At 42.1% G+C, this 72,089-nt stretch overlaps 2 protein-coding genes across 2 annotated transcripts; both read right to left on the reverse strand.

Annotated features, from left to right (window-relative positions):
• Positions 1–27,067: 27,067 nt before the first annotated feature.
• LOC142965594 (ras association domain-containing protein 10-like) lies at positions 27,068–29,245 on the reverse strand. The gene has a single exon (XM_076106603.1). The coding sequence runs from the start codon at positions 28,619–28,621 to the stop codon at positions 27,179–27,181; it is 1,443 nt and encodes a 480-aa protein (XP_075962718.1). The 5' UTR covers positions 28,622–29,245; the 3' UTR covers positions 27,068–27,178.
• Positions 29,246–37,366: 8,121 nt separating this feature from the next.
• On the reverse strand, positions 37,367–58,393 carry LOC142965578 (transcriptional enhancer factor TEF-1-like). The gene is made up of 11 exons (XM_076106580.1): positions 58,189–58,393; positions 51,886–51,950; positions 49,906–49,968; positions 46,880–47,011; positions 46,686–46,735; positions 46,188–46,249; positions 45,207–45,334; positions 42,947–43,120; positions 39,460–39,600; positions 38,890–39,042; positions 37,367–37,480 (listed from the first exon to the last, which is right to left on the reverse strand). Exons 1-11 carry the CDS (start codon positions 58,391–58,393, stop codon positions 37,367–37,369), a joined length of 1,287 nt encoding a protein of 428 aa, XP_075962695.1.
• Between the last annotated feature and the right edge of the window lie 13,696 nt (positions 58,394–72,089).

Here is a 72,089-nt window from a genome sequence, read left to right on the forward strand (position 1 = left end):
GAATGAGTATGATTTGTATATTACAAATGCGCACATCTGCAAAAAGAAAGTTTACAGATAAAACACATACTTGTGTTTTATCAAGTATTATGATGGGATTTGGCTTAACAGTCTCTATATAGCGCTGAAATGTTTAGTCCATTTATCGCCAATAGCTGGTTGACACAATTCACAACATGAAATATTAATAATAACAATAAAGTTATTTATTAAGCAAAACTGCCAATTGTGTGGTTCCAATTGGCCCCTTGAATGCAGACTGGCCAATCATAGCGTAGCATCGGCCGGCTCCGCTACATAGACTCTCATGCAATCGTTTCGGCGATACAAGAACAGTGTCGTATGCTACAAAGAAGACTGTGCTTCTCTCAAATCACTTTTTTGTTTTTGCAAATATTAAATAATAATCATTCAGTGTGTGCAGTTAGTGACAGTGTGGGCTCCATGGTAACTGAAAGCTTTATTGTGATCAGCAGGGGGCGGGGCTTAGCCAAGGGTCAATTGTGACCAGTGTGAGACTCTGCTGATCTGTAGCCGCCTGAGCAGATCTGTTCTATATCTGTTATAACCCATCCACTGATGGATGACCTGTCATGAAATATAGTACAAACATTTATCCTTTTTCTTTATGATACTGTTCTGATGGCTCTAGCACCTACATGATGTGCATATGATTAATCTTAACATTTTATTGATCCCATATTTTAGCTTATGATCAGATACCTTACATATGATATGTCAGATGATGCAGAATGACAATCCCTAAAATGACTTGACTTCATTTTTTACTCCTCTTGGTTAATTTGTAAAAAGTCTGTGTGAACAGGAACCAGACCAGAACTAAAATGCAAAAATGTGTCATTTTATTCCCTTGGTCTGGCCAAAATGAACCATGAACTACATGGTGAAAGAACAGCCTCATGTGACTCAGTTTAGATCATCGTAAACTAACTTTGTAGACGTCACCTTAGGCTAACTTGTGAACTTGTTCAAGCCATTTTTCAGAAATTCTATAGACAACACTAATACTGTAGCGATTTTGGTGAGACTGCGCTAGTGTAGCGCAGTCTCACCAAAATCGATATGGACCAGCTTACAGTGCCATACCGCAAGTTACACACTGTTCCTCTGAGGGGCATCGGCCACCGGTGTCTGATGTCACTGTGTCTCTGTGATAAGAACCTCGTTTGGGCCGAATGAGCTGAGTAACCGAGCCCAGTCGGTGTGACTTGCCGAGTCACTGCAAAGGAAATGGTTTTACTGGTGCAGCACATTACGGCTGCCCATCTGTCTCACTGTCTCTCTCTCTGTCTCTGTCTCTGTCTCTCTCTCCAGTTCCCTTCTTCTCCTTGCAATGTAATTGAATTTGAATTATGCATGCTTTTTGTCCGCTGGAGAGTTAATAATCTCTCTCTTTGTTCAAGTATGTGTGCACACACACTTGTCTATGTATACCTATACATGTGCATGCATAAAAATGTATGTAATGTGTATACCTTTTATCGTGTGTGTGTGTGTGTGTGTGTGTGCGTGTGCGTGCGCGTGTGCGTGTGCGCGTGCGTGCGTGCGTGCGTGCGTGCGGGGAACCTGAGCTCAGTGCAACAGACTGGTGTTACCTGGCTAACACTTGCCTTATCGAGGCACACAACAGACTTAACGTGTGAGAAGGAGCTCTGTCCACCTGACTGTGTTGCTCTGTCTAAATTATTTCCGCCCCACTGTAGCGTGGTCCCAACTCGACACCCAGTCTAAATGTTTTTGCAGTTCCCTTCTGACTGGAAACTGCATTAACTCAGCAGTTTTGTTAGATAGGGGAGAAAAACTGTGCTCAACTAAACTCTACATTAGTGACAAATGATGCGGGGCCCAGTCGGGACCACACGGCTCAGTCTGCCTCAACATGTCATTTGTAGTTCAGTATCTCCTGATAGATGTGAATGGCACCATTGTCTGAGGTTCGGGGAGGTGTTTTGAACAGATGCATAGCAGATATGAACCGTGAGCTCAGTAGAGGTCTATATCTGTGGTTTCATGATCGTTATCACATGCTGTCTCAGCCCAGGAACTTATCTGTACGAATGCTTTTCTGCAAACAAAAAAAGGTCTTTTTTGGGTGTTGCCTCTCCCACAATGCAGTGGCACAGTGGAAACGGTAAGCCCTGCAATGCCGAAGTGAAGCTCTCTCTGCCGATTAGTCATCGTTCAGCTTTAACTCATTTTTCGTTTCCAATCAATGAAAGTGTCGAGGCAGTCGGAGTAGTGCTGCCTTTTTTCCTTTTTTTGTTTCGTATCGGAATGTCTGTTTGTATAAATATTCGAATACTTATTCAAATGTCGGGTTATTAGTTGACAGCCCAGTGCTGTGACTTTCAGGGCTTGTCACTGTGGGGTTGCCAGGCAACCAGCAGAGACACTGCACATGATGAATGGCTGTCATTAAGAAAAAGTTACAGTACTCGATTTCCTTTTTACATTCCTGTTTGTATACAGATTAAGAATACAGGTGCGGGAGCGGCGTCAATCTTCTCCGTTTACAACCAGCAATGTTACTCAGTTTTAGTGCCGTTTTCAATAGTAGGAATGCAACGTGAGAGTGAGTGAAGGGACTGAACAGAGATCAAAGGTGCGTGATGCGAGGAGGAGGGATGGTTATTGCTTTCACAAGTCCAGTCGACTGTAAGTTCCCCCTCAACAGGAGGAAACTGTGCACTAACAGGTCCTGCTTCAGACATTGTGTGAGTGCATTTCTATGCGTCTTTATATAAGTACTTGTTTAGCAGTGCTTGTGTGTGGGTGGCAGCTGGTCCGTGTTGGGTTTTAGTTTGAGCCTTGGTTTCTTTATCTTAGCCTCTCTGGCTTTAAATGTGATTACCCAGGTTCATTTAAAGGCTGCAGACTGAATAGCGTGGGGCCCAGGTCGCTGCCTTTGCTTTACAGGCCGAGGCTGAGCCGCTTAGTTGCAACGACCGACCTGGCCGTGTGCTTGTGGGGCGTGGGGGCCGGTGTCAAGGACCACCGTTTGCCACAGTGTCAATTCTTCCGTAGAATTACCCCCACAGACCCGCATTGTGGGAGACGCCAGACAGGGTCTGTCTGCAGCCACATGAGGCTAAAGCCTCCGTGGCTAACCTGCTCAGGGTAACGCCGACTCAAACACACAGTGAAAATATCAGGCCGATCAGCACTGACTCGAGCAGACAGGCACTCAACAAGGAGCTTTGTCCCACGGGCACAATCTCTCTTTCAGGCTCTTGCCCCCTCACACACACACACACACACAGTCTAAGTCAGACATTTTAACGCTTTAAAAACAGCGGGAGATCGTTGTTCGCTTGATCCTGTTTAAATCCATCAACAATTAAAAAGAATTGCGTCATCAGCCTGTGTGCTCGCAATGACATAGTTCCACTTCATGCAGTTGCACTCTACTCACAGAGATGAGCATATGTCGAAAAACAAACAAAAAATGAACATAGTTCAAATAATGTTAATTGTGTTGAGAAGTATTTTGTTCTTGTTTAGGAAAAATATGATTTGATACTGTAAGAAATGACGTAGGCACTGTGGAAATAAGGAAAGCGCCTTTGCACTCTGCTCATAAAAATGAGTACACCTTAAAAACTACAAAATGTACATAGTTTCAATAACTTATGGAGTTTTAAGATTTTGTTTTTGAATAGTCAAATTTGACAAACAAATGTTTCATTTCAAGCATTCAGATTTTTTTTATGACACAATTTCAACACTTGAATTATGAACATTATGAATTATCAAGGTTTATTGGGTTATATAACCATTTAGCTCAGGTTTGTACAGGTTTGACCGGTATGAAGCAATTGAAAATACTCCAAGAAATGACATCACAATAAGCAGAAATACCAATGAATGTTCAAAGGGTTGATCTAAGCAGCAAAGTAGTGTTCAGGTCACCTGGAGTCGAGGCTGTCAAAGTCTGTCTCACGTGAAGAACCATTCCTGCAGGCTTTTGTAAGAATGGAGCTTTTCAAAAATAAACGCCGGTGGCATCTGAAATATTTAGTAAGAGCTTTCATCCGTTTTGTGTTTTCTTCCCAGATGTTTTCTATGTGACTCCACGTCGCTCTAGTCCGACTGATCGCTTCAGTTTAACGACATTCGGGCGTGTTCACAAACGTCTGTGGTTTATTGAGTTATTGCGACTCAAAGAACATTTTTACCAAGTAGGTTGGTTTTGGCAGATTAGCAAGATGTAATTGTGGGCTCCTGAGAATGTGAATCTCGGTGCGGTTTCAGAGGAACTATGTTATGGTTAGGAGTGAAGATATTATCAGGAAACCATAACTCAATGAACCCAGGGAAATTCACAGTGGTATGAACACCAGAAAGGGGAAATTACTAACAGTCATACAAATCCGTCTAACGTGAAGAACCATTCCTGTAGTCTTTGGTAAGAATGGAGTAATTTTTAATGTGCATGTAATGCTCCAATGCCTTACCTTCTTTTGGTGTCTTCTATGTTGAGAAGGTTTTTTTGTTTTTTAAGTATCTGTTTTCCAAGGTCAAAAATGAACCTTCAAGCTTGAAGAACCATTATTGCTTGAATCTAAATAACATGTGTGACCACATTTCCCTGTATGTCTTCTCTGGAGCTATTCATTGATTGAGCCTTTTGTCTTCCAGGGAGTTGTCTTCCCGCCATCAGACCAGCGTCCCATTCAGGAACACCAGAGAGTCTAAGCTGATCTGACGCTGAGGAACGGAGAGGGACACGATGGAACGAGGGAAGTCATACATTAGTTAGTGGTGTAAATCAGGGGGTCTTGGACCAGATGGGTAACTAACGCACATAAGGACCCAATTAAACTTCTGCAAGTGTCACGTGGGGACTCCTGTGCAGGGTCCATGTGAAGATCTGCTCAGGTCCTCTAGAGCTACCAGAGTATTAAGCCAGTGGTATCTTTACTTGAATTGTATGAGTGCGTGTGCATGTGCATTTAAACCAGATCTACTTTGATACTACTTTGCACAATGACTCTGTTTTTTTGTCTTGCACAGTTGGCACTAATAAAATATTTATATTCTTTTTAATGGAGACTTGTTATTTATTCAAGAGGATGTCTGTCCGGGGCTGCAGGGCCGCTGTGCTTAAAGTGCATGTGTGTGTGTTTCTCTAAAATGAGTCAGTTTTTCATTGGGCTTCCAAAACCAGTCATATCATGTAATTATCTTGAGTCTGGGTTGGAACTTCTTATATTTAATACGTTACTGCTAGATGGTGTTGACAGTTCTCAGTCTGTTGTTTATTTCATTTAAATTAAAGGAAAATGATTTATGCTATTGAAATTCAAAGTTGGGGTTCATCAGTTATGCTCTAAGATAAAAAGTAAAAAAAACAGTAGTCCCTGGTTAAAATGCTCAAAATTAGCATATTTTCCTAACAACTGACTTCTAGTAAAATGCTGACTCTCGCAGGAAGCAAGGACCAAAGTAGCAATGACAAAGAAAATGTTCCCAAGCTGACCTTAAATGTGCTATATACAAAATTCAGAGAATTAATATATCAGCAAACAACTCTCCCTCTGTGTGTTGTCATCCGAGCCGTTAGCTCTGTAACCCTTTCTGATATGATTTAATACAAGACGTTTCAACCCATACCTGAAGTAATAACATGATGCGACTTACGGAAAAGTGACGTGGACGTCCTTAAAGTGCTCAGAAAAAAGTGGAATCAGTGACAACCGTGTAAAGCCCGTCAGCTGGTGAAGGCCACAGGATATGAGGCAACCAATACGCACGATGTAGCAGCGCACACGCTGTTACTGTTCCTTTCCTTCGGTCTCGTCTCCTTCTCCCACCTGGATTCTGCGATGCCCCCACATTTCTTTCTCGGGTCGGAAGGCTCGCACCCTCACATCTTTATCCTCGTCCCATAAGACGGTCTCTATTCTGTCAATTATGAGGACTTGATCTTCACATACGTGTGTTCGAGTTCATCATCTTAACGACATCTTAACCACATGTATATCAAACTGTTTCTTCATTACCTGGAAACCCAAGTGTCTCCCTGGTCATTAACACTCTGTCGATGTACTGCCACTATTAATCTGTCATGAAAACCCGGTTTGCAGTGGATGGCTGAAGGGGCGTGGCTTGAAACAAGCAGCCACTGATACTTGGCTCGGTGAAGGTTATTTAACACTAAAGAAGGAGCAGATCATGGAAACTTGTTTTTGCGGCCTCTATCTCTAGCTTTTTCTTTCTTCCTGTAACTAAACGATTTAGTTTTGTCCCACGTCTCAAGTCTTCTTGCTGGTGACCTATTAAAAGCTGAGGAATGCACCGAGTGGACCCTCTGACCTTGTAACGGTTTGACTCGGTAGTTCAGGATCAAAGGCAAACTGCACAAACTTGGAGAGAAAATGTGCGGGGGTGGGGGGGACTTAGGGGGTCGCATACCTGTGTTCAATTAGCCCGCACCATTTCACTTGCGTCTGATTATGAAATCACTGTATGAGAAACATTAAGCTTCAACCTGCTTGCTTAGAGATTCAAATTTCTTACACCAGCTGGTGTGTCTGGATTTACAGGAAACTGCATCTATTTTAAGGTTTCAGTCAAACATTAACATTTTTACTCACACAAGTCCCTAAAAATATTCATATTCTGCTTTGAAGATTTCTCTCTATTTTAGGAGATCTTTCGGAGGCATAATGATTAATAATGTGTATATTTTCAGTGCGGTACATGTATTTTTTTTTCAGGGGGATTTGTCGTCATGAGAAATGATTTTGCCCTTGTGACGTTTCACACGGAAGAATCCAGTAAATTGCTGTTTGGGACGTCCTGGCAGCTGAAGGGTACATGGCATGTAGCATATTATTAGTCATTGTTCACGTCTTGTTTGTTTGCATGCTTGTCTTTTGGTTCCCAAACAGATTTCCGTGAATATAGGTACAAAGTCGGGTCATGGAACAAGGACGTTTTTGGTGTAGTTTATCCCATCACAACCTATCCGTCCTGAAGGTTACCTAACTATGCAACTAAACCGCATTCCCAATTACATTTTGAGGGAAGCGTATTTGTTTACGGTTGCAGTTTTAAACGTATTTAATACAAGAGGAATTCGGAGAGTTTGAAATCCATAGCTGGATAGGAACCTGCAGGTTAATGATTGCCTCCCTGTTGAGCTAATCTACAATCACATTCTTTCATTCCAGGGGAAAGTGGAGGAGAGTCCCTCTGACCCTGATGTCTCTGCGCCGCAGTGGATGAGCGCTAAACTAACCGGAGAGTTTCTCACTTTTCAATCCTGGCCAGCACCGCAGCTCCACACCTAATGATAACGCCATAAATATCCACTTCAAATGTGTGTGCGTGATTAGTTTAAGTACTGGCATGACAAGACACAGACATTAGGTTACACGAGGCTGCGAGGGTGAAAAGAGCAACGTGCTGTAAAATGACATAGAAGCAGACGTGAAGAAGTGATTTTAAATGACAAATGTGGCTGTGCGTGGATAACTCTTATCCTGGTCATTTAAGTCACTTTGTTCTAAATCGATGCATGTAAAATCACACTGCAACAGGGTCAGAATAACCGAGTTAAGCTCGTGAGATTGTGAGAAACGCTGTTAAGATGTCTCGGCTGTATTAAATGGACCCTGTTGGGCCAAAAAACAAGTTTATTGGAATGTGTTGAAATATCTGTGCATTCTTAACGTTTGTGTGGAAAGTCCTCCCTAAGTTCTTTGTACTAGCTTATTACAAACTAGTAATATTCTAATTTGGGTTGCAGCTTTACATTTTAAAGGGACAGTTCACCTGTTACCTCTCGAGCTTTTTAATCAATCTAGATTGTTTTGGTGTGAGTTTCCTAGTTTTGGAGATATTGACAGTAGAGATGTCTGCCTTCTCTTGTGGTGCGCTAAGCACAAAAACAAAACAAATGAAACAGCAATGTTGAGATGTCAAGAAATCATCGTGACCCGGATAATACACAAACCTTGTGAGCAGTTTGGTGATGGAACTACTTTCTTTCTACCAAACTACACCCGTCAGCCACTGCGCATAAGGAAGCGTGCATCTTTACTGTATACTGCTAGCTCACCTAGCACCACTGATCTAGCTAGCTCACCTAGAACTGCTGAGCAAGCTAACGCACCGTTAATGGTTTAATTTCCTTCTGCGCAGTGATGCTGTGCTGATTAGCTAGAGAATAGAAAATAACGAGAGCAGAGCTGAATTCACACACGTCTTATACGAACATACATGCTGCAGAGGTAAAAGGATGTGGCGGGCAGGAAAGTGAAAGGCAGCATCTGTTTCCATCTATTCATCTGTCGGTGACTGTGAAGAGGCTGGAGTCAGAGTTGACATCCTGCCTATCCTGGTCTCTCTTTCACACACATCATTCCTCTGTCGCTCTATTGGCATCATCTGTAAAGTCACTCACAGTGCTGTATGTCATTTTCTCCATGTTATAATACTGGACGTCTCTTTGGTTTAGTGGACACAAGCATTGTATCAACATTTTAAGATACATATATTCACGTTCTTGCTGCGAGTTAGATAAGAAGATTGATACCAGTCTCATGTTCGTACAGTAAATATGAAGGTACAACCACCTAGCCAGCTAGCTTAGCTTAGCATACAGACTGGTAACAGCTAGCCTGACTGTACGAAGGTTACAAAACCTGCACCTCTAAAGCTCACAAAAACGTTGGACCTGTATTGTTTATTCTGTACTACAGAAATCGAAACATTAATATCTAATAGTGTCTATGTTAGCATTTATGTGCTAAGTTATGCTAACCAACTGCTGGCTATGGCTTCATATTTAGTGTACACACCTGGGAGTGGTACCAATCTTATCATCCAACTCTCAGCAAGAAAGTGAATTCGTTATTTACCAAAGTGTCAAACAATTTGTCGCACCTTTTGTATTTGAGTTATTTTGAGTAAAAAAATACTCGAGCACAGGTCCTGGACTCCCAGGTAGCTCATTTGTTGGATATATTTTAAGTAAGCTGGCACCTTAAAAGAAGATTGGCAGAGTTATGTCCTGTCACTCTCAATTCAATACTGCCAATGAAATGTAGTTAACCCTCATGATAACACTTCCTCTAGACAGATGACAGTTTACGATGGAATGACGAGCATTGTTAGCATGCATGCCACATAGTACACTAATAGACCAGAACCACCAATTAATTGTTCCTACCAACATGTTCCTTCATATCAACGAACACACTGTGTTTATTTTAAGTCACTCCCATGAATATTCACTAGAGCACCAAATGTGTTTTAATCCACAGATAAAAAATAGTCCCAAACAAATGCACCCTTTGCTCTTTAAGTAGCATTTGTTAAAAACTGCAGTGCCCATGTTTAAGAAAATTACTGAGCCTTTTTAAAAAGTGAAACAATATATCTGTGAGACATTTTAAATAAGATTTATGTTATGTTTTTGGTCTTTTTGTTTCAGTTTTAATCAACTTATTTTGTGATTTATTCCTTTTTTTGTAACTGTTTTGCTTTGTTTTTTACATGGAGAGTAATTTTCACACTCTAAACAAGCCTGTGTGTGCCAATCAGAGTGTGTGTTCGTAATGTGATCGTAAACCCGCCACCGCAGCCTGTTCCTTCGCCTTTCTACATGATTAATGTTTTCATTATGTAATTAGCTGCGGAATCTGAGGTTACAGTATACATATAATATATACTGTATATATATTGTAACACCACCCAATCCTGACCCCTTTGAGTAACGAGGAACCCACCATGATAGCAAAAGGGTGGGCTCGTTTTGTCCTCCAGAGCAGGCTGTTTCATAACACCTGGGCGTCACAATCTCAAAGTACAGGTAGTCGTTCACAAAATGAACCATTAAAATCACAGTTTAAAAATCAGCAGAGCCAGCTGCAGCTTCTCTCCCTCCTTCAAATCTCTAAATCCTAAATCTGATAGCCACTTAACAGCTTTGCGTTCTTTAAACCCGGAGCTTGCTTCTGATCTTATCAAATTTCCACCGGCTTCCTCATTTAGCATCCATTACACTGTGGCATGACAACACAAATCTATAAAGTAAGAAAGGGATTCACAGAAGCGCCCAAGAGCCGTTTATGTCTTTTACGAAGCAAATATAAATTAGTAACATTGTGTGTTGTACTGATGTTAGCGCATGCATTCAGTGCTTTTATGGAATGTGAACCATGATTTTTTTTCGTAAAATACACACACACACAGTCGTGTGTGTATGTATTTTACAAAGCGTAAGGCATCATTGCCTGTCTAATTCCTGTGAAAGATGATTGATAAGTTGTCGGAGCTCAGCTCTGATACCACCCAACTGTGGGAACTCGTTTTTGTGTACACACACACACACACACACACACACACACAAATACACACAGTCAAGGAATGCTGCAAACTGTCAGCTCTTTTCTTTCTGGGAATACTTTAAGTCTGGTGAGAAAAAAAGGATGTTACGGTTCTCACACACAGACATTCACCGATCTGGTAAATATCACATATTTCACTGATTTAAAAAAAAAAAGAAAGAAAAAGCTCTGACACAGGCAGTCTGTTTGCCTTTGACAGGAGGGAGGAACGTGAGGTCAAGGCAGCTTCAGAGCAGTGTGTGTGTTGACTCCTGGTTGATGTTTAATCCAGAGTTTACATTACTGCGATAGGTGGAGCGCAGCTGACCGGTGCAGGAACAACCCCACCAAACCGATATCCACGGATACACGGCAGGTAACAGTATGTTTGGATTTAAACTGCTAAGAGAGTGATGTGTTTTTACTGGAACTACTTTCCACTGTCAGATATCTCTGCATGGCTCAATATCTGTAGGTGAGAAGGTGTTTCTAAGTGATGTTGGGTGAACCGACACTGTTAAACTAATTCAACAGGATTGTTTGTTCCACTCTATTCGACCAAGCCCTGCCCATCTGTCTCCAACGACTAAAATAGATCGGTGCCCTCCCTCTGCGATGGCAGTGATCACACCAGATTAACTGTTCCGATGTTTGATGCCAGTTATTCAATACGTCTTTCATCTCTTTGTTTTTCCGACAGATGATGCACAGACGCTTCGTCCAAATGTGTCCCACCCCCCTCCCCCGCTACCTCTGACCTTTGCTCCTCAACATACGTGACCGACAGTTGTGAATCAGTGAGTCCTCGGTTGACATTTCACAAACTATGCTTCCATTCTTTTGCAAAAGCAAACAGGACTTTCATCCAGTAGGCCCCTGTTCATGTGCGGCACAAAATCAAAAGTAAACGTTGACTTTACACTTGCTACGTACTATTGTTAGCTGTACTGTAATTTATTCACTCTAGTTACGTTGCGGTTGTTACATTCTTATTGCAACACAAACCATGATGTTTTTTTCTAACCGGAACCAATTAGTTTTGTTGCCTAAACTGCACCAATCCTTTCTCAACGTGGTATTGTGAGTTCCTGCAACCGTGATACGAGGCTGACATGAAATGTCTTCATGAAACACATTTACGGTTCCAAAACGCCAACATTATCGACTGGTTTGCTGTGGGATGGAGCTCCGTTATCCCTCAAGAACTATTACAAACACACCAATTAACTTCAATGGCAGACATGTTCCTTCACAGGCTGGTCTCATCCGGCATTCGCGGCTATACCTATGAAAAAGAATGCGCTGTAATTCATAGGTAATCCCACGAAATCTTTTCGTATATTGTCCACGTGAGCATGAAGTAGGAAGTATAAAGACCGCCGAAACGCATGTCGGGTGGGTGGGAGGGGAGGATGAATGGGGTCAAGCACAAAGCAGACTTTCACCCAGGAGACCACTGTTCATTCCCCGTGTGAAATGAGTGTCAACGTTGATGTTTTTGTCACTCGTGTAATGTAGTTACGGCACTTCTGTGGTTATTTTAACGCCAAAGGACAATCTATTCCTAATTCTAACTAAGTAGTTTTGTTGCCTAAACCCAACTAGACATTTCACAATCTATTCCTAATTCTAACTAAGTCGTTTTGTTGCCTAAACCTAACTAAGTTGTTTCCTGTGAGTCTGGAAGTTTATTTTGAAAAGACCGTTTGCATGTAAACGAGCGGAAAAAGACAGGCGTTGCAGGCTTTTGTAGGAAAACGCATATAATGAGGAGTCACTTTTCGTAAGAATTCATGGCAACGGCTGTATGCGGATACGTTGTCCTTCATTACAACGTATCATTTTACCTATGGATATTTTTCTGAATAAGACTAAGAATCTACAGCCATGCTAGTGACTCTGGGTCAATTGATTTTACTCATATAGCCCGATAAACTCCAATCACAGATTTGCCTCAAGGGACTTTATATTCTGTAAATGTTGCGATCATTCAACCACAAGCCACATATTCATCAGTCAAATCAGTCACTACCAGATTTGACTTCTAAGGTCTAAACATTGAACATCCTGAAGCATGAGGAACTCATTTACACTCAGTAAAGGTTGAAGTGCATCTATTTTTTTAAACCACTTAAAGGCAGCTCTGACTCAAGCACAACACCAGCAGTCAAGTCAAAAGTACCAAATCAAATCTTCAGGTGACATCGGATCTTCAAACGCCTTAGTTCTGAATCAAACAGATTGATGGAACAGATGTTCTTTGTTTACCTCTGGAGCTTTCTAGTTCATATGTGTGTGTGTGTGTGTGTGTGTGTGTGTGTGTGTGTGTGTGTGTGTGCGTGTGTGTGCGTGTGCGTGTGTTTTTCTGTCTGACATCACCACCTTTGTCTGTCTGTCTGAGCTGCTTTTTCGTTAAATATTGATCACCTCCCCCGCCCTTCCTGCTGGCATTTGCCTTAATTGACTGTCAGGGTTAGTGCGAGGAACGGAGCCGGAGAGATGATTGAAGTGACGGAATAAAAACGGAGCGGAGAAAAGAACAGAACCAGCTCGGCGAGTTCATAAAAGTCAAGGCCCGACTCCTCCCGCTATAAATCACAGTGTCTCCTTCCTCGTGTTTATCATCTGTTCTCACTCCTCGCTCTCTCTATGCAGTTCGGCCTCTCTTTCTGTCTCTCGCTCTTGTTTTGATCTCACTCCGCCTCTCTGCTTTCTGGGTAATGTAGAGACGGGGCATTTGTCATGACGCGGCAAGACACTAAACAGTCCAATGCAAAGACAAGTGTGGTAACTTAAATGATATGGATGTGTGTGCATATTTAAAATATTTTACCAGCCTAAGTTACAACATGATGCTGCAGTAAAAGTGTCTCATCTCCAGTTTACCCCAAGTGAGGTTTTGCTGTCCAATCGAGAGGTTGACGAATCAAGGCTCAAAGAACCAGTTGAAAATTCTGGAAGGAATTTTGATTATTGACTTTTTAGCTTTCATTCTGTGAGATGAGGAGAACAATATCGATATCAGTAAAAGTCTCTCATTCATTACAATCAGTCGAAATGACATGTCAGTGACTCTTACATGCAACAAATGTTCCTGTTTTTGCCTTTATTCCGAAAAAAAGACAATATTCCTAATAAGCTAATGAAAATGAATATTCCACAAATATTCCCTTCTACATACAGCCGTGCATATTCCGATTAACGTCAAACGACACCCTGCCGCACCCTCATCACCGACGGCAGTGAACCCCACGTCGACACCATTCTCGGCTGTGTTTGACAGGAGTCAAAATATGCCCTAAAGCCCTAACACGTCGTTTATCACGTCAAAATACGGAAGAGTGGAAGGGCAGGAGCCGTTGTGCCATTTTGCTTCTTTGCGTTAAAATAATTATTTTTCAAAGTTTTCCACCAGTGGCGGACTTTTTGGACCGTGTAAACACGGCCCCCCTCTTTCGTTCCTTCAACTGCCATCTAGAAATGGACGGCGTTGCAATATTTGCGCATATCTAAAAACCTGTTGATATCCAAGTCCCTCTATTGGCTAGATGGTTTGTGTTCAACACACAGAGCTGGTTTTAAACAGGAAAGAGGCCATGTGTCGCAAAGTGCATAAAAAACCCTTTTGAGATGCATATTCCAAATGCGCTGTATGCATGCTCAAAGAATGCTCCTACATATCCTACATGTCTTAATCAGAAAATGGTCCAATCAGAATAAGGCCTAATTCAGAATTTCCAAATGGAATATGACGTTTACATGAGCCATATCAAATTGGGAATGTTGTCATATTCTGAATAATAGTGGAATTTGAGTGTGCATGTAAATGTAGTATTTCTTATCAGGATGGGTACTACTATAACCTTCACATTGAATTATATGGGAAACACTGATAGTTTATGTATAGCGTTATCATAAGTTAAAATCCTACATTGAGTTGTTTCTATCTGCAGAAAAAAAAGGTCAACCCCAAAAAAACACTTCAGCATAGTTGAAAATATTGAAATGCCAAATGTCTTTGTAACCTGCAAACAGCAATAACAAAAAGGTGTCTGTGTTAGGAGGTATTTCGGTCTCCAGACGTGTCAGGCAGCGGGGAACGTCGTCACACCGGGCGACATTCTGGTAGACATATCAAGGTCACATTTTTAGTTTCCGACACACAGCATGTGTTGAGTCCCCGACGTTTCCCAGCTCAAGTCAACTGCTTTCATCCGTTCCCATAAAGGACGGCTTTCTTTCTTCGGACTGGAAAAGCTTGTTCTTAGTTATGTTATTGCTCTCGCTCCCTGCCTACATTAATCATATGCAAAGCTGCCAACAGCTTCGATTGGAGAAACGACGTCGGAGTTGCCCCGCAGCATTGAAGAAATAAAGTTTCAAGTTGGCGATGTTAAAATGCAGCAAGTACACACCTGTTGCCTGGAAAACATGTAAAAAATAAAATGCAGTTAGGCTCTCAGGCTTTCAAATATTTATTCTCCTGTAGATCAACTTTTCTCTGTTATCTCTGCTGAGTCTACACACATGTAGGCATGACCTCTTTCAATGTGCATGCGGCACTTCTTCAACATTATTTCTCTTTGATTCATTTATAAACCTCCTGACTTTAATTGCTCCAAGATGTTTCAGAATGATTGACTGAATAATTGAAAATGTAAATTACTTTACTAATTACTCAATAAATGAAAAAAATGTGTTGCATTATTTATTGCTTTAATTTTGTTACTAATATATCAGCCATCAGCCCGATACTGACCCAAGTAGCTGGATCAGGGTTTTTTTTGTTCATTTAATGAACAGTGGTATATTTACCACAAAACCTCAACGAAAAAGCATTCGTACATGCTGGTGGTACTCCAATAATGAAGAAGAGGAAAAATGAGAGAACCACTTGCTTTGAGTGTGGCATTTGTTTAAGACTTTTGGACTGCCCTTGAATGTTGCCGTGTGAACACAAACGAACCGTGGGGCGAATGCAGCAAATGTATCAAATTAGTTCCTGAATGGCAACAAGGCAAACGAACTGCAGCTCTGAAAACACCCTCAGAGACACTTCAGTCGGAAGGAAGCTTGCTTGAGGGTGAAACTTTGTCTTTGTGTCGAAGTTTGTATACCACACTGCTCTACTTTCATGTACTATTAAAACATATTTAATACTAGTGTCCCCACATTGTGACATTCTAAGTCAAATGTATGATTACATTCCATCCCTGCCTTCCCGTCTTAATGCAGGTTGACTTAGCAGAACAGCAGCTCCGGCCCTACAAGCTGTTTCTGCTTCATTATTAACGAGCTGGGTCTCCCGACAGTGACGGTGTTGTTAGATTTTATGTAGAGGATGTGGACTCAGACCCATTCTGCCAACCCCCGTCTAAATAAATAATATCACTGACAAGCTCGATAAATCATGAGCTAAGTGACTTGTTCCTCAGGGGTCAGCGGTCTACGTAAGCTGTGATGAAAGGTTAAGGAAGGAAGGGGATCTAATAGGCCACGCTCACTGCACAATGCAGCTGTAACATGTAATTGAGGTCCTGCACAAAGCTTTTATATGAAAATAAGGTAATTGGACTACAAATGATAGTAATAAAAGTACTAATTTTGCAGAAACATCCTTTATACTCTGTTGTTCAGTTTGGGTAGTTAGGAAGGGTTTGAAAAATGACAATGTGCAAAGTAACTAGTAACTAAAGCTGCCAGACAAATGTAGTGGAGTAAAAAGTACAATATTTCCCTCTGAGATGTAGTGGAGTGGAAGTACAAAGTTGAATAAAATGGAAATACTCAAGTAAAGTACCTTGAATTTGTACATAAGTACAGAACTTAAGCAAATATATTCCACCACTGATCATAACATTTACTCTTACCACTCGCAGCTTATCCAAACCATACAATTTACTGCTTTTTATAAAGAGGTGGAATATTATGGAGCAGGATTGAGTTCAGTCTATTGATCTGGCCCTCCACAACAGTCCCTGTTTCTCATGTGGCCCCATGGGAAATATAATTGCCCACCCCTGATCTAGAGCCACCAGCAGGTTGACATTTTTGGTTCAGAGTGAAATGTCACGTCAACTATTTGATGGATTGCCATTCAATTTAGAACCGGTATGCAGCCATCCCCCTAAAGTTATAACTTTAGTGATCAAGTAAAAAGTGGAATGCGTTCAGTACTTACAAATACCTACATAACTAATGTCATACCCATCAGCCTCAGATGTACTTTGTATTTAGTGCCAATTAGCAAATGTTAGCTTACTAAAGTAAACATGATAAAAATCAGCATGTGCATTGTCATTGTTAGCATTTTAGCATGACGCCACAGTGAGCTAGCATGACTGTAGTTCATAGGCGGTGTCTAAAGTCACTCCCCATTTACTAAATAGTGCAGTATTTTTACCGTCCGCCATTTTATTGCGGGTCTGATTTGTGTAAATATATTTGGTATATGGTACCCTGAAAAATGATCACAATGGAACGTAAACAGTGGTGTCCATGACATAGAAAATAGTATTTTCTCAGGCAGGAGATTATGCATGTGTGCTTTAAGTGTATCGCTTCGCGAATGACAAACCAAACCGAGTGCTAACTACAACGGAGGGCGTCTTCTTATGTCGGTAGTAGGAGAGCTAGTTAGACGTTAGCAGCCTGTGGGAGTCCTACGGTATGTTTGGCTAACAGAGCTAATACAGCTAACAGAGATAACGGCTAACGGAAGGTAACACACAATAGGACGACAGTTTCTGTTCAGAGGAAGTGTCAAAAAGTCGGTGCAGACAGCTGCGTAGATTCAAAATGAAAGCGTGACTGTTGAGTGAGAGGTGAAGTGACAAACGTGTCTGATACGCTCGTGGTCTAGAAGCGGGGGCCATTGTGGTTTTTTTAACATTTAATGCAGGCACCCTTGCCCGGACTTCCATAGATGATTTTTGTTGCCTGTGCACTAAAGTTGTCACTTCACGAGAAGTTGACCCACAAGACAATCTCCCAAATCCTGGGCGCACTTCTTTAACATGAGAGAAGCCACTTAAGGACACAGCAGGGAGGTGAGGTGTTCACTCACTATTATCACGGTGTGTCTGATCGCTGCTGGGGATAAAAAAAAAAGCTGCTGAAACACATGACTCATAATGTCTTTAGAAAAATGAAGAGAATATATCTCTTCTTCACATCTCTGATATGCTCGTAATCAATCCTTTTAAAGGCCTTCCTGCAGGGTTTCATTTAAACTGGATCAACTCCTGATGAGGTGTTTTAAATATCCGACAACAAAAAATAATCCACCACCAGCTGTGTGGCCGACAGCTGTCCCCGAGTGTTGGCAACACACACATGCACACACACACACACAGCTTAAAAGAGCACATTAATGCACTGCTGCATCGTTCTCATTTCACGTTCTCAAATCTCAAATGTATCAACTGTCTAAATCAGATGTCCCTCCACCTATCAGATCTGTTGTGAGGTTAAGGTGGATGAGTAGAGACGGAGGCTCTGAAGGCTGAGCCATCAGAACGTCTCTTGACTTTTTAATTTCATCCCGATGATGAAATGCTGGTATTGTTTTTTTTTAAATAACGCCAATGACACCAGCTGTGTGTGAGTGCGTTGTGTGTGTGTGTGTGTGTGTGTGTGTGTGTGTGTGTGTGTGATTGTGAGGACGCACAAACCCCGGGAGCATCCGTCTCGCCCAGATCACAAACACACACACATGCAGTCCTTTCTGCAAGCTCTCGTCAGAGATTAACTGAACTGCACGCGCACACACACACATACATATACACACACACTCACGCTCACACTCCAGCTCTTCTATCCGAGCTGGACAGCTGTTTGTGCATTCAACTCCTCAGCCTGAAGCACCCAGGGAAACTCATTTATTTGGTTTGCCGTTTGTTCTTTTTTTTCATTCTGCATTTTCTGTTGTATAATATACAGCAAGGAATGCATTTGTTCTAGTGCTGGAATGAGAAGTATAGCAATTTACATATTTAAGTGATAGTTTATCATGTCTCAAGCAAATGTAGAAGACGACTGGTTCCAGCTCTTCAAATGGAAGGATTTGCTGCTGCTCTCTGTATCATTGTAAAGTACATGTCTTTGGATTTTCGGAGATTTTGGATTTGAAGATGTCACTTTGAGCATTGGGACATTGGGGGTTGTGAATTTTCTCACATTTTGTGGACGCAACAATGAGTCAATTAATCAGAAAAATGATTGACGGATTTATCAGTAATGCAAATTATAATTTGTTGCAACTTTTATTTGAGTTTGTTGCACTAAAAATGCGCCATTGGCTTTTGGTAACTGTATAACCATTTGAAGTGTATGCTCTCCAAATCATTTTCTCATTTCTTTATTTTTTTTGCCAAAAGGTAGATGAGGAGATTGATATCACTCTATATATGTACAGTAAATATGAAGCAGCAGCCAGCAGCCTGTCAAACAGCTGGCCTGGCTCTGTTTCAAGGTATCATATTTTTATTTATTTATTTATTCATCCTTTATTTAAACAGAAAAATCCCATTGAGATAAAATAGCTCTTCTGCCACGGTGTCCTAGTTAAGTAAACTCCTCGTTGTTTGTGCGTTTTCCAATTAACGAAAGTCCAGCCAAACGTGTCAATTTCCTCTCGTTACATGCATAGTGTTTTCAAAATAAACTTCCGTCTTCACAGGACACAACTTAGTTAGGTTTAGGCCACAAAACTACATTTTTAGTTTTAGGCAAAGATCGGGGTTTGATTTAAAATAACTACAGAGTTGGAGTTACTTAAGCATGGAAGTTACAAGACAAATGAATCAACATTGACTTGTCGTTTTACACGGGGCACAATCAGCGGCCTCCTGCATTCGACAAAAAAACAGCCGATAGACTGTCCGAGTCTGGTTATATAAACCGTGGTGTTTTTTCTGCTAACTGGCCCTTACAGTTAGCTGGCCCTTACATCCCCCCCCCCCCCCCCCCCCCCACACACACACACTGTTTCTGCCAGACACAACACTATGGGGTCCAACAAACACACACACACACACACAAGATACTCTAACAACCTGACCGCACACACACAAAAAAACAGTCGATAGACTGAAAAAACAGTCGATAGACTGTTTATTTGTCCAACCCGCCCTGTGTGGGTTTTTTGTAGCTACGACCCGATGTATGAGAAAAGCCTAAATGGGGACAAATAACAATAACAAAGGAAAGGAAAAAAAATAAAACTTGTAAGGGTTAAACCAACTATGCTGTGCTGGCTGTAGCTCCATATTTAACATACAGAACTGACAGTGGTATCAAAATGTTGGTCTCCTTTAAATCATCCTCGTCTTCATGGTAGATTGTGTCTCAAACATAACAGCTGACACAGGTTATTGCTTATATCAGTGATCGCACGTTACTGCACTCGCATTCACTGTACATAGTAAACACATGTTCATACGCTGTTGGTTAAGTCATATAACCAGTCAACCGATGTTCAAACGCATACAGGTGTCCGAGTCTGGTTATATAAACCGTGGTGTTTTTTCTGCTAACTGGCCCTTACATCCCCCCCCCCACACACACACTGTTTCTGCCAGACACAACACTATGGGGTCCAACACACACAAACACACACACACACACACACACAAGATACTCTAACAACCTGACCGCACACACACATATACACACACTGTTAAGTATCCCCTGCAGCCTAAATGTCAAGTTACATAAATTGTGTTTTGAGAAAAATGAATGGCCTCATGCTGCCGTGCACAAACAACCGACGTAGGCTAACTCGTGGCCATGTCAGAATAGTTAAGTTTTTGATGGAGATTTTTATTTGTGTGCATGCTCGTACAATAGTTTGTTTTGTTCGAGATTGGCAGTTTTTCACCAAGAGAAGAGTCTGTGTTTGGAACATAGTGAGCACACCTCTTCTCTTAAGAGAAATAGGTTATGCTGTGGTTAAAAAAAATATATTTTTCCCCCAAGTCTTTCCTCTGTGACACCTGTTGGCATCAATTGTAGCTGACGTGAATCTAAAGCTCACACTTTTTTCCATCAACCTCTCAAGCCTATATGTTTGTAAATGTTTGATTGGGAAGATTTTGAGGGGACTATTACTTTCACATACTTTTTTCCCTGTGCCTTCTAGAGCTCGCTGTGCAAACGTTTGACCTTTGCAACACAGTGTGTGCTACTTTCTGCATTACAGTGGAAGTGAGGAAAAAAAAACATACATACGTACGTACAATTTATCATTTTTGGGAGAGTGAGATGTGAAGATTGATATCTATCTCAGCTATTTTAACAGGTTTATTTTGATTTGTTTGTTGTTGATTTGAATTTTCCTCAAGAATTCCAGGCAACGCGGTCAGTAATTGATATACAAATGGTCATTTTAAGGGTCCCAGCACATAACTTGATACAGTATGTTGTTTAGTGAGCTTTAGCAATAGCGGTTTTCTCCCTAATGCTAAGGTAGGCTAACCAAATCTTGACTCTAGCTTCATACTTAAAACACTGACAAAGGAATGGTTTCAATGTTCTCATCTAACCATTGGAAATAAAGAAAAATAATGGCATTGCCCCAAATATTTAATGAATGCTCATTTTGACATCACAGGGCCACTTTGGGATCAAAATGTGACGACGTGGAGGTTGATAAGAAGAAAAGAGGGGTGGGGGGTTGTGGTGAGGAAAGCAGACAGAAGGAAAGCAGAGAGGAGAATGAGGAGCCTATCAAATGAACCCGACAGTGTAACTCAACCGCAATCTGCCACCGAAGACACAAGAGAAAGTGGGTGTCATCTGCCGGCTTGAGTCATTCAAAAACATTCAAACCAATCCCAACTAGATTAACTCACTTGTCATGTGCCACTGATGAACTCGTCAAACAGAAGCTAGAGGGATTTAAAAAGCAGTCAGTGGAGGAATGAAATGGATGGTATCAGATGAACAGCGGGTTCATGTGTCACAGTGAGTGACACATTTTACATGAGACAGAGATCAGCTGGCTGGCGGTTGACGGAGCTGGCGGTTGACGGAGCTGTCAGACGGTGCCCCGAGCATAACATCTTACCGACACATGATAATGGTAAAAGTTTGAATCAGTCTTTAGCTGGATGTAGACTTTTTAGCAATTTGCTGTGTTGCTGCTGCAGCCATGTGAAAACACACCATATGATAGTATATTCATTATATCCAAATATGTAGAGAATTATGTAAACATTCTTTTTTTTTTTTAACTGCATCTTCAGGGATACACATATTCTACAATTTGGATTGTTCTACATATACACACTTCCCTGGTATTCTCCCAACCGATGTTTGTCAAGTCCTGTTGGCTAAATAATTCACGGCTTTAATCTCTTACTCTTTGACATTTCCAACCCGTCAATTAACGCAGCTTGGTCAGTGTTCCTCGGTGTGTCTGCCTCCGACGCTCATCTAGGTTATTTATGGGCAAAGGCAACTGATGTGGTGTTAAGTGCGAGATAGTCCACACGGGGCGAGTTGTATAGAGGCGGATGGGTCAAACAAACTCTCAGGACTTTTATCCAGGAGACCGCTGTTCATTTCCTGTGCAAAAGTAAAAGTAAAGATGACATTTTTTTTCTCACGTGAGTCGTAAATCACCTGAGTCACGAGAGTCGCTTGTCAAATGACTCTTTAGGCACACGGTAGTCAAGTGAGTCTAAACGACTCACTTGTTTGTGTCAATCGCACTCTTTTCCTAAACCTAACAAGGTGTTTTTGTTGTCTAAACTTAACTTCCTGTGAAGGACCTTCAGTGTACTACTTTTAGTACTTTGACTTCAACTGATACTGCAACTTTACTCAGCACCGACACTTCCACTTTAGCACGAAGGTTGTTTAGCACTTCAATTGTATCCTATGTTTAAAATTGTTTCCATAACTGTGTTGTAACTGCCACTTCAACGTTTTCATTATTTAAGCCATTTCAAATGTTCAAATGCAAACTTTCAGCAGCATGAGCATGTAAATTAGCTTTTTGTTTCTTTCTGCAGTTTACACTTTATACTCTCAGTGCTTACGCTTCAACTGACAACTCCTTTCAGTTCATACAATACAACTGGCATTTGTTTCTTACAGAACTTCCACTTCAACACTCCCAATGCAATTTATCGACTTCCACTCCTGTCAGTGCTTGAACGTCAACTGAATGACTGAACCTTCCAGTTGAACATCTTTCAGTTATTGCTTTTCGACTGCCAATTCAACTTTAGCCTCATATTTTTTCAGTATTTTGGATATTTCAAAGGTTCACCAGCAATTTTTTTAGCAGTGAGCAAATGTGAATTTCGACTTTTGTTGTTCTCACTGCGTCTTCCAGCAGAATACTTATCTTCCTGTTTGTATATTTCCCCTTTTACACATCCATAGTTATTAGGTATTCCCCCCCACTGATGCTAATAGTACTCATGTTGGGTAAACATTGTGGCCCTTTTCTCTGTACTCATAAGAGCATTCCCCCTGTGGGTGAAGATATAAGGTTTATTCTGTAGACACAGGCTCTGTGGACAATGCTGTACATGCCACACGTACCTTCAGAACACCAGGGTGTGGAATAATCGTCAGAGAGCGAGGAAAACCAGTGCAAAATGATAACCTTTGTTATTTGTTAATTCTCCTGGTCTAGTAGGTTTGACTTGTCAGTGACATAAACAAGGAGAGAAGTGTTCAAATCAGATTCTCACTAAATGATTAATCTGGCCAAAATAATTCATGATGACGATATGATTGCGATATAACTTTAATAATAATGTTATCAGTTAAATTCATCTTTAACTTTGTTTATTGGGCGTTTTTGTCTCTTTTTTGGCAAATGAATTACACTCAAAATCTGAGGGAGGTGGGGAGAGAGTCTGTAACCATAATTGTTCAAAAGTGTGATTTAAGAGGCGGTGGATTTACATATGTGTGTTATTAACATGTCATCAATATTTCATTTTTAAAATATCACTGTTATCGTAAATACCGGTATTATACGCAACACCCCTAATCCAGTCTAAACACACCGGAATAAGCCTACATAACGATAAGCATATGTAGCTATGTTACGTGTTGTGTTTTCTCCCCTCCTGCCCCTCCTTTTTTTCTCTCTCTCTCAGTTCTCCTAACAGATCAATTGGGTGATTGGATTCCACCTGTGGGGGCCAGTTGTCCTGATTGGTGATTGGCACCAGCGGCAGGCTGGCCAATCGGTGGAGGGAGAGCCACAGATAAAAGGCAGGAAGCCTCGGCGTTCAGAAGAACTTCATTTCACACTGTTTATGTCAATCCTGAGAAATGAACGTGTTAGTATTTGTGGTGAGAGGTTGCGGACAGTAGGTGAGTCTGGGGTACCCTGTACATTGGCACACACGTAGGATTTTCTGTGTCTAGATACACTAGGTTTATTGGTCGGTGCCTCATCTGTATTTGGGTTTTGGTCAAGCACATTTAGATGAGTTAGTAAGCCATTTTGTTTGTTGATTTCAGAGGTTAGTTAGTTAGGCCAAGTTCTGTTATCTTTGTTTCAATTGTTTGGCACGACCACACCTGTCCCATCCTCTCCCAAATCTTGTGTTGAGACTCGCTCATCTTTCACTGTCAGTGAGCACAATAAATGTTGTTTATGGTATACGAGCTAGTTGGTTTTCATTTGTGTTATTTTGTGTTAGTCCCTAAATCCTTCCCCTGGACAACAGAGAAGGGACGTAACAAGCTATATAATTGTAGAATGTTAACTCCTCCTAACCCCAATACAATGGAGGTGAATGGAGCATGATCGTTGCTCTTGATAATCCGCAGACCTCGTAGTTAAACCCCTAAAAACTCTCCAGTGTTTCATGAAAAGGGAGGCTGCTGTTAAATATTCCAAATGTCATTTATCATTGCTGCGAGCACCACAAACTAGATTCCATTCACCTCCATTCATTTGGCTGGATGCAAAAACCTCAGAGACAGATATTGCTAAAACTTTCACGGATAAAACCCAAACAATCTGCATAGTTAAACACCATTAGAGGTAGGTGAGAAAATGTGGGGATTATTTTAGTTTTTTGTTTGATTTTGTATAATTTGGCTGAACTAACCCTTTAAGACACCCCTGAAGGAACATTTGGAGGTATGCATTACTGAAGGGTAACTTGAGCTGTGTAGCCATTTTGCTCCGTACATCCAGGTCTCTGTTTCATCCGGTCATCATTAATGCAGGAGTTCATGCAGGAGTTCATGCAGGAGCGATCGAGAGAGCAGCAATTAAACACAACTATGTGTGGCGGGGGGGGGGAAGAAGTCGTCTCTTAACTGAGGTGAGAAAACGCTGCTCCAAAATAAAACATTGTCAGTCACGCCAAATAAAGCCACACTGAGAGCCAAATAGGTTTTTGCTCTTTATTTCAACACTAACAGTCATGTGAGATAATGTGCCGACTGGCGTTGCGATGCAGCCACAGTGCGTCCAGTGTGGCCCCCACAAGAGTTTCTGATCTAGAGCCACCTAGCAGGCTGAATGTCGAGGACTGAGAGGCCCCATAAAATGTCCCTGATCAATAAATCAGCTACACATTTTGGTATTTGGATACAGCTAACAGCTAACGCCACAGAAACAGGTTTCATCAGTGTGTTACAAGGTTATTCGTTCTCAACATTTTACAGTCAGACAAAAGTCAACCATGTATACGACTTGACATCACAACAGCCTGACGAAAAACACAGATTTAGTTTAAGGACGATCTCGAAAGTTCTCTGCTAGCTTCTGTTTGAATTTTCTGCTGCTCCGAAGGGAAGCTAACTTTTTTTCCAGGATGTAAAAAAGTGAACTGAGGCTTAAAATAGTTTACCCTTAATGTCACAGCATTCAGAGACACGGAGAGTGTGGGACGTCTGAAAGCTTCTTAAAAATCAAATCGTACAAGGTGTTCGTACTCACAGGTAGACTAGAACGTGCGGGCCTGGCACCATTATTAAGACTTAGATAAAAGCACTGCATCATCAAGTGAGTAACGTATGAAGAGCCAAGGAGGCCAAAAACACATGGCACCCAATGGTAATTGTAAGTGTTTTTGGACTTCCTGGCTCCCCATATATTGTTAAATACATTTGTTAATGAAATGATAAGGATATAATCAGAACCATAAAATTGCTGAACCGCAGATATCTAATGGGCAGGCCCACATTCCTGATGTGTTCCATTTTTTCTTACACGATCACTCGCACCATCTGATAAAGCCGTCCTTCTGACGGAGGAAATAATTCCTCGTTTTGAACTTCACGGAAACGTAAAGCTTTCCTCGTCTGCTCCTCGTTTACTGTTGAGTGAGAGATGCTTATCGGGGGAAACGAGCCACCGTCAGAACTGCCAAGCTGACGTTAGGTTCACTTGTCATGAGGAGATTTTATATTTTTAACAGAAATTTAAAGTCTAATTAAAGATACAGTTGCATTATGGGAAATGTAGAATCCTGTGTTTTGGGGGGCTTGACCCTTACTAGGAACAAAGAAATTAGGATATCTCAGTCTGCGCAGCTTGAATTTCGACCATTCTTTTTTTAAATATGTCTCTTGTGAGTCCCTCACATTGATGGGAGTGAGACACTAAATCGCTGGAGTGCCCCTTTAAACACGGCTGTTTTACCAGGAAGATACCACACTGAATTGGCTTTTTACCAGATTTAAACCGGGGATGTAAAAATATAAATCTGGAGGAATAATAACATAAAAAAGTTAAGAGAAGACAAAAAAAATATTATGCCCCATAAAATTATGTTTTAGGATATTTTTTATTTTTTAGGTGTCTATAATTATTCAATTTAAACGATTGCTTGCTTGAAATGCTCACAGCTCAGAGAAATATGCAACTTTTGATGAGGGGGTCGGTATTGTTTTAAAGGGCCACAAGCCAGAAAAGGTTGAGGACCACTGCTTTAAAACAACAGTGAAACAGCCGCAGAGGAGCTGCGACGACCTAAAGTAAGCACCACATGTTATTCACAGCGTGTAGGATATGACTCAGCTCTCAACTTATTTAATAAATAGGACTTTTTTTGTGCTTTAAAGACAGACACTATTCATACCGAGGACAATGTCAAAGCGATGTACTGCTTAGATGTACTGCTTAGTCAGCAGGATACGGATCAGTGTTAACAACTCCGATCCACAAAGTCTTTTCCAGACACGGATCTTTTAGAGTAGCGGTGGTTCTGGTATTTGACTGGCTATGAATCTTAACTTTAAAGAGGCTACAGTGAACTGATCCCCAACTTTTGCATTGAAAAAGAGCTTTCATAGCACATTTGTAGCTGACCCAAACAGCACTTTGCTGCATTAAGGTGCTCTCGATGACGACCTTTTAAAGGAAACCTGTCCGTTCACAGAGTACAACACTCAGCTTTATTAACTTCCAGTGGCTTAAGCAGAAAGTCAGATTGTATCCTGACAAAAAAAGCAAGCTGTCATTAACTCTTTGTCAACCCGAGTTTACCTCAAAGTTAGTTTCTCGCTGCAGACTACAGACTAAAGTGGCTTATCATCACACTCCTCTAGAGCTGTTTCTCTTAACGAGTGGTACTTTGTTGACACTCTCATGGAGGTCAAAGGTCAGCAATGGAGCAACAGGCCTATAAAACCTTCTTAAGCATGCCTCCTAGCTTATTGTGCAACTACGTATAAGAATTATTGCTATAGAATACAGTATCCGTGCTGAGGTGCATTTTGGGTAGGGAGGAACATCTCCCTGGTATTGCCAACACTGACTCTCTCTGCCCCTGAGTTTGTGGCTTTCCGTTGCGTAAAAAGTCCAACGTGCTCGCAAACAAAAAGCGAGTTTACACCAGCGACTCGCACACGGGTGGGTTGTCGGAGTCCTGGCTGTGCATGGAGCTCAGGCCCGTGTCCGAGTCCTCGTCATTTGTGTTGCAGGCCTTGGACAGACCCCTGGCCTGCTCCACCCAGACGCTGCTCTTCTCCGCGGACGCAGGCTCGTCCTCGGCGCCCGCCGCGTCCGGCTCCGCCTCGCTGTCACCAGTCAGTGTGCTGTCCGCCTGCTCTATCTCCATGGTCTCAACTTTGGCCAGAAGGTCCAGAAGTTCGCTCTCCCTGGTCTCCCAGAGGGCCATGCTCAGGTCCAGGTCCCCCCTGATGGCGTCCATGTCCGTCTTCAGCCGCAGGCCGATGTACAGGCTGGTGTCCAGCTGCGTTTTGATCCTCTCCTCCTCCAGCGCGAACTCGTCCTCGGATAAGCTGTCCACATCTGACTCTGCAGGTGGAGCGGCGGGAGACGCCGCCGCGCGCATCTCCTCCGCAACGCCGCTCGTGACCTTCGCCGCGTCCGCTCCCCTCTCGCCGCGCCGCCGCTTCATCCACCGCCGGTTGAGCTCCTCCTGGATCTCCCCGGTGATGCACTCCACGAGCGCCTCGCGCTCCGTCAGCTCCTCCTGCAGCCGCACCACCTCCTCGCAGCGGCGCGCGTACTCCTCGAACTGCGCGACCGCCTCCGCCGCACACCGCGCGTCCTGCTGCTTACAGTCCGAGAGAGCGGGAGCCTCCGAGGAGGAGGAAGAGGAGTCCACCATGTATGTGTCCTGCACATAGTTCACTCCGTGTCTCTTGATGCGGTCGAAGTGCACTTTGGCCTCGTACCGCTCGATATCCCGGTCCAGCTCCTTGACCCTCTGGACCTGCTGGCGGATGGTGTGGTCCTGGGAGATCACCATGTGAACCAGCGTCTCCATCTTCTCCGCGGAGCCCTGATCTTTAGAAACAGGCTGCTCTTTCTTTTTGTTCATCTTATCCAACTTCCTGAACGCCTTCCTGACTATGCGCCTCTGTTTCTCCTGGGACAGGTTGGCGGCGGCGGCCGCGGCGGTCCAGCAGGTCCTGGCGGTGCCCCTCAGCCCGCCGCCCGGGCCGCCGCTCTCCCGGCTCTGGACCACCCGGGCCTCGGCGCTGCGGGGCCCGTTGTTGGGCAGCGACGCCTCGTTCTTTACCAGGACGAAGCGCACGTTCTCCTGCTCGTCCCCCCAGGCGGCCCACAGCCGGAGTACTTTGGTCTTGTTGGGCAAAATCCTCTCGAAGCCCCTCCATTTCTCCACTACGCAGTAGGACTGCGGGGAGCCGGACAGCATCGCCGCCGAGGCGCCCTGCTGCAGGTTCTGGTCCTCCAGCAGGACCCTGACCACGTCGGCGCAGGTGGTCCGCTTGGTGAGCCCGGAGACGAGCTTCTCCTCCCGGCAGACCCACACGGAGATCTTCCCCTCCTCCGGCTCCATCTCCGGTTCGACTCAACAACAACAACAAAGTTTCTGTTTGTGGCAAAACTCAAAGAGTAAAAGGAGAATAAAGTAGTCCGTCGCTACATTTGGAGTCGAGTCAAAACAGATTCAGCATATGCGATGAGAGAAACACATCCTCCGTGCTCCTGTCGCCGTTTTATCGGTTACCACTTTGAATGCGCTCGGTCCGAACATGACATAAGCAGAGCAATGACATCCGCTCACATTCTCCCTGCGGTCTGTTCCCGGTGCTGCCTGCCGGGACATCACCTCTCTCTCTACTCCCGGCAGATCGTTTTCCAGCCCTGCGCACTGCTCCGGAGAGGAGAGGAACCGGAGCGTCCGTGTGTGTCAGGGCCGGCTGCTCGCTCTGCTGTGTGTGGGACGAAAACACGACAGGGGTGCTGGAACGGCTGGGACACGCCTCCCTCACCCGCTTCCTCCGCCTCTCTCTCTCTCTCTCTCTCCAAAATGAAGCTGTAGCCTAAATTACACTGGATATTATGATTTTTCATGCAGAATACAACCGTATATAAAGTAGCATAGCTCCACCTACACTATGCTTATACAGCATCAATAATGCAACAATAAAACATGCTGTACATGATGATATAACACCAGTGAAAGGGGGTATTATTCAAGCCCAGTTTTGTGGAAATACGTTTACTTGAAGTTTAGTTTTGAATGCAGAACTTCTACTTAATGTTTTTGTCTAACTAATTAAAACGCCTAAAAACGGTCCTAATTATTTTCTCCATAACATTTATTATTAATCGGATTTAGCTCCCAAGCAACAGGAGCAAACAGCCCTGAAGCCAGTGTGAAGGGCACAGACATCTTCACAGAAGGCAAACGTCTTTTTATGAATAGCACTACAGGAAAGAAGGAAACATTTATTTTAGATTTTTGGGGTGAACTGTCCCTTTTAAACTCACAATCCCTGACTCAGCTGGTGTCTTGTGGTTTATTATGTCTAGTAAAAAAATTGACAGTACTCATTAATGAAGTAATAACTGGACTTCTCACATATTTTGATGATATTTGCAGGGAAGATGAGTTCAAATTCAGACCTAATGAAATTGCACATTGACAGTGAAGAAATGACATCGACGAGTTTCTGGGGATCCTAATTGATGACAAAATCACTTGGACGGATCATAATAGTTTTGTTTGCAAAAAGGTTACGAAGAAGAGGGAGAGTTTGACCTTTACTAAGTTCTTCTTGTCTTCTAACATTACAGTACGGCCTGATATACCTTTACCTCACTGTGATAATAAGCCTTTCCCCACACACCTTCATAAAATTCAACTTTTCTCAAAGTCAGGTGCTGCAACTTCTCCACTTTCCTTGAAATGTGTTGTATATGTACACACGGACTCGGACTTATTCTACTTTATTCTTTGTGTCTATATGCAAGATGAGACTCAAAAGTGCTTTGATGTAAAAAACAAACAAAAAAAAAAAAACAATAGAAGATTCTGTATTAAATAATCTTGATTTAGTCTTAAACCTTTTTTGCAGGAATCTATAGAAGCCTAACTTGTAAAAGTATGATGCATCGTCTTTTATTTTTTATTTTATATGGATTTCTTGGATAGTTCTTTGAGATAAGCACCTATCGGGTTTATACTGCCCTGCAGGTATTTTATTTCTATTCACTTTTTCTCTTACCTCGAACAAAAAAAATATGCAAATAATACATATTTGTGCCCAGAACTGAGCAAATTATTTGACACTGCACTTCTGTGGATGTATTTAATAGTGTTTCTCCCACACAAAGTAGGACTCAGGTCTCGAGCCAAGAAGAAGCACAGACCCAAACTAAACTCCAGATGAAGCCCTTACTCAGCAGTGGCGTTGCACTGCAGCAGTATGCATTGTTACACAGCTTCATCTTCATAATCCCCACGTGGCCTGAACGTCTCAGTGTGGTGAAGCTCAGCCGGACTGATCATAAAGCACAAATAAATGCATCTATTGCACCCTGCAGTCTGACCCCGTAATCTGCCCCTTTCAACTATTTCAGCACCGAGTATGGCCTCCGAGACCCATAGAGGGATTTATGTGCATTAAGAGATGTTTGTGTGTGTTGAGTGTGTGTGTGTTGAGTGTTACATTAAAAGTGTTTTATCCCTGCCAGCCACCATTAGTCCGTTTGTGTGCTCTAACCTCGGCTCAGATTTGACGCACCAGGCCAGGTTTGTTGATGAAATAACCGCGTGGAAAACCATCTGGTGGAGTGCAACCACACGCTAATGCATGTGTGTGCACGTATCGGACGCAAACACGTGGCATTACTCACAGGCCGTGCACCGCTAAACACACGAGATTCTGGATAGAAGAGGATTGTCGGTGCTGCGTCTGGGATGCGAGATCACAGGAGGTTTTTCCCATATCTGTGCTCTCGTTTCCTGTGAGGTCATCCCTACTGTCTCGGTTTGGTTCTTCCAAACACATAAAAAAGTTCCAACGTTGATGAATAGAAATGTAAGTTTGAGGTGAGTTTTTTGCCCCTTTGTGGTTTAAAAGTGTATTGAGGACTATGCAGAGGTCTAATCCATCAAACATACTGAGATTTGCTCATACTTCCATTATCCTAATAGCAAATAAAAACGAATGATTGGGGCTATTAATGCACATGTGTGCATGAAAGTGATGCTTGAAGTGGATCATGCCTTGATGGAGCAATAAAGAGCTTTGGGTTGAATTCTTTGAGTATGATTCCCTCTGCTGTTCATAAAGGAAACTACACCGTTTGGAGTCACAGTCACGAGCCGCAGCTCTCTGTGTGTTACATTCATTTATGACAAAATCATTTTATGTTGTTTTTTTTTTATCAGTTGCTTTGGCAAACGTTCCAAATGCTTTTCTTACATACAAGGTATGGTAAATAATAAAAACTACAGTATATCAAAAAATTACACACACGTGTCATTAAAAAGTCATATTTCAAAAAACCTTTAAAAAATCATAGTGAAGTAGGTCATAAAAATGTAAATATATAATGTAAATAAATATATCACTAAAAATATATAGTATAGTATGTAGGAAAAACGACTTTAAACAATTCATAGTATAATATTCCATTAAAAAGTCATAGTAAAGTACGTTGAAAGACATCTAGTATAAATGTCGGAGTATAGTATACCATAAAAAAATCATAAAAGAGCCATAAAAAATAACAATAAAAAAATAATATTCCATATAAAATTCATAGTCATACATATTCAAAATCATAACAGTGTCATAAAAGTAATTCTATAGTATAATAGCCTAATCACATATATCATTTAATAAAAAATGTCATAAAACACTTATTGTATAGAATACAAAAAAATCAATCTTATGCTGTCTCCTTAAAGCAGCACTAATCTGTAACTGTGGTATGAGTTGTTGTAGAGGTTGCTTTAGTAGTTGCAGATACATATGCATGTGAAATGAATATGAAGCAAATTCTGATGCTGTTCCTTCTCTTCTTTTCTCTCCAGATGAGTGCAGAGATCCAAACCAAAACTGAGGATGTCAGCGTTTCTCAATTCATCCATATCTTTGTTGCATTCTTCTCCTGTATGAATGTACTCATGGGGGTAAATGTACTCAGAGGGGTCATGAGTCCAGGGTCTTCTCTTCTAAATTTAAAAAAAGTAAAATTCATTAAAATGGTGCTCTGATCATTGTTATCATGACTTTTTTGTACTTTTTCAAAAAGTATATGACTTCATGACTTCCAACGTATATTTCAAGGTTTTTATGGCTTCTTCTTTTTTAATGCAAACGATACTGAGTACTGTTCTGAAACCAGTGTTTAATTAATAAACAGTATGCCTCACAGTGTGGAAGAGAATAGGATCATTCTTGTATGAGTAAGGCAATATCGGGCTTAACTTAAACATTGCTTTCTTAAATTAGTAGAAAACTAAATATAACAAATAAATACAAATATATATATACATTTACAGAATTGTTTTTTTATTAAAGTCATGGTATCCAATACCAGATTACCTCATCTTCACCTATACCCGATCCAGCTATTTGGATCAGTATCGGACTAATACCATTATAATGTTAATATCTGTACAATGGATTTTTTAATAACTTCTTTTAAGGTACTATACTATGACTTTTTAATAACTTTTTTCGGCATACTGTACTATGACTTTCTTATGATTTTTTTGATATTACTTTTCTTTTACTTTTTTGACTTACAATACTGTCTTTTTTATGATTTTTTTCAACATACTATGCCATTTTTTATGACTCCTGACACACCATACTATGACTTTTTTGGATACACAAAACTATATATTTTTCATAACTTTATTAGACCTACTATACTATGGTGTTGTTATGCCTCTTTTGATGTAATATACTCATTATTCTCAATATACTTATTGTTGTGAATTCTTCACAGACAAAGACAATAAAGTTACGGAGCTTTTATTCTGAAATTGTATTGGACGTTGCGGACTGTTTCCGCTTCCGGTTGCGCTAACGGTAGATCTTACGTAGAACCAACGGTCGTATCAGATCGAGTCGTTGACGATGTAAGTGATAGAAGTGTAACTGAAGATATGTGGCGTAACTGTTCCGTTTTTGTTGTTGTACTTAATGTTTTAAGTGCATTTACTGTCAGTGTTTGTAATGTAATTAGCCGTCGAGATAATAGCCCAAAGTTGAGCTAAGTGGCTAACCTGGCTAGCAAGCCTGTATTCTGTGAATGTATGTGTTTGCTTTAATAGTTTACTATTGCTAGTATTTCAGTTCTATAATTCGTTTTCTGTGTTTATTTCAGAAACTCGGTCATTCATCGGTCATCTATTGTTCAAACTCATTCATCATCTGTAAATCTGTCAACAAACTATAAGACTGAATACAGAAACGTATGGATCAAACAGATGTCTGCGTGTTCTCTGACCGGAACCCTGTAGTGGTCAATAATCATCTTTAAATCAGCAACTCAGGGCTCGAATCCCCAACACTTATTATACAATTACTTTTTTGCAAATTATGGGCACTCCTCAAATTGATCTGAAAGATCCACATTCCCATAAAAACATCCACAGAAAACAAACAAAGAATCATTTTTATTTACCTCCTCTATTGCCATATATACTGTATATGTGTGTATGTATAGTGTACCATGAGAAATGGTTTGATAAAATAATCAAACGGCCTTTCAGAGGTGAATTTAAAATGTTTCCTTTGTTTTCAGTGGACTCAGAGTTCAGACTATGGAAGTTACAGTTAATGTGGACTGATGAGTAAAGACAAAAACCCAGATCACAGTTTGGAACTGACCATTTATTTAAACTGAATAGCATATGCGTACAAAGTCTCTACAAAGCTAGAAAATATCTAACATACTTTTAGCCATGAGGGGAAAAAAGTTACAAAGCAAAGATCAGACCCTGTGCAGTACCAATAGACAACCATTACTAGCTTTTAGATTTCCCTAAATGTTCTCTCTTCTTCGCAAAATAGGATAAACATTAGAATATCAAAGATATACACAACATCTGTAATAAACGGTATTGTCACCTTTATATAAAGCACCTTATCAAAAACCCTCAGCGCAGATACAGATGTGCTGCAAAATGCACCAGAGTGAAAAGAGTCAAGGCCATTTCGGAATAGATTACAGACAGGACTTCTGTGCATCGTGTGGTTCTGAAAAGAAGATAAATATCCACCTTGCACATACGAGACGACATTAACAACACGGACGACGATGACTCGGAAACTCAGCAGCTCACCGAACTTTGAAACCTTTTCAATAACCTTTAGGCAACATGTATACATTTGCGTTTTGTGTGACTTTCTCACACATTCTCTAGTATGAGTGGACATTTAACAGTAAAGCCCTAAAGTTGAGTTCTTGTTAAGTTTAACAGACATTTGGGGTTTCCCGTGGCATTCTTCTGTATAAGAATATCTCCAGCCTTCCAACCATGATGGTAAGGTGTTCAAATTAAAAAACTTTAAAAACCAAAATATGTTAATGCACAATTTTCTAAACCAGGTAAAAAAAACAACACAAAAGGTTCTGTAACCCTACTTCCATTAGTTTTTGTTTATTTTGTTGTATGTGTTACTTACATCTGTACAGTTTTACAGTGCAGCATGAGCTACAGATGTTTGGAGGCTGATAGTCCTTTTTTGGCAGAAGCTTGTAATTTACTCTAGCTTGTAATAAATCCATTTTCCTTTCGTGTCACATGATGACTGTCTTTGGTAAGCAGGTGGCAGATAATGTCCAGACAAGGGTCATTATTGCAAAATCAGCCCCTTTAAGGCTGCGCGTTAGGTTATCGTGTACATGTTACTTGTTAGTTCGGTGCTGTGAAGGTCTAGCAGTCCGCCTGCAAAACAACTGATCACTGTAGTGTGAGATAAAACTCGGGGAAAGTTGAAGCCAGGGCCATTTTGAAAGGGGTTTTCCCGGCAGAATGACTCACCGGTGTGTTGAAAGGATTGCGTTTTTTGTTGGACACCTGAGGTGTCTCAGAGTTACAGACACCCACACGAGTCTTCAAACAAATAGTCAAAAACTCGAAAAAAATTTCAGCACAGATGGTCGTTCCACAACAGTCAGATCCGAGTCAGGCATGAGTAATCGTTATGAGCAAATACCTCTAGTTCTGACTAAAGATGGCTCATTTAATGTTTGGTAAAATGGTAAAAGTTTCCCTAAACAAAAACTAAATTACTGGGTATTCTGGACACTACATATCCGTATAGCTGGTGTGACAGAATAACACATCGCTGTGAGATTTCACACCGCGTGAACCAGCATACTGTATTCTTCATTGTTGAAGACAGTCGCTACATTGTTCTTCAGATTCTTTTTTTCAATTCTTTTTTCAGCAGCTATGTGAAGATACACCAAACAGAATTGGTCTTCTCTAGTCGTAACAAGTCTAGGTTGCATTTTATGAATGAGGCACCAGAACAATAAATAGTGTGCAAGCCGTTTAGACATCAATCTGTCACACATACACGTAGAACCACAAATGCAAATACGTGTAAATGCAGCCGTAAGATGGAACCTCAATGTAAATATGGACGTAATAATATTTCAGACTTGGAACACATTTGTCAGTATGGGCATGCTGAAGCTCAAGTTAGCTGGTGCAAGAATATTGAACTAAGCGAAGGTTTAATTTGCAGAGAGAAACCTGATCAGAAGAAATCATAGGTTTGTTTTAACAGTTTGACACGTTTCCTTCCCTTGTACACAATGAGTGACGTTGTTGTATAGTTTTAAAGATTCACAGTGCTTCCCAATGGACGGACCACAATACATTTATTATTTAAAGTTATAATCCTTAAGATTTTCATGATATCAAACCGTTGTTTATGGATTTTTTGGTAACATTTTCTGGTCAGCATTTTTTCAGCAATAGCCAATCAAAGTATTATACTTCTGCAATTACCTCTCGATATGGTAGTTTTTATTGTTAATGGCGAGGTCCGCCATTCCTGGGCTGGTTTCAAATTGCCTCACAGGACACATGTATGTTTGTAATTACTGTTTGTAATTTTATCTCATTGACATACGGCCCCAATATTTAATGTTCACCCTCCTACAGCCGTATTAAGTTACTGCTAATGCTAACCTAACATTTCCTACTGCTGCTGCTTCATATTAAAAGCTTTCAACAGACAAAATGGAGGGGCTTTTATTGTGAAGCGCTGACAGGAAGCGTAAAGCAACTGTCACTAAGGTCAAAACCGCCGGGCCTGCACTCTTAAGGATTATAGCTTTAACGCATGTATTTATTTATTCAATCTTGATGAAGAATCATTAGTTGCACAAAATGGTACCTGAATTGTTCAATTTCACTTATACTTTCTTATCAACATAAATTTTAGATAGTGTTCCTGGTTAAAATATAGTCTATATGCTTTTATCAATAAACAATTTCCCAAAGTTTTGACACTATTGTTTTTTGTTTGTTTGTTGTTTTTTTAAAGAAAACATACAAAAAGGTAAAAATCTGATTTCCTTTCTTTGGGGACAAACCTCTTTTTTTGTGCAACAATGCAGCTCACACAATTTGCATTTTATCTGTACAAAACTCCTCTATACCGTACAATATGATAACGCAGTAGTGTCATTTCCATCTCTGGTTATTGATGATACACAGGGTCTGACCTTCAGTGTCCGTCAGTATCTCGGCAGATAACACACACACACACACCTTTGTCACAGGCGACAATTGTAAGATTCTTTTGTTTTTTCCGTCCCTGGGTTGACTTTCCCAAATACACGTGACAGAAGTATCAATTTCATTGCCATCTACAGTACAGAAAAGTATTTATTGGGAAAAAGAGGGGAATAAACCAATTAGCAGGACACATGATATCTCCAGGTGATATCAGAGTCACAATGTTTTTTGGGGGGAAAACCACACAGGTTGATTCCGGTGTGCTTCACTGTGCTTTTTACAGCTAATAAGTATCTGCTAATCCGATTGGCGTTATGATTTATGAGTGGAAATTCTCTGGTTGAGGAGAATTCTGCATCATGTCTGATGTTAAATAAAGAAATGATCCCAATCTTGTTGTGGGGTTTCGTGAGCAGCAGTGAAAATGCAGCCGTTTTCTTCCTCACCAAGTGGAGTTGTTTGGCTGAAAGACACTTAAGTAGTATTCAGTTTTTTTGACATTTTACCTCCAATGTCACCGTTAATCATCAAGCAAAAAGGCCATATATGTGTGTGTGTGTGTGTGTACAAGTGTTATTCCTTGACGAGTCGATAGATGTGGTGCTGAGCTCCGTGCTCATTGTTGGACACCTCAAACACACACGCCATACAGAGCAAGGTCTCCTGAGTGTCTCTGTTGCTGACAACCTACACACACACACACACACACACACACACACACACACACACACACACACACACACACACACACACACACAGGAAAGAAATCATTTTTAAAAGTTAGGTGTTGAAAATGTATCAAGATTCTACAGAAGCCCCGAGAGCCAAGTGAGAAAAAGGGTTTTTGTTTTTTTGTCAGGATGGTGTGTTTGTTGTTGTCATACTTATTTCAGCCACAAGAGGCTACCATATTACTACCAGTTACAATACATTTCTATTTAATAGAAAGACATGACAGAAATTTAAATAATCTAGTGTGCTGGGGAGGTAGTGCCAAATAGTTTAATCGAATTATAAAAATATATTTTTGCGGTTTTGCAAGTCACTTTTGCTCAAGAATTCACATAAATAAACAACATAGTTCAAATAAACGAAGCATAGTTGCAAAGACTAGTTATGTTTGAATATCACCCTGCCAATTATGACAAATCAGCTGACAGTGGTATAACATACTAATGCCGTGTTCACACCAAAAGTTAATTCGTGCCGCCCTGGAAGCCGTTCAACTGTCCGCCATCAACCGTGGAAAAAATAACCTGTATTTCTGCTTAGTACGTGTTGTGGAAGTCACAGATATCCCAGGAAACTAAACGCCGTCATGTCTGGTTCATAACATTGTCCAGAGGAGCTCCGTGAATGTTATCGAAGTGTATTCACTGTGTCTAGCAAGCCACACGTCGCTGTTTACTACAGCTGTATGAACACAAAATAAACTGATTTGGCTGTGATTTAACGGCAATAAACCGACAAAAAGGGACTCCGAAATAACAGTGATGCCGATTTGTAAAAAGTCTGAATTAATGTTTAGTATTTCTCTCCGCAAGGTACACACACACACACACACACACACGGTCCGTCCATCCAGCCAACTAATCGTTTTGGCGATTGACGCAAATCACGCCGCGCCAAACATCCGAGTATATTTTTTCACCTTTTTTTGTTTTGCGGTGTGTTATTTTCTCATTTATTTTGGAAAGGTGGTCCTTTTTTAAGAACCGAAAGAGGCCTTAAGTCACAAAAGGATCAGAGTCTCTGGTTTAGAGTGCATGGACAAATTCTAACTCACCTGGAAGAAAACATGAATGCTTTCAATCCTATTTAAAACATAAATATTACAACAACAAATGCTGAGAGAATGATCCTGACAAAAAATAATAATAATGACTTTTAGAGACAATCATTTTTAACAACAATTAAAGAAGATTCAGTTGAGACTTAGAAATAGGATTGTTTTTCGTTTTTTCTCACTTGCCTCTAAGGGGCTTCCAGAACATACACACATACAAAAAGCAGACATTGATTTATTCATACTATAACACCCCCCCCCCCCCCCCCCCACACACACACACACAAACAGACACATTGACTGCCCTCACCAGCAGTATAGTGAAGTTCTCCAGCACACTGTTCATCATGTATTTCTCCGGCAGGTGCTTGAGCTTGTGGATGAAGTTGATCATGTATTCACACATCGGAGAGCGACTGATTCTGTAGACGAAGCGGCCGTTTTCAAACCTCGCGTACTCCGTCTGAGAGAGAGAGAGAGAGAGAGAGAGAGAGAGAGAGAGTATTATTCAAGCATCTGCTTCCTGAAAGACCTGAATGCCAAAATATACGTTTATTATGCGTCAATTAGTCTGACGGACCCTAAAGTCTTTATTTTTTAAATATTTGTTGTTAAGGTTTGACTTTTGAGTGTTTCTGATTTCTTGGTTTCTGAAGTGTATACCTGAGTTTGATTTTATTTAAAAATACTGTTTAAAGCCAGTGAGCCAGTTCAGAAGAGCAAATCTTAAAGCTCTGAGGAATTGGCTTCAGGTTTATTCCCTCAATAAAACAATAATAATAAATATATTATATAATAAAACTATATTTGGATTCCAGTGATAAAGGGCAGCACATCACACATTTATGATCCTGGTCTATGGTCAACAAAGCGTCCTCACCTCCACCTTCTCGACCACCTGCTTGCCGAAGGAGCAGACCTTGGTGGAGCAGGTGATGGTCATGTTCTCCGAGCTCTCGTATTGGCTGCTGACGCCATAGAAGGCAGCCGGGTCGTCCTGCACATTGTAACTCAGGTCGGCCTGGCAACCGCAGAAGAAAAAACAACAACAAAAAAATCATTAATGACGGTACAAAAATGTCTTCACTTCCCAGAACATGAAGAGCAAACATGAAAAGAAGAACGGTCCACTTTCTGCCACAAAGGTTAGCCAACGGCGCCCTCTGCTGGCCGCTGAGCCATGACACGTTCACGCTGCACATGACTGTAGCATCTGAACGACTGACCGGAGTGCAGAATGGTCTGCTGGTCAGATATGCATGTAGTCTTGATTTTATTCGTCCAGGTTTTGGAGACATCAGCCTTTGAGATTTCTGCCCTGGCCAAAAAAATCCAATGAAGTTATGGAATTATTTTCCACACAGAGAAATATGGAACCCTTTCAAAAGAAAGGTCTGTGGATTATCAAAACTGGGGTACTGATCCTGGGAAATATTGCCAGTTCATTTTCTCCGTGTGCTTTGATCACACAGCATCTACAATGTCTGTCTATCCTCTGTTGCTCTCCTTTTTGTATTCCAAATTAAACGTGTTTTTTTCAGGGGAAGTTTTTCCTCATTCAAAATGAGTCTAAAATTCACAATAAACGGACTGACCTCCTAGTGGGCTGCCAAGTTTAAAAGGGTTAAACCTATTGCTGTGAGCAGCGCCGATACAATTCTGTTCCAATCATTGTTTTGGGGGAGGAGCCTAAATTCTCAGAGACTGGACAAAAATGCTGATTTTGCTGAAATCTCTAGTGGCTTTGTTTATGCTTAATGTGACTTTTGCAGATAGCGTGTACTAATCTACTTTTTAAAAAAATACAGGAAGATACAACACGCGATACAAAACAATATATATTTTTTCTCATTGAAGTTGTTTTATCAGAGCAGCGCTGACCATGCTGCAGCTGGATTACAGGCTGAGAGAACAGGAAGAGGGTTTGTACTGTTTGTAATGAGTTCTCCAAGGAGCGCCGTGTGTCGGGAAGAACGAACGCGCACACTCACGCACTGGGTGCTAAGTACGTGTACATTCATTCACACACACACACACACACACACACACACACACACACACACACACACACACACACACACACACCAAACTGTGCTCTATTAAAGCGGCAGATTATCAGAAACATGCTCCATTGTGGTAGATCAGAGAGCTTTTTAATTCAATTCAGAGAGAAGGCTCTCTACATAACACACACACACACACACTCTCTCTCTCTTTTGTTTGTTGTCATGCTACAAGCACATCTCACCTCTTCTACATGTATTGTATACTGAACCCTCTTCACCGGCTTCTGTCCCCTGCACGATTCTACTGTCAACAACCTCACAGCTACATTCAATTCACCCAGTCCAGCGTTCTGATAATCAACCTGTCCATTCAAACCCCCCCCCCCGTCCTTCGACAGGGAACGTCCAATCATAGCTTGGCAACCGTAACCAGGCTCGGCAACCTTTGGTTTTCTCAACACACTAAAGCGATGCTGCGCTTCAAACGGTTGGTGATGTCTCTTTTAGAAGGTTGTATCTTCTATTTTTTTAGGCTTTCCAAAACATGCAGCTTGGGCCTCAGTGTTTTACCACCATATCATGAATGTAGCCATCAACTTTCAATTTAAGAGCAGGGCTCTTGTTTTAAACGTGAAAAAGTCAGCCAGTGATGCTGTTTTCAACCAACTCGTGGAGCCAACGTTAGCTCAATGAGCTAGTTGGCTACTGCTAATAAAATCTGCTCGTGGCGGCTGTCATTTCATTCGGCAAATTGACCATCGGCAGTTGGAAATGAGAAGCATCAGGGACCTGTTGTTTCAAAGATTACTGTGGAACACCAGCGTTATTATGGTAAACTGCATATGCGCTGAGCAAAATCAGAAAGTTTGACAGGCGTAGAAAACAGTTCTCTTGGGGGTACAAGTCCCGGACCAATTTGGAAGATCATAATAAGAGACCTGGTCTGAAATTAGCCTGAGGCTCTTTTGAGACGATCCGATTAGTTTGAGTCCATCACAAGTCCGATGGAAAATCACTTGAGCGTCAGCATTACTCTGGTGGCAAAGAATCTATCTAAATATGTGATGTGTTCCGTTGCCGGGATTTTTGAAAGTCCTTTGGTGTACTGCAGCTCTGCGAAACAACAGTGAAGTGAAACACACACACACACTCAGGTGGAGACAGAGCAACCAGTGAGTCAGAAGGTGAGCAGGTGTTCAAACAAAGCGACTGTGCTTTCATCAACCCACCACCTCCATATCCCAGGTGGAAAGAAAGAGCGCGCACGCACGCACACACACACACACACACACACACACACACACACACACACACACACACACACACACACACACACACACACACACACACACACACACAGAGAGTAGTAGAGACAAAGACATGGCACTGGATGGAAAAATACAGGAAAAGTGGGGTACGGGACATTTCAAAAACAAAATTAAGAAAAACAATTGTCCAATTTGTGAGGGCTAAATTATTTCGGATGGATGTGAAGCTGGTATTTAAAGAGGAAACAAAATGAAATGTACATTGTGTATGTACATGCTGCCATGTAGCTCCCCATGAATTTCGCTACATTGTGTCTTTATTTGCGGCCTGTATTTTTTTCGTGTTTTTCTTTCTCTCCTGTGTATCACTAATGGCATATGAAAGAATACATTCGTCAACATCTGAAAAGGAAGCGTGGGGATAAAGTGCAGCGGACTTTGAGACGATCACCTCTCCACGGCTGGCCGACCAACCAGCCAGACCAAACGCCACCAAACTGGCCCAGGAAGGAGAGCCAAGATGGAAGCTAAACTAACCCAGCTAGGACCTCAGGCTACTTCACTACCCAGCCTACTGCTGGCTGTCTGATGTCCGGTCGCAGGAAAGTAAGATGGATGAAAGCAGTGGGAGGCCGGTGACTGTTGAGCCCACATCTTCAGACCTGGCTCCATCGCTCATCCCGGATGAAGCTGCACTTGACGGGCGTACCACAGGACAGCATGACAGAGAGCAGGACTAGCAGGATGAGAGGAGCTGTACTCTGTGATTACATCATGATGCTTGGTGCTCAAACATCAGTCAGTCAACATCAGTTTAACCATTTATTTCCTCATGTTGAATTGTTTTTGTGAAGATGTCGGCCATATTATCTGTCCAGACAATTGTTTTTGTTGCTGCTGTTTACATTACTTATGATGCAAATTTAAAAACAAAAATGCACTACTGTTTTTGTTTTGTTTATCAAGTGTTTGTTGGGCTACGACTGAATTCCGTTGTGCATCCCCGTGTTGCATAATGACAGTAAATGATCCTTGAAATTTTTTTTTTTTTAAAGAAAACAAACAATCAACAGGTCAGTGTTTGTCTGCTCACCCAGAACTTGATCAGGTAGAAAGCGTTTTGCGGGCCCTTGGCGAACAGCTCCTTGAGGCCGCCCTTCTTCTCGGGGAACTTGTCGTAGATCTGCCTGATGTCCACGCACTCCAGCATCGGGTCGCTGTAGCTCAGGCTGCTCTGGCTGATGTTCACGAACAGGTGTTTGTTGTACTGAAGGATGAAGGGGGAAACTTTGAATTAGGCTTAAGGACGGAGGTAGAGAAAGTGATGACGGGTAGAAAACAGCTGATCAACAACAACAAAATAAGACAGATGGATAAACAGATTAAAGGAAAATCCTTTTTTTTTTTTACAACAGGGTCTTTAGTTCTTTAGTATTCTAGTTTATTTGGTAATTCTTTAGTTTTGTCCGTCCTACATTTTGCTAACAAGCATTGATCAATACTGAGGCCACTTTCTTCAAAAATGCTCGTACAGTCTGCATTACCAACATGCACGTTGGCCAAACAGTTCAATTCCCCCTCCAAAACTCACTCAAACCACCAAGACGCTTCCTAGGTATCTCAGAATGAAGAGGCTCATTCGACCATAACAATTCTCACTGAGTCTCTTTAAATCCGTATTTCATTATAGAAAAAGAATAACACCCTTTTCACCTTATTGTCCCCTCTTGTCTGTTTGGTAGGGAGACTAAAGCTTGAAGCTGAAATTGGAACTGTGTTTGGAACGATTATCATCAGTTTTTTTGTAAAAATTCTGCTAAGATTTTCCGGACATTTCAATATGGTTGCTGCAGAAATGCACGGAATTTGCCCTCATTCTGGTTTCAATGTGTATTTGATGGTTTTGAAAACAGTGGGTTATCGTTTGATATTGCAAATATTTAGTGTTTTGTACGCATTGGAGTGTGAATATAAAGAGTGGATGGATTTTGGAAAATGTGGTCATTGGATGCATTTTGTGTGAGAGCAATGACAAAATAATTCCGTTTGGTCCACAGAGACAAAACAACTGTAAACTGATTTTTTTGGTCTTTCGGACAAGAATCCAACAGGGCACGAAACATGAGTGGTTACGAGAGTACAGAGGTCGTGATGTAACATTGTTGTGTCCCCACATCTCAGAAGTTAAAGGTGTCCCATGACGGTTTTGACCACTAGCGGCAGTATGGAGCAGTGTTTTTTATAACCCCGGTTTTGTTTGTAACTCGAGCTCTACTAGCAGAGATGGATACAGATTACTGCCTGTGGTTTTCTAATAGAAGAAGGTAGCGATGCACCAACGAAGGCGGAGAGGAAGAAAACTGCTCCCTAGCAAACATTGATGTGAGCAATACACATCAAAAATGTAATAATATAAACATCCAAAATGTTTTATAATGATGTTCAACGCATTTTTAAGGCCTCAAGAATACACACGATGTCAGAAACACTGAATGTGAACAACAACTGTTTGTTAACAAGTAAACTCCACAAAGCATCTTTAACTTGTGGAGTAAGTTGTTATTGTAACTGTGGCCGAAACTACTAAACTAGACCCATGTTTAGGCTGATTGATTTAATATTGTCATGTCGAGAATTGCCGTTTGAAAGAGTGCAGTTTTCAAATTGCAAAAGCCACACTTTGAATTATAACATACATTATTACCAATGTACAAGAAGGTCAAATGAAACACTATTGTTATAATGGGTTGCTGAATCTGAGGACAAAGTTACTTCTTTATTTTACCAGATGTTTTATGTAAAAAGACAGATTTGATGACTTGAAATTATGATTCGATATTTGTCTCAAATCGTTCAGCCTTAACTAAAAGAATTCAGAATTTCCCTTTTTTACAATGATCCTGCTTGCAACTGCAGTCGTCTTTGCCTTTGCCTACCATTTTAGCTAAATTACACATATCACTGCAAAGGCGCCACCATTACATTACTGTGTAAATGATGCGTGACACCCTTTGACAACAAGAGTCTATTTTAAAAGTCAACGTGGAGCAGCTCGAGGTTTTTAACTGTCCAAACAGTTGCGACAAGATGAATGTCGGCTGTGAGCCCAAGGTGGAAAAATGACGGCGAGTCCAGAGTGTGGCAGGATGACAGATAGACTGAGCCGACGCGAGAGATAGAGCTTTACAAAGGTTATTCATACCAGGATACACACAAAGGGCTTTAACGCTGTTCTCTGCTGTGGGGTTATCTGTCATCTCTGTTTATGGGACAATAGGGAGTGCTTATTGTGGACTGGTGCTCTGTGTATGTGTGTGTGTGTGTGTGTGTTTGTGTGTGTGTGTCAGACTCACTGCCTCCTGGTCCCTCTGTGTCTCCAGAAAAGATGAAAACTCTACCAGTCGTAGTTTGGTGGTGCCGATGGAGCGACCCTGCCACGCCGGCTCTCTGTGCGTTTGGGCTGCAGTGGGAGGCTCGTAGGCTAGACAACACACACACACAGTGTCACTACAACATCGCCATCGTGTACAGTCATGCTATTTTGCAGGGTTAGCAGTAATGCTAGCATTGTTCTTTGCTACACTCATGTAAAATGTATGCCATCACTGGAGTCTCGCAGACAAAAGCCTGGCTGAGGTGAGGGTGCAGCACTGAGAGGCAGTTAACAAAAGTAGATGTAACGACGATACATTGAGAGACTCGGTGAATTCTCTTGGGTGCAGACTCAAAACTCCATTGACAAAAAGCCTCTCGCCATGTCGTTACTTGAGTCTTTGGGTGACGTAGGTATATACCAAAGTGCTCAATCACAGATGGGGATTAAGCAGCGTCCCTCCCAGTGCTGGTTAACTGCCTGTGTGTGTGATGGAAGTGAAGTGAAATTATAAGCAATTTTTGGGATCCCGCCCACCAATCAAGTGACAGCAAATACCTACTGTACCTACATTGCCAGTCAAAGCTTAAAATTCACACTGAGGTAGGGGGCCCTAAATAAATAAATAAAAACTTTTTTTGTTTTTGGTAATTAATCAAATAAATCGACGATATATATTTCTTAGCAAAATGTATGTTCATTTAAGTCCAACTTTAATGGTTTTAGATTAGAAACTGTAAGAAATAAGGTTATTTTCTGAAAAAAGTCAGATTGAAACCACTCCTCTGTTGCCCTCTTCACAAGATGAAGCCCGGGGGCGCGCTTGGAGACCCGGGTGCCCACTCAAGAGTCAAGAAAAGAAAAATAACACCCCGTAGAGAGCTAGTGGCCCAAATGGCAGCAAGAGAAGAGGATCGCCTGTTCATAGAAAGCAAATAATTGGTCCCGCGCTCTCTCTCACCTGAGATGGTGGTGGTCCCCGCTGTCTGCACCGGGTAGGCTTGTTGAGAGAACGGCTTGATGCTGAGAGAAACGGAGAGACACACAGACAAGATGGGATGGGAGAGCGTTAGAAAAAGAATGCTGAAAGAAGAGGAGACACAGTGGGGCCAGTCACATTGTGCCTACGCTACACAGAGAGATACATCTCATCTCCTTTATGAACAGTAGCAGGGCACAAAGGTCAAGAGCTTCTCTGAGTTCAGTACAAAGCCATACCAGCCCCCATTTACTACCATTATCATCATCATCATCATCACATGGTCATGCAACAGCACCTGGCACTGAAGCGAAGAGGGTTTAAACTTTAGGCACAATGATCCCGACTAGCTACCGCGAACAGACACCACTGTCAGATATCAAGAACGGCAGGATGGCAGGTTTTTAGAATCTTAATAAAGGAGAAATGTATTGTTTTATTTATAATATTATATTTAAGTTAGATATGACTGTGACTTACTCTTCTGTAGTGGAGCTGGACTGTCCTCCAGGAATCATTCCCTGCCACAGCTAAAGAATACACACACAAACACACATATGTAGCCACCGGGTTGCACAAAAAAAATAGTTCTATCATTATTCATGTCCTTGTGTTTTCTATGTCCATTTGGAGAGAATAAATACAGTGTGCATGTGTGTATGTGTGTGTGTTACCTGTGCGGTGCTGGGGAAGCTGCTTCGTACTATTCCGGGCAGGAGCTTGCTGTGTATGGCGGTGGCCGAGACGATCTGGGCCGAGGACATGGAGGAGATGCTCTGCAGGGCCTTGTCCTTGGCGTTCTGGTCCTGCCACGGCAACAAAACACACACACACACACACACAAACATTATCACCATCATCGTGAACACACTTTACATCCTGGCCCTACACAACCCAAACCCAAAGTGAAAGCTAATATAAAATTAGGTCGAACAATTTCAATTTTCTCGAGAAATGAAATTTAAAATCCTGAAGAAAACCAAAGGCCTGAATGGAGAAACGCCAGAGGGTATTTCACTAACTATTGTACAGGGCTTTTGAGGAAGTAAACAGGAAACTAAACAGGAAGTGACGCAGCTTTTGACGACGATCTTCATCAGGACAAAAGTCCTGCCGTCAGCATCCAGTATTTAACATTTTCAAACGTCAAGAGGTTCCTGCTGGAAGTGGCTCAACTGGCTCACATGGGATTAAAGACTTTGACCTTGTTTCGCCTTTCTGATTATCAGCAAAAAAAATCTGACAACAATAAGTGTTGGACCATATGTTTTTTATGTCTAAATCCCTTGTTTACCCTAAAAATATCTCTCGGCGATGAGGAAGAGGATTTAGGCAGTACACCCTTTTCTCCGTGTGTGTGTGTGTGTATGTGGGTCTATGTAGGTGTGGCGCTCCGGTTTGTGACCCCGGGAGGAAGTCATAGCAACAACAGCGATGAGCACAAAGCGTGCGGCCGAGTTTCACACCGGTCGGGGGGGGCGCCGCCTCGGGGGCAGAAAAACAAAAAAGGATCCATACAGAAGATTTTACAGTAAGTCTGAACATGTGGGTTCATTTGTAACGTCTGAACTTGAAGCGACACGATCCTCGGAGCAGAAAAAGCAGCTGAATGAAATGGAATTAGAGGCGCTGGAATAGCTGGAGAATCACTAATTGGCAGCTTCACTCAAGTTAATTGGCACTGAGAGAAATCTCTCCTCCTAGGGGAAGTAATAACATTACAGGAGGCACCGAGATGGGAATCATGCTGGATTTTCATATTAAATACCAGGAGCCATATGGGTTTGATAACATCCTTGACCTGAACTCATTTCTTTGAAACCACCGGCCCATGTGTTCTGGTTTTAATGGGGAATCCAAGAGCAGGAGAAGCTCTTACATCATGTTCAAACAACCAGAGAGACTATACAGCATTTTGACGATCAATAGTGGCAAGACAATCCATTGATAATATATACTATATAATATTTATTTACTTTTTTTTGGAAAGCTATTAATCGTGCAAGTCATTTACCAATAAAAGCCCATTTGTTCCTAACAAAGTGTCCTTTAAAAAAAGAAAAATCTCAGTAAATTCCGAAAACAACTGGTCACTGTAGTTTTTAATCAAATGTTACTCAAACAGGAGTAAATACCGCATTTGTTTCGGACTATTTTCAGGTGCGGATAAATACAAATTTGGTGCTCTGGTGAGTGTTTGGAGCAGCACGACAGAAGAAACTACGGTGTCTGTGTGTGTGTTCATGGTAATGAAGGAACACGTCTCTCAGTGCAACAGTGAGGCTCATCGATGTGTTTTTTCATATTTTTTTCTTTGGACAACGATGGCGCTTTATGGCACAGACAAAACACTTGTTGGTAGCATCAATTCATCGCTGTTTTTTGGGGCATTTCATTGGATTTACTGACAACAGGAAACATATAGAATGCCGGCAGACTCATCTTTTAACCAAAAAAAGAAAAGAAAGATAAAAGCCAAATATGTCTTTGGTTTCAGCCTTTTAAAATGTGAAGACTCTTGGGCTTTTGTTCGGACGGAACAAGCTATTCTAAAATATAAGCTTGTGCAGGTTTTTTTGAAAATGAAAATATGAATTAGCTGCATGCATAATGATATGTCTATAATGTAATATTAACATGACCAAATGTTAACATACTTCAGACACATGGCTGGGTTAATTAAGGTTGTGGTCCCTACTTTATATATAGTTTCAAATGTGTCAGTTATGCAATAACATCTTTGGATACAATAACATGCTATGTTTTAAATATATAACATAAATATGGTGTATAATGATACATATTCACTCTGCTACACTCTTGCCAATGTAGCCATTTCCCATTGGTGTCCGATATAATTCTGAAGAAAACAGCATACACTGCATCACCAATAACTCGTCAGTATGTTCGATCTACGTCTATTCAAATAACTTCTCCTATCACGTTTAATCAACCAGCTGTCATTTACTTTATGACAGCAAACATCAATTCAGCCCTCGCCGTGTTTCCATTTGGAGTTCCGTCTGCTCTTCTCGGAAAACAAGCGCTCCTTTGTTGCTTTACACGAAGTTAATTACAACCAACAGTGGTGGAAGAAAAAAGAAAAGGGAGAGAGAGGGGAGGAGGAGACCGCGGAGGGCAGGAGATTAATAGACTGAAAGGAGGGCGGAGGGAGTGTAAGGAGGGGGGGGGGGGGGGGGTGAAGAGGAGAGGAACGGATGAATGAATGTGTGGATGTGAGAGAAAGACAGGAAGAAGAAGAAGAGGAGGAGACAACCTTAACAGGCTTAATTAGATACCTAGGATACTGGTGTTACTGTGACAGCCATCCATCCAGCCACAGTGAAAAGTTAACAAGCAGGGGATAAACACTGCATTCAGAGTGCTTTGATGCATCATGTGGTGAGATTGCAAAATTTGTCCTATTGCCTCTTTAGGCTTCAGGAAAGCTCGATTTTTTTATAAACTATTTACGGTAAAAGTCTGTTATTTAATCAAGAATGTTTTAGATTGTCATGGAGCTATTTGCTGCATTATTTTTGCACTGCATTTTCCAAAAGATCACTTGATGTTAAATACTGTGATCTCTTGTTTGTTGGGGGTTCTGTTAAAGCAGTTTAACTCTCTGTAGGTGGCGCTTTTCTCTCTCTGTTTAACCATAGCGGTCAACAGTGCATTTATTCCAAAGAAAGTACCTTACCTTTAGTTTGGATTGAAACTCCCTGGATTTTCTCCTGGCTAACACCTGGATGTGACTGGATACCTGAGGAGATGAGGGGATATGAGGGGAGTGGAGAAGAAAAGAGAAGGAGGAGTGGAGAGGAGTAAAGAAGATAACAGTAGAGGAGAGGAGAGGAGAGGAAAGGGGAAGAGAGGAGAGTAGAATAAGGTAAAAGGAAGGAAGGGGGGGTTGGAGGGTAGAAAAGAGAGGAGGAAGGACCAAACAGTGAGTTGCCATGGTTATGAAAGGACTACTGCCACACTGGGAGGACGCGCGCACACACAACACACACATATAACCACACACACTACTCCCCTGACAACAGTGAATAGACCCATCTATGCACATCTTTTGAGAGAGCAAAAAGACACCTGGGAACACAGGCCAAGAACTAAGATACTACGATTACACGACATACAGAGGGTGCCCCTTTATGTTCCGTCAAGAAATCTAAACTAATGTGTACATATCAGCGGGTAAACAGTCCTCCATTAACAAAAAGCAGCATTGAAAAGCACAAAAGCCCCCTTATATTTCTAAATGACCTCTGCTGTATATCAGTTTCACTTGATTAAGTGTTGAAATTTACATTTCAAATTTATCGACTGTACACAGGCAGCAATGTAGTATGCTTTTTTTCTGTGCTGATGTGGTTGTTGACGTGGCATGAAATTAAGGTTTTTTTCTTGTACTTGAACAAAGACATCATTGTGATTTTGATTTCTTTGCATCTAATATCTAATATCTTAGAATATAGAGAGATATGTGTGTAGCCAGTTGTGGAAAGTACAAGTATATGTACTCAAGTATCTTACTTAAGTAAAATGTTTAAGCACTTGAAGATTTCCCTTTTCTGTTACTTTATACTTCCAACTCCACTACAATGCAGAGGGAAATCTCCACTTCATTTGTTTGACCGCTTTGGTTACGTTATAATGCAAACTATAATCTACGAATAAATGACGATGTAATGTAATGATGACAAAACTTAACTTAGACTTCTCATTTCAAAAGCTACCCAGCAGCACATGTGATGGCGATGGACACATTAATGCATCAGTATCAACTTGAAATAGTCACAAGTAATTTTTTTAATGCTTTAAAAGCAGGAGATTTTAGAAATCCACATTTGAGTTAATTAAAATGCCAGCTGATTTAAATTGTTAAAAGGGTATAACATTTTACTTTACTCTAAGGTGATAAAGTAGTCCATGAATATGAGATGAGTGCACAGTTAATTACAATTCTTCCTCTGCATTGAGGGGATTGGATTAAAACGTCTTCACAGAATATGTTTGTTTTGTACGCCCTCTGGCGTTTCGGAGAACACGGCAACATTGTTGAGCATAGACGGAGTGCACTCGTAGCTTAGGCGCCATCTGTGGCGGACAACGCCGCGGTGCCTCTCACAAGTGAAAGCTTCAGTAAGCATTGGATTGCAGTGTCAGCAATAAATCTGAAATACTGTGAGAAGGAACAGCTGAAAACCGTTAATGTTAGCGAGACAGGGACATTTCTTGCAAACTTTGGAAGACATTCGACATGACAACAGGTAACATCAAAACAACCCCCAACACATTCTTAAATGTTTCTTCTTAAAGATGCACCAAGCAGTAAAGCACAGCGGTGACCCTGTTAAACACTTCAAAAAACAAAATTACAACCTTAGAGATCCTGTAAAATATTATTTTTCAAAGTGATTATTCAAGACTGCCTTTCCTCACTTTCTCCTAATATAGAAAATGGACCCATTAAAACTGGCAAAGTGCGGCTTTAAATTGCTTCCATCCTTTCCCCAAACTCGACCGCTGATGACTACTGTTCAGCTCTTTCAGCCATTCTTTTCAACCACTGCCTTTTAGCACCATTCCCCTCATTACGTCTGTATATAATGTGATATGCTGTGATACATGCCGTAGACGGCGTGATTGGATTTCGGGCGCGCACTCCCATTATTACCTGTTTCCTCGTCCGCGTCTTGCCTGTTCGGAGCTTGATGTATCTGGCTATCAGCTCATTCCGACCTAAATGGAGAAAAAGACACAGGACGGTGAGATATTCACACGCACTCCAAACCCCATTTCAACTATCTTTCCTTCTCAAGTCATGTGACCCTGACATACAACCCATAGCGCCTGATTTGGCTCCGTTGACCCGGCGACGTGCGGTTTTACACTTGAGCCCTCCACCGAGCGCTCACGCGCACAAAATCACACACACACACACACACACACAACCACTGCCCTGAATACACATGCCCCAACAATACAGGTATTCATGCGGACCGGCCGTCCCCTGATTAAAGGAACCAGAGGGCCAGCTGTACCCATGCTTATGTGTGCGCGCACACGTGCACAAACACACAATGCTGAATAATTCAACCCATTCAATAGGGAGCACAGCAGACTCAGCATGACCTGGCTAGCATAGATTAGTGAGGGGCAGGGAGACACAGAGTGGAAGAGGAAAAAGGAGCAGAATACCCATGTGTGCATATGTTCAGACGAGGGAGCATCTTGCAACCCTCAAAATCAAAACAGTTTTTTATGAAATTACGTAATTTTCATTTTCGTATTTAATTTGCTAAGGAGCATGTTTTCCCGCTCGGCGGCTTGGTTTGGATTGTCTCCCGGTGTGTTTTCTGTCGCGACCAGGAGTGGAAAACCAAAGTCAGGCCAGCTGGCCAACTGATGGTCAAGATCAGCACAAAGCCAAACCCCTCCACACACACTCCCCAAATGGCTCGCAACAATAGCCCTAACTAACTAGCAGATGGCGTGCGTGCACGTGTGTTTGTGCATGTGTGTGTGTTCTGACCAATCCAATTCTCACTGAGATAGGGAGCTTAAGACTGATAACATCTACAGCTTCCCCCATGCAGGTGTTTTCCTTCTAGCAAGTCAAAAGCTGCGACTGACGACAGCATGCGCACACACACACACGCACACAAACAAACACACACACACACACACACATACACACACACACACACAGACCCTGGCTGCTGAGGCTGACATCTGACTCCAGAGGGGCCAGCTGGTCTTTCTAGGAGGCTTAACGGTGAATTATCATCCTTCACTAACCCTGCGGCACACATCCCTCGCCCTCCCTCTTTCTCAAAAACTCTCCAGAACACACACACCCACACACCCACACTCTCACACACACACACACACACACACACACACACACACACACACACACACACACACACACACACACACACACGGTCCGTCCATCCAGCCATCCGTTCTGGCTGCTCCCTTTCTGCCCCCCACCCTCCGTCCCTCTTGTAGTGAATGGGCTTCCCTTCTGCTCCCTCCCTCTTCCCCTCTCTCTCGCTCTCTCTCTCTGTGTCTCTCTCTACTTTCCCAGTAAAAGACTTCAAGGCCAAAGTCAGATGGTCATTAACCGTGACGAACAGAAGCGACCCCCCCCCCCCCTCGTTTCTATCTCCGGGCTGAAGCCGCTCTGTGTGCGAGCAGATATGGAGGGATACAACGCTATTGAAAACACCCCACAGAATTCACATGCTAGTTCTGTGATTTTGGGCCATTGAAGTTAAGATTTGAGAGCAAAAAAACAGCAGCAGGAAGCAGACGTAATCTTAAAACTGAAGAAGTGACTCAATCTACAGCTCATGAGAAGTTACCGAGGGGGAAATTCCCAAATTCAGATAAAGCCATTGAAATAAAGCCAGATAAAGTCAGATAAGGCAATTGAAAACCATGTAGCAAAAAATATCCATTTATTTCATCTAATCTAATTAAAAACACAGAAATACCTGCGAGAAACAAATAGGCAATTTATCAAACTCTGCAGCATCCTGAACATTCCTAATTTTTTTTGGGGGGGGGTGGGGGCTTTTGGGGACTCCTTCCTGGTCTTCCAAAGAAGCATTTACCATCTCTCCCCGAGCCGAGTTAGCAGAGAACTTCAGACAACAGGGCTCCGAACTCTGGCCCAGAACCGGGCTTCCCCAGGCAGTCCCACCGCGGGACCATTTAAGTGATTTTAAGTGGCAACCCCCATTCGCTATGTCTCCATCTGGTACAGTGGTGCACGTCCAAAGACCACCTGTCAATCACACAGCATTCAGCAACGAGGCCGCACTCTTTGCGTCGTTTTTGTGCAGGCGCAACGGCTCCAGCCATCATTGATCCTGCTAACCACACAGCCAGCCTTCCATTTATAACAAACTAGCAGCCAGTTCCTTTAAACAATAACTAAATCCTGGACATTCATTTGCAGCCAGATGACGTCACCTGCCGAGTGCAACAGGTGTTGATGTCGACTAACGCCACAGATCAGTCAACAGCAGTTACAAATGATTCATTTTTGGATGCCTTGTTATATCCGTCTGATGAACAATATTTTAAACTCCTTTTAATAATGACTTTTTTAAAGTGTATAATACTGTTCTTTTATTATATCAACATTTTTTGATTTCATTGTATATGTTGGTCATTTCCTTGTCCTTGAGGTGACACAGAATTCTCACGTGGCTCTGGATTTCCCCTCAGCTCTACAGAGCAATTTAGTGTTTTTTGTTTTTTTGTGCCGATTAACACATCCAGCAGACACTTTACCGTCTCATCTGATCTCATCAACCCTGTTTCCAGCAGCAGCAGAAAGTGGTTATGACAGAAAGTTAGCAACTAGCTGGTGACCATAGCGGCCCATTTAGCTAGAGACAGATGTTTTGCTCGGGATGGTGGACACCAAAAACAGAGATGACAGGCGAGTGAATGCCAGACTTAAAGGTGCTCAGTCGAAATTCACAACAAAGCTATGATTGAGGGACTACCTCCATGACTCTCGATATGGCGAGAGCTGAGCAGTCGGCTAGCAGCTAACCGTGCTAACAGCTAACAGGGGGGGGAGAGGCAGGAGTCGCTGCTTTCGTGACAGAGCCGCGGGTCGGTGTGAGGAATTTAGGTTTAGAAGTGTTTTTTAGTAGGATTTATAGCACCCCTAGAGGTGGATAGTAAAATGTCAAAGTATTCGGAATGTCACAAGAAGTGTTGAGCCATAAAAGAAAATCATTGAATGTATTAAACTGTGAAGAATAGCCAAGGGACAGACAGGGATTTTGAGACAGGCATTTCAGGGACCACCATGAGCGGAGAAGGAAGTCCAACCGGGGCCTAACAGCGGGAGGGATGCGCAGAAGGAGCGACTGACCAGCGCCAATGGTCACCCGAGGGCGGTCAGCTGACTGAAGCCAGGAGGAGTCAGCTGGATTTAAGCCAATTGTAACTGAGACAGACATTTTATGACTTTTACGGACTATGAAAGGAGATTCAAAGGAAGAATTCGTTCAGTTCATCGCATTGCATCCTGCAAGTATCAAGCTTCCTGGTTGGATCGTGTGTGAACTCTTTTCCGCGGATCATATTTCCATCGATGGTGTAAATAGTGTAATTTTGTAAACTTTGCAATTGTTTTAGCTTCTGTAAGATTAAATACTTTTGATTATAATTTGATCCGGCTGAGTTTTTGGCACGGCTGGAAGACGTGCGGCTCTCCCACAGTTTCGAGAGGTTCCTGATCCTAACATCGGGAAGCCGTTATCGGCAGTAACTGCCATATAAGAGCAGTGCACAGCGGCGGTGATTAGCTCGTTAGCAAGTGACGCCATGACTCCCCGCTTTCTTTACATAGCAAATAGTTGTTTGCTGCCAAATAACTGCTCTGAATTTCAAATTTAGCATCGTAGATACAACTTGCCAAACCACTGAAATAAATGCTAATGTTATTGCGTGTTTGCTGAATTGTGTATTCAGGCAACCTTTTCACATTTCAGCCCTGATGAAGGATGTGAGTGAGAAGAAATTAAATTCCTTGAAAGGCGCGTTGTATACAATACGACAAAACTGAATCAAATATTCCAATAAGGCTGTAGTGAAGATGTCTGGGAGATATCTGTGGTCTGTGCCGCCGCCTCACCCATTACCATTCACAGTGTGTCGTGGCCCTCGCTAATACATCTATTTTGAACATGTGCCTGATCCACAGCTTAGGAGACAGAGAGGGTTCAATACCAATTAAATGACTTTCATATCCATCCAGTGGATCCATACGATGTTTCTGTAGGGGACAAAGCCACTGTCCATTACACTGTACCTCTGCCGTACCTTAGCCAAGGATAAAAGCGCTATTATTCACCTTTTCATCCTCTCTCCCTTTTATACACATCCATTTATCTTTTTTTTTTTTCTCTACGCCTCTCTCCCACTAAGTTCATCCCGGCACTTTTGCACATTTTCCTTCTTCTTTTCTTTTTCAGTCCATTTTCCTGCAGCCATTGGGGGGATGGGGTGGAGGGGAGGGGGTTAGACCCACGTAGGTTCCCGACCCATTAGATATTGACGCTTTCTTTTCTGAAGGAATTACTCACCTGCCACTCATTTCACCATTAATGTTTTGCTCAAGGAGATGTTTTATTTATTTTTCTTTGAATTTACTTAGTAACTTCAAGGTTATGTGCATTCAGCATGTTGCTTTTGCACACTGTCTTTTTTTCCTTGCAAAATATGTAAGGCAAAAGTCAAATGTGAGCCTGTCTCACGCTGTGTGCACCATGAGCCATAACTAGATGCTGATTTCTATGTCAAACGCTGCTCTGCCTCAGAAAACAGACACTGTCAAACTCAATTACGCCTCAGTGTTAAACGTGTCAACAACTTGGACACAAAGTCAACAAGGTAAACAAACAGCGCCGAACATGCAACTGAGGCAGAGAAGAGAGTGAGACCGCTTGATCGGTTGCGAATCAATAACACAAAGGAGCATGGATGTTTGCTTGGAGTTTTTTGGGGGGGCAAAAGTATATGGACACCCGTGTCCCTAACATACTGTTGCACGCTTTGGGTCATGGAGTGTACTGTATGTCCTGTTTCGGTGCCCTTTGTTCGAACGTGTTGATTTTTGCGGCCCCCGTGGGCTAGTGTTTCCGAGCTCCTGAATCCCTTCAGAAAACTTCTCATTTTACTGCAGCAGGGTCTAACAGGCTATTCGGTGCATTCCTGGTCCTGGTTCTGCCGTGCCTCCGGCCCGGCAATACGGCCTGGCCCGAGGCAAAGCTGCACGATTTCATCTGATTTCACCGACACTTATCACATTCCACATAGTGATTTTTCCTATTATATTGATGCTTTATTAGTGCAGCTTCAAAGAGATGGTTTTCCAAGTTTGTTGTGGAATAACTTGGCTCGCACTTTAACCCGATTGAACACCTTTGGGAGGAACTGGAATACAGACTGTGAACCAGGCAGACGGCGTGACCTCACTCATACTACTGTGGCCGAATGGGAACAGTTCACACACGGTCGAAAACTTCAGGATTCAACATACTTTTTGGCCATGAAGTGTGTGTTTAAATCCCTCAGGGTCCAGAGGCAAAAATGACATGCAATATGTGGGATTTAATTTAATACTCAGAAGCCTAAAACTCCAGCGGAGTCAGGAAGAAATCACTAAAGTGCACTCTGCATACAGAGGGAGGGAGAGAGGGAAACAACAGAGTGAAAGAGAGAGGGAGGGAGGCGCAGCTGGTGGCAGCCAGAGGACCATCTGTTCTTCACTCTATTAGTTCACACACACACACACACACACACACACACTCAGCGTCACGCTCATTCTCAGACGTGCATGCGCACACATGATGCACCTTTAGCGCGCCTCTGTTTCCTCTCTTTTACACTTCCATCATTCCTTTCCTGTGTCCCCGACACTCGAGACCCAATGAGACATCCATGCAACCAGTAATTCTCACGGTCTGACACACCACAGCCAAAGTTTTAGCAGCAGTGCCCAATCGCTGGATGTGTTCACAACACTGCCGCAAAGATGTCACATTCTACCACGACGCACAACGTGTGAATTTGTGTCGAACAATCAAAATAATCCACAGATATCTTGATATGGTGCATCACTAGATGAACACACAAACAAGTGTCCTCCGCCATGTGTAATGTAATTTAGCTTCATTCCAGAGTTTGCTCCTTATGTATGAAAAATATATGGGGTATATATCAAATGCATAAAGTACATCTATTTAACTGAAAAAAAAATGTAATTGTGTAAGCAATTTATCAAGAAAAAATACCAAGCATTCCATGGTTTTATTTAATTTGAATTGGATATTTTTGCTTTTGGCTGGGTTAAACCAAAAATCTAAAGAGGCCATCTCGGCTTCGGCCATTTCTCATCATTTTCTGGCAGTTCACCTCCTCCGTCTTTCCGTCCCCCATTACTCACCATACATCTTCCCTTCATCTGACAGTATAATCTTCCTCCTTCCACAGGGTGGGTAGATGGCCAGAGCCTCCTGGAAGCTCTGCTCGATGTCGGGGCTCCAGACCCCCTCGGGGTCCCCGTCCATGGTCTTATCCCCGCCTGAGTCACTCAGTCTCTCCATGTCGTCCCCTGGACTCTCGCTGCCGCTCCAGCTACCGCGATCCATACTGGCAGCTGCCGTTGCCACGTCGACGCGTACTCAGCGCTAATGCTAATGGTTTGACGCAGAGTAGGTGACGGGATCAAAAACCCTAATGGTAACCTCAACCTGACGTTAACACTAATGGAAATAATTAACTCCCCGTGGGGACGGCCGGCTGAGGACAACTGGATACTGAATGCTAATGCTAGCTGCTTTGCCAACGGTAATCCAGAATGGTAACTACACAATAATAAAAGTGGCTGGTAGACTGTGGACTCAGCAAGATGGTCCAAAACCAACACCAGACAGCAGGTAACCTAAAAGGAAGAAATAAAACAGAAGAGAAAGTATTGCATTAGCTGTAATAATTGCATATTGCCTCCGGACAGCGCGCATCCGAGAGAGAGACAAACTCACTTTAATAGTCAATGAAACACTCATTGCAGGCGAAAGACATTGATATGATGACAGACATCCTTTTATTCATAACGGTGGATATAGTTCTTGTGGTGGGTGTGGTGCTCATGATTTGATCAGTTTGGTTGACTTACGCAGCCCCAGTCCGCTCGACAGCACAATTTTCTTTTAATGTCAATTTCCTTTTGCAAAAAGCAGGAGTTCCCTTTGGGGCTTTTTCTTTCAAATAAAACAGCGCATCGTTATTTCTGTGAATTTGTATCAGTAAAACAGTTAAGATGGAAAAATATGCACGTGTTGCATTGCATTTCAATTAAGTGGTGCTCCTAAATTTTGTGTTGGTGCTCCAAAAAAATTTCAGTGGGGAGCACCAGTAGCCAAAGTTAGCGCAGAGCCCTGCAATGCATTTTTGAATTTGAATTTCAAATGGGAGTCAAAGCCAGTAGACACTTTAACGTGCGAGTTAGAATGAGCTTTCAGGTACAAATACAGCATACAGTGATACCACTCTATATATCGTGTATAATAGCAAGAGTCAATTGTCGATGTCCTTCAACATCCTGAATCCCTGAGCAACAGAGCTAATGTTGGTAAGTCCAGCTTTCTGTGTGTTGCTCTACTGCCGCTGTTCAGGAGATGGTTTGGATTCCACTTTTTACTCTTTTTTTTTACATTTGTGTTTGAACAGACGTGATCAAACACAATTTCAATCTCAGAAAACAGGGCAGACATAATGGAAATGGGCCATTCTCTTCTCTCTGTGGAGGCCACTCCATGATTCACACTGATATTAAGTCAATATTTTTTACCAAGGAAATGTTTTCCCCGTGCAGCTTTAAGTCCCGATCAACACATTGTAGGCCGGCATCCCAGCTGCTCTAGGGAAATTATTGCTTCTTTTCATGTCGGAAATTGCCTATTTTGTTAAACCGCTGTGGTAGCCCAACATCAAATCCACATGCACATAAGTGGAGCGAGTAAATGAGGGACGGACAGACAGACAGAGACCACAACTACACTCAAGCTACTAGCAGATTTAGGAAGAGAAAAAAATTTGAAACTGAAGGGGCTTGCCAGCTGCCTACAATTCTTCTAAAATCCCCCACAGTAAACAGCAGGGTTGGCGTAGTACACACCACACTTACACACTGACATATGCACGCACGCACGCACACACACACACACACACACACACGCACGCAATTACAGTGCCAGCTCCTTGGGCGAACACATGTCATTTTGTCTGCTCTTCGACTGTTCACACTTCCCATGCACTGTCCCTTGCCACAGCCTGCACAAGCCTGCAGTGTGAAGTCTATGTCAGTGTGTGTGTGTTTGTGTGTGTCTCTGGCTAATTTTAACACAATTACACTTGACAGTGTGCACGCGCACACGTGCAACTGAAGCCTGTAAAGCAGCAGGCAACATTTTGGACACATTTTAACCCCGACCGTTTTTTAAACACCTGGGGGGAAAAAACACAGACTCCGAGTCGTGTGTAATGAACGAGATCTGTTGGGTTTTTACTGGAGTTTGTCCTCTGGTTCTTTCTTCACGCTTTATTGTATTCCCCCTCATTTCCGTTTCCTCTCCAACGTACCGACCCTTGCTGTCCTCCCCCTTCTCCCTGCCCTCCCCCCAGCACTTAACAACTTTTGTAAATTACAAAACACTTGTAATGCACTGCAAAAGGAATTGAAAAGATTATAGACTATTGTAGTCTGAATTTTTTAAGCACTTTCTAAATAAAAAGGGATCTATCCGACTGCTTGTATTAATTGAAGAAAAAGTATTTGAATTGTTGACAGGTGAATCGTAACGAAAACGTGCTTTCTGTGGTGAAAGTATGTATTGCCTTTTAGGCTCTTTTAGCTCATTGTTTTGTTAGTTCTTGATAATGTTGTATCCAGCCACAGCATGCAGCTATTTTCAGCATGAACGCTCTGATAAACAGACAAAGTCTAGCTGGAGAACATAGTGGAGCATTTAGCGGAATGATGGATTTTCCTCAGAAGTTGGCGGAGAACAAAATAGAGCTAAAAGGAGAGTAAACAATGGAGTAATGTTCGTCAGACAGACAGGAACATGTCTCCAAGTCAGTGTTAATGTTGCCACATGTCCGCTGGATGTATGAACAGCCAACTTGTTGGATACAAAAACTTAAGTGGTCTTTTTTTTCAGTTTCAGCTGCCCCAAAAGAGCCCAAAATATGGATAAATGAATCAATGACATGAATTTCTAACGGAACTAGTTGATTACAAATGTGCGATGTCACACTGATTTGGTTTTCTGAATCTGCTCTCCTGATTTACAGAATATGTATTTATGGGGCGAACATTGCCAGAAGATATAATTGTTCAGATGAAGGCTGTGATATGTGAAAGTGACATCATTTTAATTAAAGCAAGTTTTGTCATTAAGCTTTTTAATAATAAACGCCAGCTGGGCGTTCCCAGGCCCAGCTGGCCTGGGAACGCCTCGGGATCCCCCAGAATGAGCTGGAACATGTTGCCGGTGAGAGGGAGGTCTGGGTCGGCCTGCTTGCCCTGCTGCCACCGCGACCCGACCCCGGATAAGCGGTGGAAAATGGATGGATGGATAATAATAATGGTCCAAAATGCCGTAAAATGTTATACTTTTAAGTCTTAGCAATTTTTTTGCGGGGGCAAACCCCCCCTCCCCATACCCCAGAGGCTGCACAGAACCTAAGCCCTATAAAAACCCAGGGGGAACATGAAAACGAGCGTAATGTCTTAGTACTGTGGGAGGAAGTTGGACAACCTGGAGGAAAAACACTGCCGAAACAGGGATACCCAGAATCCTCTTGCTGTGAGGCGACAGTGCTAACCACTGCACCGCCGGTGCCACACCATGCAAATGTTGAAATAAATCCCACTGTTGTGTGAGCGCTGCTCCTACATGTGTGTATGTTTGCAAATGATTTAGGTAGGTAAATTCCCCACAAGGCAGCTGATCAACCAGAGAGCTGAGATCACATTCAAATGAGCTGGAGCCTGCTGCATCAACTGTTAGTCAGTTCAAAAAGTTCAAAGCTTACTTATAACTTAAAGCAGAAGTTGGTAACTTCAATCGACAATAACTTTTTATCGTATTTGTCAAACTGGTTCCTCTGCCTCTTTTTAGTGCTCCTGAAGCCATTTTCACACCATTATAGCATTTGCAAGATTCCACCACGCCCCGAAGAAAAACGACCAATCAGAGCCGAGGAATCTCTAACGCAGCTGTCAATCAAGCAAATTAGGCAGTGTTGATCAAACATGAGTCGTGATTCTTTGGCTTCATTACTTATTTCTCACCTCAAATGTTTTCAGAAACATATTTTAGTGTGCCATTTAGCTAACAGTCGAGCCAAAACCAAGAACCGCCCACCGACCCAAGCAAACATTCTCATTTTACAGCTAAACAGTACACGTAAAACAAAGTTCTGAAAACATATGAGGCGAAAAAGAGGCAATGCAGACACCTAATCTTGATTCATATTTGTTTTCAAGTTTTCAGGCTTCCCGAGTAGGGACTGACACTGTGTTAGAGACTCCTCCGCTCTGATTGGTTGTTTTTCTTCGGGAGCGGTGAAATCTTGCAAATGTCATTAGGAGCTCTGAACAGAAGCAGAGCAACCTGATGTTTTTTCACAGAGTATCTGTCTTGTGTAGTACTGTCAGGATACAGTAACAGTTTGAGCAAATATGAAGATATTTTTTATAAAAGTTAGCAACGGCAGCTTTAAGTATTAACAAGATTTAAACATCATGAAACGGGTTGGACAACACAAACTGGCTCATACCTAAGGTTATGTGTTACTAAATAGCACTGCTAAATATGTACACTGATACCAACATGAAATTTACTTTAGTTCTGTTTTTGGTCTCCAACTCCGGAGGGAAACATCATGTTTCGCTAGCTGCTAAATGCTTCGCAGGTCGAGCTTTTTAAGAGCTTTTTCTCTGAAAAAAAGTTACATGCTATGGGTAAAACAACGCTGTGAGAGCATCGCGAGTGAGCCAATATTTACTATTTGAAAAAAGAACAAAGGAAGAAAAAAAAGCTCTGTAGAGCTGAAGGAAGTTTGTCAGTGCGAGTGTCTCCTTTCACGTCTCACTTGAAGTATTGCTGTTATAAAAATATTGATTACAGCAGCTTTAAGTTTTAACGGTGCCATCTGCGATATCAAATTACCACTAACTAGCAGCTACTTACAACTTAGGAAGGACTTCACACGCAAACTCTGTGATGGATTAATGACTTCTGATCATGAATTTGACGAAAATGTCACTGCCCCAAATGCACCTCGGGACTGCAGTGACTTTTAGCTGCTCATTGTGGTGAAAACCAGGAGAGCAGAGCAGAGAAAAGGTTTCACGGTCACCAGAAGAATCCCACCAAGGCTCTGGAGACGTGAGCGCGAGTGAGTAGGGGGGGCCCGGCAGCAGATGGACGCCGGACAGAGACATTAGTCACAGAACAATCAACTCTGACTGGGTGCCCCACCTCTCCTTGCATCTCTCTCTGTCACCAGGCAGGCCTGGGCCTACCAGGGAAAGCAGGCTTCGTGGTGTCAGTGCCAGCCCTCAGAGGAGAACACACACACACACACACACACACACACACAGGGGGCACACAGCCACAGCCCTGCAGCTGCCTTGGACTCTCGCGCTCTCCCCTCTGTGCCGCCCTTTCTTCCTCCTTCACTCCTGTCGCACAGCACTTGCCGGGCTGCATCCGCATGCCAACTACACATATGTTTGTGAGCACGCCCCCTCAGCCGCCATATTCTTAAAAGTGGGGCCAGTGAGGTTGTAATGATATGTAATGCGACTCATGTGCGAGTGCCTGCATTACCAGAGGGTTTTAAGTGTGTGTGTGTGAGTGTGTGTGTGTCAGCAGGGGGTCCTGTTGGTAGACAAGTTGAATGCGTTATCACAAGCTAGTCAGTTCCTTTCACTCACTCTTCTGTTGGACCACTCAACGGCATCTGTTTTAACCGCTTCCAACATGTGCACACACACAACACACACACACACACGCACACATACATACACACACACATACATACACACACACACAGGTTTGATAAAAGAGGATTTTCTCATAATCCTCAAAGCAAACATGGTTCCACTTTACAATGTTTTGCCATGTTTTAATGTTTCCTAACAGCTAAAAATTCAGTATCTGAGAGGATATTTTCGGCCTTTTGTTTTTTCCATTATGGACCGTTTTATTTTACCCGTCCGCAAATGTGTTCGATTTCTCAACAGATTCTGGGGTGCTCCATTTATCTTGCCGCCCTAACAGCCTCCACATCGGACACATAATTTGCACCTCATGTTATTCAAACAGTCAGAATGTATTTAAGCTGATGTGCTGTCTGTCCCTCAGGGCCGCACTGGTGACCATGGGAACAAATCTAACATACACCTCTTTCTTTTATTACACTAATAAGTGCAGTATCATGATGAATGCCACTTTTTTTGTCTATGTGATTTACTCTGTGGCATGTTTTTGATTCATTTACAACTATTTCTGCATTGTTACTCCATATAGAGTTGTGTATTGGTCTGTTCTAAGAAAGGATCCAGGCTGCGTTCGATGCGTTACTGTGCAGTGATCTATGGCATTAATTGCATGTTAAGAGAGGTTCGTAGTCCAACACAGACGCAGCTTTTGAACAGTTTTCATCACAAACACGAGATGGATGACCTGTTGCTGTCATCTCACATCCAAATCAAAAAGCATGGATATAGCAGCTGTGACATGACAAATTGGGCATTGGCTAATATTTATACTTTATAGATAAATATTAGGTATATTGATATTTATACATACGTATCAATATATCTTCAATATCAGCTTATTGAAGATTTGTGTACATGTCAGTAACAAGAAATTGCAGTGCAGAAAACCGTGTCTACGGTGCTTATTTCGATTTTTTCGCTGTAAAATGTTATAGTGTAGCTTGGTGGAGATTGACCTCAATTCTCTGCTCAGGTAGATATCACTCCACTATACCTTTACATAGCTAATAGGTGTTTATTGATATATTAATGCTCTGAATTTCAAACTTCAAACCTTTAAACAATAAGGTTTTTTACAACTATTCAAATAAATTCAATACCGTTTTTTAAGAGCGAGTATCTCTCTGCCATCGGAAGACTTGCAATTCGGGAGTAAATTCAAAACACCCACATTGTGTTTACATCCAGTGAAGACGGACTGCACTTGACACGCAGCATCTCGTGCGGGTACTATACTACCATGTGCTTGCCAGAATTACCACTTATGATCAGTAGCCACTGCTAAACAAGCTAACAAAGAATCCTCAACCATACAGCTAGAGAAGAGGACTATGGGCTGTTATTTGGTACATCTCCGTGCGCGCCGGCTTAAAAACTTTAAGCAGCTCGTTTGGCATCAGCATATCAACTGTATCCAATCAGGCTACTTATGACCCACTCACAAAAGAATCCATTAGGTAAGACGTGTTTGTGGCCAGATTTAAACCAACTGTATTTGTGAAGCCTCGAGTTCGGTGATGTCGCCATCTTTGCTTTTTTGAGTTACCATATTTGGAATGCGGAGGAGTGACGTAGTGACGTCGTATACAGTATATTGTAGCAGCAGCAGCGACCTGTCAATCACAGTAAGCCCGCCCTAAAGCATTCCCTGCTTTATGGTCTATTTGACTCTAAATGGACCATCATTTATTAAATGAACATCATGCTGTATTGAAGAAGACTTCAAACTAGAGATTGAGACCATAAACTCATGTTCATAATGTTTACTGAGGTAATAAATCAAGTGAGAAGTAGAGTCATTTTCTCATAGAATTCTATACAATCGGACTTATTTTTGCAACCGGAGTCGCCGCTCCCTCATGGTCAGTAGACACAATGCAGGTTTTAAGACACTTCCACATCGGCTTCACTCGGCAGTACCGCAGGTTGCCGCCTGATTCAAACAGATGTCACAAAGCAGAGAAAGAAAATGCTATCTACTTTTCACCAACAGGATATAAACTGGTGGACTTTATCTAAAATATTTAAAGGAACAGCTGCATCAGATGCCGTGCACTGAAAATCGATCAACGGGAAGCTACATACCGCATTGATTTACTGTGGTTCAAAGTTGTGTTTGTCATGGATATTATTGAACCTGGAAGTTTGTTGTTAGCTATATGATCAGTCAGATTGCACAAATACTTCTTGTGCCTCTATTTCCACCGAAGACTTTAACAATCAGTCCTGCACTCCATTAGTCTTGATTTGTGTCTTGCCGCTGACGCACGTCTCTGCATTCACTCTTTATAATTCAGATGGTCACGATTTCAATTAATCCATTACTGACAAATTCATCTTGCACAATGCGGGGGGGATATTAAATAATCACCTTCATGAAAGGTAATATGAAAGAGTAGTTGTGACCCAATTTTGTGTTTAAAAAAAAAAAAGGCCGACAGTCATCGAGCCCGAATGGGAAAGCAGCATCGGCGAAACGAAACGCTTCTTTTTTTCTCCCTCCACGCCAATACACACTGAAGGAAGGCCGGCGAGAAAGTGAGCGAGGGAGAGGTAGACTTGCTTTACGAGAGTGGCGAGGAGGCAGCCATTCGCGGCGCGCACTCCTCGTTATTTCGCCCATCTCCTCTCGCGGAGGCATTACCATTTATGCACACACGCGGTAATTGGTCACAGATTGCACGCTGATACAGTGAAGTGCTTATTTCCTCCTGGAGATGTGTGGCGGTAAAAGGTTTAGTTTAGCGGCTCTCCTCTCCGCTGGTCTTCCTCCTCTTCCACCAGTTATTTTTTTTGCTGAGTCACACCGAGCCATTGTGTGGCCTATTCCTGGTGCGGGGGGGTCGTCGTCACACATAGACCGTCACACACACACACACACACACACACAGCAGACGATATCCTCCACCAGTAGACAGAGAGGCCTGGGGAGGTTGCAGCAATACCAACACCATTTAATAAGTGTGAACCCGGGACAGACACCACATGTGTGTTTGTGTGTGCGTTATTATTTGAGACCTATTCCACACCCTGCGAAGGATCAATGTATGTATCCTTGAATGTGAAAAGTACAGTGAACTCCATCCACCCGCAACAATTAAAGCTAATCTACAGCTAATGTATGCTCTGCTCTCGATCTCAAAACACACACACACACACACACACAAAGTGAATTAGCCCCTGAACTGGGTTTTCCATCTGTGGTCCATTAAGATGTGGGTATTGCTTTATTTAGACCAATACAGGTTAGGAGGGAGAGAGTGCAGCGGCCCTACATCCCATGCTGGTGTGCAGTGGGTTATTTAAGGTTATAACATGGCTTTGTTAGAGCTACAGTTCATAATTGTGGCCTTCATTTTGTATCAGTTATGATAACATCTTACTCGCGGAAAAATATTTCAAGGCCAACAGGCTAGTCAGATTATCTAAGCCTCCTTAATTTGAGGTAAAACCAAAAGTGAGCACACCCAAAATGTTGGTCAGTAAGAATGGTATGATACAGGACAAGCTATTGTCTTAGATTTTGGATATTGTAATATTGTAATATGGTGTTAGTGTTATACTTTTCTTGTTTTTAAAGGCTAAATTACAGTAAAGTGATGTAATTTTCCAAACTTTTCAGCCATTCTATTATTTCGCAGACAGACAGCTGCTGACTTGCATGCCGTCAGCGAACGTGCACGCGCTTCTATACATACTACAATCGGTAATTATTAGGAAAACACAAAGCATGTCGCGAAAGTTCTGTTGCGCCGTCAACGCTCTAGTGAACAACCGCCACAAATTGGGCTGAAAGTCTATTTTCACACCGATGAGACAGCCTCAAAGCAGAAGATTTTAAGCTATGTAACATATGCAGAAGAAGTAGTCACTGCACTTTGTGTTACTAAATGATGGTGAAAGGTAAAACATAATATAACTGTTGCATAAGTAAAGAAGAGTCATTAAGACAGCAAACTGGCAGACGTTAGCTAAGCATTAGCTAAACAGCTAGCTGCTACAGGTCATATATACAGACAAAATAAGGCTGTAGCAGGAAAACTTCTGGGTGTACGAAATTGAAAAATGGGTATGTTTTATAAGTTATGAAGGACTCAACTATAAATGTGCAAGACTGACTAATGGAAGGTGGAGGTGCGAATTTGTTCTGCTGTCATTCACAGGCGCTAACAGAATGTAGAGAACAAAAGGCAAAACTAAATTGCCAGGAATAGTGACAGGCTGTAGGGGAAAAGCTGTTCCCTTTTTTTATTCTGTTGGTTTTCAACACGGCCGTTATTTCGCTTTTTCTGAACAATGCATCACAATCTACACAGAGTGTAGCGATGTTATCAGAGAGCTACAGAACAAATGACAGCAAGTATCACCGTCAGGCCCCGCTGAAGACAAAAAAACGAGGTCATAAGCACAGCAGCGGGGAAACATTTTTCCACTGTGAGAGTACCAGAGAGCAGAGTGAGCTGGTGTCCCCCTCTGAGTGTTTATCGTGTTAATTCCTCCAACCGGGAAAGGAAACAGTGGTAGTGGAAATCTAGACTTCCAGCTCGCTTCCTGCCAAGGACAGGAAACGTGACGTTGATTCAGACTTCCCATGACGGGTTAGCTGCTCTTTGCCATTTATCTGCATGTTGCTATAATCCTAAAAGACTCATGTCCATGCTGAAGCCTGTCTCCTACAAAACTGTGTTCCCATACAATTAAACTGCATTCTCAATTTTGTTTTGAGGGAATTTTATTTTTAAACATATACATATACAAACATATACATTTAAACAAAACAAAATAAAACCGCTACAAAATGACTTGGTCCTATGTTGGCAACCAAACAACTTTGTTAGGTTTAGTAAAACATCATGGTTTGGCTTAACATAAGTACGTTGGCCACATTATTTAAGTTATGGGTGTAAATTAACATAAAGTAACTTTTGGTTTCACACGGGAAACTAACAGTAGAGACCTCCTGTGTAAAACAATCCTGTGTTGACAAACCAATCCATCCCAGGCTCCAGGGGAGAGTCCGTTGTTTCAACAGCCCATTATTCCGAAAATCCAATAGTCTGTATAATGTCCCATTGAACCAAAAGCCCATTTATCCGACAGCCCGTTATCCCAAAAAGAAACTCATGTTGTTCCGTAGGCCCATTTATCTGAAAATACAAACTCTTCATGCAACAAACAGAAACACATGGCAAATCATTATGCAGAAAGATGTCAACGGACCTTTCCTATTTTTTCCTATGGACTCTGCCACTCAATCATTGCCTTTGTTGGTTAGGTTGACACATACGGAGTGAGTTTGTTAGGTATAGGCTAAGACTATCAGGGTAAGCCAACTGGTGGCAGAGTATGGTGGGTCATGCTTTTGCAATGTTAGGAATGTTGCTTGTAGGAATGGTAGGAATGTTGCTACCACAATGTTGTTTTTGCATAACAATTAGCCATGTGCTTCTGTTTGTTGCACAGGTTGTTGCAGAGTTTGTAATTTTGGACCAATGGGCCCTCGGAACAATGGGTGTTTGTTTTCAGGATAACGGGCTGTTGGATAAATGGGCTTTCGGTCCATGGGACATTTTTGTGACTTTTTTCCTTCGGGAAAATGGCATGGCATCAACCTCCTCTATACCAGACTTCAGCGGACTGATAGAAACGTATTCCAGGAGGAAATAAGTTTCCACAGAAACGCAATTGAAAGTGCAGTTTCGCTAAATGGGAACGTCATTTGTAAGAGACCAGGCTGCCTTGCTGATGCGGATAACCCTCAAAATGCTCTCAGTGTGAACGCCAAAACAACAGATAGACACTTAAATCTCTTGCTTCATCTTTTCAGTTTATTGTTGATAGGGCAAAAAAATTATCTGGTAGGGAGTTTGGCTGAACGAAATGGCTAAATGCTGCGTGTGTGACTCAGCACTCGGATACACACCTTTTATAAAACTTTGTGTGACTGAAACATCTGTATAACGCAGAGAATGAAAGTGACACAAGGTAGGGCTTTGTAAATATCGATTTTGTCATTTTTCTCTTCAACCTAAACACAGCAGATGTTTTTAGAATGACCTGTATGGTGCTGTTCTCATCATCAGCAAAATAAACTAATAGTAACAAATCGTGGGTTACGTGAACCAGCTTGGATACAAATGTATACTTTTTTTTTTTTAAAGATACATTTCGAGTTATTATTTGTCTGAGGGGGGAGAGACAGACGGACTGACGGGGGACGAAGACGAGGAGAGACGGGCGAGCCAGCACAGGCTCCCCTCTGCCCCACCCCACCCAGGAGGGCGCCTATTGTTCCCCCCATATCCTAAACAAAGCCTGCCCCCCACCACACCCCCAAAGACCAACCCTCCCTTTCCCCACCTCCCCCCCTCCATTGCCCCCTGCATACAGCATTGTTGCTCTAATAAACCCGGCTCCGCTCCCTAAATTTCATTACATACGAGCTCAAGCTTTCCCTTCTTTTCTTTTTTTCAACTCTTTTGACTTTTTATCTGCTTTCAAATTTAAAAAAACACGCAGAATGTATCCTATATTCATCTTGCCAGATGCTAAATGCCTGTCACTTCCAGGTGAGTGCAGAAAATGAGCACATTTATGAGCAAAAAAAACCGACATTAAAAGAGGGGCATGAGGTGATGCCGTCAAGAGATGTGTAATAAAAAGACAGGAAATCTAAACAGGACTGTCGGGGACACTGGAGGAGTTTGTTTTAATTAGCATCAAAAGGAAGTTGTTGATTTTTTTGTTCTCCAATTGACACCTCAATAACTTAGTAACAACAACACAGACGCCTCCACGGCCAAAAGAGCCTGGAAATCTCCGGGATTCACAGAATTACCTGTTGATTCCTCCGAAACGTTGGACTGAAAAAAAAATGTTTGAACAGAGTTGGAGTGGGACTACATTTAGACGTCACAAGACATTGTTTCGTGCCCCCTTGAGGGATTACGCCTCCTAATCCCCGACTCCATAGAAATCTGTGTACTGGATTTTTGTTCCCCCCCCCCCCCCCCCCCGCGTCCAGAAATGAGACGACAGATGAAACGGAACGAGGAGGAGCAGCAGCTCCGCCATACTGTAACAGCGTTGGCGAAGTACGTGAACACACAAACATGCACACTTACACTGTGGTTGTGTGGCCAAAGCACACAGAGGCCATATGGTGCATCCTCATTTCCCGACGTCTGTTGCTGCCTCAACAATAGGCCTGCCTGGCCTCGACAGCGAGAGGCAAACACACACACACACACACACACACACACACACACACACACACACACACTAAATGATCGTTAGTCAGCCAGTCTGCGTTGCTTAGGCCCCGAACAAACTCCTGGATTTGCATTCTGCGCTGCCCTTCTTTCTCCTCCTCCTCCCCTCTCTCTCTCTCACACACACTTCCCCGGTCTCTACAGGTGCACGGAGCACTCAAAACAGATGTCAACGGACTGGAGAGGGAGAGGGGAGGGTAGTGGAGGGACGATGGGAGGCTGTTTGCCCAGGGTGACTGACAAAGCTTTGTACACTCGCAGGCCGAGACACAGCAAAGACAATGACACACACACACACACACACACACACCCACACACATCTCCTTCCTGTTACACCCTCAGGACGGAATGATTTACACTTTAAAAAAGGAGCAAACGGAGAGAACAAAAAGTGAAGAGATTTAAACATAAATAGTGAAAAAAATGTTAAATAATAATAATATGCGTCACTTCTAAAAAATCCACATTTTCAGGAGGAGATGCATCGTAGTTGTTGCAGGTGGAGAGCGTTACCGCGACACATTTATCGATATTTTACGCCAGCTGCTTACACTCACATGGACCAAAAGACCAACTAAATAAGCATGCGTCTTTCTTTATGATGAAATTCATAAAATACTTCTTTCAAAATTATTTTTTTTCTTCTGTTTGGCTCCCCTGAATATTCAAAGTCATTTTAACACCGCCTCTATCTCGCACACTGATGTTTCGTAGCAGCGGTGGACCTGAAATCAGTCAAGACAATTAATCAGCAACCGGATCAATCATTGATTAATCAATTTTAGTCATTTTTTAAAGTAAAAAAAGAGAGACCAAAACTCAATGTGGACGAGTTCTGGAGCGTTGATTGAACGAAATTTAAGGACATTGCTTTGAGCTCTGAGCAATTAAAAAATATAGAGATTTTAAACAATTTAGAAAATAATTAGAGAATTGACTCAATCTTACGATTATTTACCAAATGAGTCGTTTTTTTCTCTTCTTAAAACTATAACTCAC

Source organism: Anarhichas minor, unplaced genomic scaffold (assembly GCF_050575085.1).
Source record: "Anarhichas minor isolate MPS153535 unplaced genomic scaffold, ASM5057508v1 ptg000034l, whole genome shotgun sequence".
NCBI lineage: Eukaryota > Metazoa > Chordata > Actinopteri > Perciformes > Anarhichadidae > Anarhichas > Anarhichas minor.

Bases quoted from the DNA above. Each gene is read 5' to 3' on its own strand.
- LOC142965578 (XM_076106580.1), bottom strand. From the start codon at position 58,393: ATGGATCGCGGTAGCTGGAGCGGCAGCGAGAGTCCAGGGGACGACATG. The intron at 51,951-58,188 runs GTGAGTAATGGG...TTCTCCATTTAG, and splicing joins AGATGAAGGGAAGATGTATG to GTCGGAATGAGCTGATAGCC. The intron at 49,969-51,885 runs GTAATAATGGGA...TCATCTCCTCAG, and splicing joins AGACGCGGACGAGGAAACAG to GTATCCAGTCACATCCAGGT.
- LOC142965594 (XM_076106603.1), bottom strand. From the start codon at position 28,621: ATGGAGCCGGAGGAGGGGAAGATCTCCGTGTGGGTCTGCCGGGAGGAG.